At 38.9% G+C, this 72,089-nt stretch overlaps 1 protein-coding gene across 1 annotated transcript; it reads right to left on the bottom strand.

Annotated features, from left to right (window-relative positions):
* Positions 1-46,307: 46,307 nt before the first annotated feature.
* Positions 46,308-64,078, bottom strand: ATP6V1G3 (ATPase H+ transporting V1 subunit G3). The gene is made up of 3 exons (XM_004438979.3): positions 63,997-64,078; positions 52,457-52,557; positions 46,308-46,481 (listed from the first exon to the last, which is right to left on the bottom strand). Exons 1-3 carry the CDS (start codon positions 64,076-64,078, stop codon positions 46,308-46,310), a joined length of 357 nt encoding a protein of 118 aa, XP_004439036.1.
* Between the last annotated feature and the right edge of the window lie 8,011 nt (positions 64,079-72,089).

Below are 72,089 nucleotides of genomic sequence, written 5' to 3'. Positions count from 1 at the left end.
TCTTGTGCGATACATGTATTACGTCATAGACCAAAGACACTGAAAGACATTTTTCTGGTTTACAAACAGAAGACAAACCGTCTTGTAAAACATTTGTCTACGCTAAGAGTCACAATTTCTCTGGCATGTATATCTAATTAAGAGATGTCCACTAACCTCAGCCTCTTACAAATCTGGAATAACAGATTTCACAATATTGCTTATGACTTTTATGCCAGCATCCAGTACAAAAATATTATTAAGACTATATTTAGTATTTAGTTGTGGATTATGACCTTGGAACTTTTGCTTACATGGAGAATATATATTATACGTAACACATACACATGAAAAAATATAGAAATATAAAAAAAGAACCCCCAATTTTTTATTATTTATTTTTAAAAATTGTATATGTTTAGGATGTACAACATGATGTTTTAGAACCCCGATATTAATTAATGTATTCCAGATAATAAGTAATGATGATTTTCAAAGGAAAAATAAATTTTACTTCTGGATCGAGTATATGCTATTCTAAAACTGATAAATTTTATCTTAATGCAATTATCACTCTCAGAATTCTTTAAGATTCTTCATTTTTTCAAATCACGGTCTTACTACAATCTTTTTTTTGGTACAAAATTAATCTAGACAGGGAAATGAATTCAGCTATAATTATGATAATGAACGTCAAGATTGGGTTTCCATTGGGAAGGAGTACAGTTGGAAAAAACACCCAGCAGCTGTGGTATGCAAACGGAAACCTAGACTTCACCCTAGCCTCCTGACCCTGGCAGTATTTGTGTCACCGGGCCAGCAGAGTTGAATGCATGCTGATGCTATGGCCAGTAGATGGGCTTCTATGGGGACAGTCAGAGGATCTCACCTGAGTACACATCAGTGTAGCGACACGTGCAAGAAATTCAACCGTCTAAATAAATTGACGGGAAGCTGTTGACTCAGCCAAAGTGGTGGAACCAGCTGTGTGGTCAGCAAAATCTGAACAACTCAGCAGACGCTTATGTTCCAAAGGACACTGTGGACCTCACTGTCATTTAAACTGCCACATTTTTACATAGAAATGGCAGCAGAAAGGAGCAGCATAGGTGAAATATCTTCTACAGAATGGAGAAAAAGATTTAACAGATTTGATGAATACCAGCGGCTTTATTTTCTGGAAATTAGGGAGAAAGTACCTTCCAAAGTCGTTCTCACTCCACCTGAATTCACCCTGCTTGAAATTTTAATCCATCTTGGATATGCATCACACTTGGCAATGAATCATATATCACTTGGTTACACTCTTGAATAATTGTGAAAATTATTAACTTTTGTGTTGTTGTTTAATTTTTCATCACTGGTGCTGAATTTGGCTCTTAAATTGGATTGCAAATTTGTCTAGTTGTAGGGCTCTGCCCTAAATTTCGTTCCCTGCAGCACCTTCCAAGTACCTTCACAGAAGAGGAATTCAGGTCAGTATTTTTTAATTTATGTTGATGCTTTTACATTGGCTGAAGAGTTTCGTTTAAGTAAAATATATTTGTAAAGTTTCAGATACTGAGTGCTACTGAAACTAGCATGTTTCACACATGTTTGAGATTAGATGTGTAAGGAACATAGGCAAGACAAGGAGCTTGAGATCTTTATGTGTTGGGAAAACAATTTATTTTTTACTTAAAACTAAAATCCTGTTTAAGTCTATTGATAGTTACTTAGGAAATAGAACTAATATAATATGCTTAAAGAATAAAAACGTAAGAAAAGGATTTGGACCACTAAATATTGAATATCATTTACAGAATTATTTTTGTTTCTGTGTGAATTCTTTGCTAGAAGTATAGAAATTGCTTGTTGTTTCGGATAACCGTTATGTTAATACCAACGTATTTGTGCAAGGTTCGTAAGAATCTCACACATTTGCTGAAAACAATGTAAAGGGACTCTCTGAATTTCAAAATTGCTTGCTCACATACAGGTGATCTGTAAACACTATATAAATAAGTGAACAGATTAATGGATTAGAATCAAAAACCTTCTTGAATAATTGATTCCCAATTGTAAAGCCTTGGCTAATGTGAGAAGTAACAACTCAGTTAAAAATGTTTACCTCAGTGGAAATTAGAAAGGAAAACATAACTTTCACATTCATTCTTTTTATTTACTATTTGATAAATAAAATAGGATATGTCTTACATTTATATATGGCTAAAATGGAAATTTTTGAGCACATAAACTATATACATACATATATGTGTTTGTATGTATGTGTATGTATGTATGTGTATGTGTGCGTGTGTTGAACCAGGTGCATATCTCAAATTCTAGCCATACCAGATTCTTTGTCGTGCCATAAACATGCCATTCACCTCCATGACTTCAGGTGTCTGATCATGGGTCTCCCTCGATACTAAAAGTTTTCTCCACCCGTCCACCTGGAAAGCTCCCATTTCTCCTCAAAGTCCAGCTCAAATGTAGTTTCCTTTCTGAAGTTTTTTCTCACCGCCTAGAGAGAATTAATGCCTCTTAGGTATATTCCCATACCAAATTTTACAAGCGTCAGATAAAACGCTTATCTTTTAGTGTCGTGGTTTTTGCTAATGACTGCATCTCCCACTGCACTACAAGTTTCTCAAGGACGAGGAGGTAATCCCCTGGCCATTACTTTGATGTATTGAAGTAGAGGATTATACTCTCTGATTGGGATTAGTGAATTCAAAAACTGAATAACAATTTTTCAAGAGAGGCAATTTCCAAAGAATGCTTAGAAAGGTTATAAATAATTCAAGAAAAAAATACAAGAAGCCAATAAACATTTTAAAAAATGTTTATTCTCACAAAAATCAGATTATTACAGCAAATAATATTATAAATTAAAGACACTAAAAAATTATAATAGCTTATGTGGAAAAGGTGTGGGGGAATAGGCTCTCTCATACTCTGTCAGTAGGAATAAAAATGGCTGCAATGCATTTGGAGGGCATTTGGTAATAAATATCAAGAACATATAAATATGAATTTTTTCATTTCAGAAATTTCACATCATAAGGAAATAATCATGAGTATATGCAAAGTATACATATATAGTGATGGTTATAATACAAAAATATTGGACACACCCTCAATATCCAAAATTTTCAGATTGATTAAATAAATATGGGGAATAGCATGCAGTTATTAAAATAATACCATAAAATAATATTTATTAGTATAACACTTTAGGAAGTATTGTTAAGGGGAAAAGATTATAAGATATTATTTGATAATGTAAAAATTATGGACATTATGATCCCATTTGTAACATCTCTCCACCTATCAAGAATAATATAGACAAAAGTTGGGAGTATTTATTATACAATAAAATGCAACAGTTAATTCTTGATGATGCTTTCCAAATTTTTCAGTTTCTGCCCTAAACACTTGTCTCCATCTCTTAAAAGAAACATTTTATAAAACTGAAATTAAAACAAAGATTTCTCAACTAAATAATAACATGCGCTAGTGGAGAGAGCATCCATCCTTTTGTCTGGAGGAAGCAGCGAGGCTGAGGGCTAATGTGCCTGTGGTGGTCAGAGACGGTGGCGGGGCTGGGACCAAGCAGGTGATAGGGCTTGGTTACGGGATTGGTTATATACAGAAGGACTGAGCAAATAAGTAAACATAGGGGATCTTTCTTTTTTTTTATTTTTTATTTTTATTTTTTTTCCCCAAAGCCCCAGTAGATAGTTGTATGTCGTAGCCGCACATCCTTCTAGTTGCTGTATGTGGGATGCGGCCTCAGCATGGCCAGAGAAGCGGTGCGTCGGTGCACGCCCGGGATCCAAACCCAGTCTGCCAGCAGCGGAGTGAGTTCACCTAACTGCTAAGCCACGGGGCTGGCCCTGGGATCTTTCTAATGATTATATTCAACTTTTGCGTCTTGGCAGGAATGGAACAGAAACGACACTGAGTTCTTCTCACCGCATCCTACCTGGGGGCTCACAACATCAGTTCATCTCATTATTGGTGACGTTCACCTTGATCTCTTGATTAAAGGGGGTCTTTCAGGCTTCTTCACAGTAAAGTTATATTATCCTCCTTGTAACTAATGAGGATTTTGTGATGTGATACTCTGAGACGCTGTAAATATCCTGTTCCTTATCAGTCTTCCATTTTAATTAATTAAGTGCATGAATTCTTATTTTATTCAATGAGTTGCATTATCTATTATCATCATGTTTTTATGCTCAAATTCTCTCAGATTTTGCCAGTGGGAATCTCTTCAAGCTGATTCCTGTGTCCTTATAACATGTCCACATCATTCTTTGAGCATTTCCTCACTTTCTGGCAAAACCAGATGCTCAGGCTCTTCTGCTACTTCCATTGCCCCAACCCTGCAGTAAGCCATTTCCGCAGGAAGCCATGGAGGAGTGGTATTTAAAAATCAAGATCTGGGTGCTGGATGTGCTCATTGCTGCAGGGACACTGCTGTTCCCATTGCCGTCTCAGTGCACAAAGCGAGGGAATATGTGTAGGTGTATATATACACAAGCATCCATACATTTACACACATTTATTTCTATATCTAGCTACATAGACTAAAAAACTACGAGTTCACACCAATATTTCCAGTTCCAATTCAACGCCACAGTGTTCATTCTGTTCTTTTCCCTCTCCACATTTCTAACTCATCCAACGTTTTCCCCATTACTCTTCACACGTTTGCTCATTTAATCAAGCATGTAACCAGTGTCCTGTTGCCAGCTGTCACCTGGCATGGCTATCCTCTTCATTCTCTCAGGTCTAAAACACGTTGCCCCTTGTCAGATACATGATTTGTAAATATTTTCCCCCATTCTGTAGGTTGCCTTTTCATTTTGTTGGTGGTTTCCTTTGCTGCTCATAAGCTTTTTAGTTTGATGTAGTCCCACTTGCTTATTTTTGCTTTTTGCAGCCTTTGCTTTTGGTGTTAGATCCAAAAAATCATCACCAACACCAATGTCTAGGAGTTTACCACCTACGTTTTCTTTCAGGAGTTTTATGGTTTCAGGTCTTACGTTCAAGTGTTTAATCCGTTTTGAGTTGATTTTTTTCTATGGTGTAAGATAGTGGTTCAGTTTCATTCTTTTGCATGTGGCTGTCAGTTTTCCCAACACCATTTATTGAAGAGACTATCCTTTCCCATGTGTATTCTTGGCTCCTTTGCCATAAATTAATTGACCATATGTGTATGGGTTTACAGAGAACCAGAGAGGTGGTTTCCAGAGGTAGGGCTGGGGGGTGGGTGAAATGGGTGGAGGACGTCAAAAGGTACAAACGTTCAGTTATAAGATAAACTCTGGGGATGTCACGTACAGCATGGTGACTAGAGTTAACAATACCTTAGTATTCTTACTTAAGGATTGTATATTTGAAAGTTGCTAACAGAGTATATCTTAAAAGTACTCATCACAAGAAAAAAAACGTGTAACTGTGAGGTGATAGGTGTTAACTAAATTTACTCTGGTAATCCTTTTGCAACATATACATATATTAAATCATTATGTTGTATACCTAAAACTAATACAATGTTATATGTCAATTATATCTCAATAAAAAAAATACTATGGGAAAAAAATAAAACTCCTTGCCCAACTGCCATTTCTGGTGACCATGACCCCCTCCCCCATCACAGATGTTTCCTCCTCTCCCTCCAGCTCCTGCACCTCCCTCTGTGCTGCTGTGGCTCCTCTACCCCACCCCCACCCCATGCAGATGCCTGTCTTCCTGGGCCACTTGGCTTTTGGATTAAAGTGTTGGGAAGAAAAGGGGAAGAGAGGGAAGAAAATATAAAAAGAAAAGAGAGAACGGGGGCAAGACAAGATGGAAGGGGAAGAGAAAGAGGGACGTTTAGATATTCTTTTTTTTTTTTGAGATCCCATTGGTTTATAACATTATATAAGTTTCAAGTGTACATCATTGTGTTTTGACTTCTGTATAGACTGCATCGTGTTCACCACCAAAAGTCTAGTTGCCATCCATCACCATACACACGTGCCCCTTTACCCCTTTTGCCCTCCTCTCACCCTCTTCCCCTCTGGTAACCACCAATCTATTTTCCATGTCTATGTGAGTTTTTTTTTTTTTAATCTTCCACATATGAGTGAAATCATATGGTATTTGTCTTTCTATTTGACTTATTTTGCTTAGCATAACACCCTCAAGGTCCATCCAGGTTGTCGAAAATGGTAAGATTTCATTAATTTTTTATGGCTGAATAGTATTCCATTGTACACATATATACCACATCTTCTTTATCCATTCATCTGTTGGTGGGCACTTAGGTTGTTTCCAAGTCTTGGCTATTGTGACTAATGCTGCAATGGACATAGGGACGCATATATCTTTTTGAATTAGTGTTGTTGTGTTCTTTGGATAAATACCCAGAAGTGGGATAGATGGATTATATGATAGTTCTATTTTTAATTTTTTGAGGAATGTGCATGCTGTTTTCCATAGTGGCTGCACCAATTTATATCCCCACCAGCAGTGTGTGAGTGTTCCCTTTTCTCCACATCTTCTCCAACACTTTTTATTAGATATTCTCATCTTAAGACTACGAAGCATTCATTTCTGGAATTTCCATCTAAAAGTAAATCAAGATTCAAATTTATGTTGAAGAAAAGAATTATATAACTTTAATTTATAATTTGTTATACCTGTTTGTCAACACTGAAAAATCTCGTGAAACACATCTATGGACAGCTAATCTTTGACAAAGGAGCCAAGAACATAGATTGGGGAAAAGAAAGTCTCTTCAACAAATGGTGTTGGGAAAACTGGATAGCCATATGCAAAAAAATGAAAGTAGACCCTTACCTTACACCATACACAAAAATTAACTCCAAATGGATTAAAGACTTGAATGTAAGACCTGAAACTGTGAAACTTCTAGAAGAAAACATAGGCAGTACGCTCTTCGACATCGGTCTTAGCAACATCTTTTCAAACACCACATCTGACCGGGCAAGAGAAACAATAGAAAAAATAAACAAATGGGACTACATCAAACTAAAAAGCTTCTGCACAGCAAAGGAAACCATCAACAAAACGAAAAGACAACCTAACAATTGGGAGAAGATATTTGCAAACCATACATCTGATAAGGGCTTAATCTCCAAAATATATAAAGAACTCATGCATCTCAACAACAAAAACTACCAACCCAATTAAAAATGGGCAAAAGACCTGAACAGACATTTCTCCAAAGAAGATATACAGATGGCCAACAGACACATGAAAAGATGTTCAAAATCACTAACTATCAGGGAAATGCAAATCAAAACTACAATGAGATATCACCTCATGCCCGTCAGAATGGCTATAATTAACAAGACAGGAAACAACATGTGTTGGAGAGGATGTGGAGAGAAGGGAACTCTCATACACTGCTGGTGGGAGTGCAAACTGGTGCAGCCACTATGGAAAACAGTATGGAGATTCCTCAAAAATCAACGATAGAACTACCATATGATCCAGCTATTCCACTGTTGGGTATTTATCCAAAGAACTTGAAAACACCAATTTGTAAAGGTACATGCACCCCTGTGTTCATTGCAGCCTTATTCACGATAGCCAAGACTTGGAAGCAACCTAAGTGCCCATCAAGGGACGAATGGATAAAGAAGCTGTGGTATATATACACAATGGAATACTACTCAGCCATAAGAAACGACGAAATCCAGCCATTTGTGACAACATGGATGGACATTGAGGGTATAATGCAAAGTGAAATAAGTCAGAGGGAGAAGGTCAAATACCGTATGATTTCCTTCATTAAGTAGTAGATAATAACAACAATAAACAAACACATAGGGACAGAGATTGGATTGGTGGTTACCAGAGGGGAAAGGGGGAGGGAGGAGGGTGAAAGGGATAATTTGGTACATGTGTCTGGTGATGGGTTGTAATTAGTATTTTGGTGGTGAACATGATGTAGTCCACGCAGAAATAGAAGTACAATGATGTACACCTGAAATTTTTACAATGTTATAAACCAACGTTACCGCAATAAACAAAAATTAAAGTAAATCACCTTGTAAAAAAAAAAAAAAAAAAAATCTCGTGAACTATTTTACAATATATTTGTGAAAAAAGTATGCTAAACAGTTAGAATCCATGCCATTTAGGCAATTTTCCAGAAATCAAGATTAATAAATATGTATTATATCTAATCTATGATCTATATCTATATCTATTATATATATACTTTACTGATCGTATATTTAATGTGATTTTTAAATAAAACAAAATCAGTACCCAAGGCATGTTAAAATCATTTGGTTGGCTATTGTAGCAAATGACCAACATGTTTAAGTTAGAAAGTTAATTCATTTATTTAAAAGAGTCTAAATATATACCTGGCATTGTCTTAGTAGAACACCTAAAATGTAAAAAATTTAAAAAATAATTTTAGTTTAGAAGTATTATAGATGTATTTTGTAAATAAGTATTCAAGGTAATATTCTTTAAACTGTAAGTCATGATTTGAAATTAGTGAGTCTCAGCCAGAATTTAATAAATGAATGAGAATACAATAGAAGGAATATATGAGTGATAGTACAGAGGAAGCGTATATACTGTTTTGTCAAATTTCTGTTTCAGTTAGATGTATGTGTATACCAGTATGAGTCTACTGGATCACTGCGTAAAGTATTTCTTACAACTGCTTACTGTCAAAATAATTCAAAGCCACTGATTCAAAAGATAATCAACACTTTCTACAAAGCAACTGAGATGAAAGAAACTTCCCAGCATATAAATAAATGAATAACTCTCAAGCAGGTAGACAAACTTAATATCACAAATGTACTGAGAGCTATAACGAAAGGTAGTCGGTACTTTTCTCAGTATTAATGAACTTGTACTAAGCATTGCCTACTGGAAATGACTGGTCTTTCCCATCAATTGTTGACGAAGGGACACATCACGGTTTTGCCCTTGGGTTGGTGCACTGATGGTATTTCTTATTGCCAATACAAGCTGCAGAGTGAGCAAAAAAGAATCTGGAACAAAATAATTGTTTTTTTGCAATAATAAGAATTTCATTGGGTGAATAGTCCCTATTCAGTTGTCCCTAATGAGGAAAAAGTACAGAGAGCTCAGGAGACCTGGATTTGGTGTGACTTCTGCAATTCCACCAGGATGCACCACTCCAGGGGACATTGTTGACATGGAACACAGTGTACAGAGGATACGTTTTGCAACTCAGGCTTGAGACCGCTGTTCTTCTGCCACTGCTGTAACCGTGGGAGCAAGGGTCCGGGCCTTCATTGCCTCACCTGGAAATGTGTGGAGTAAGTTTATCCTGTTCATACTCGTTATTCTTTATAATGGGCCATGTTGGCTCACAAAGAAGAAGGAATCACTCTGGGTACCTTCTCATTTCCCCTTACCACCATGTTCCTTCCTGTCTCTGGAGCCTAAAGGAGTCCAGGCTTTGTATGCTGTGTAATAACGACCTTAGATGGCATCCTTTGGTTGTTTATATTAATAAAACTTTGGAGAACTTAAATGCCTAAGAGGAATTCCACTGGTGTGCTTTCAATCATTCCATCGAGGCAAAAATAGGAGAGAGACAATTCACATTCTGTGGTGGAGTGTGTGTGTGTCTATTACTCATCTTTGTCCATCGATCATGAGATTGACAATGGCTCTTTTCCTTCACTTATTTTATAATCACTTTATTGTGCCAAATGGATATGTTATGTGGCACTCACAATTGGTAGGTAGTTTTGAAGCCAGAGTCCAGGTCAATTTTCTTTCCTTCCTTCCTTCCTGCCTTCCCTCCCTCCCTCCTTCCTTCCTTCCTTCTCTTCTCCCTCCCACTCTCCCTCCCCTCCCTTTCTTTCCCTTTAGAGGGTAGGTAGAGGTAGAGAATGTTGCCACATTTACAAATAGTTTTGAAAAAATAATACATCAGTTTTATTCAAAGTGATAATTTGCTACTCAGATTTTTAAACTTTTTCTTCTAGAATAGCTTTATATTTGCCGAAAAATTGCAAAGACAGTACAGCGAGTTCTCATATACCCCTCACTCAATGTCTCCTATTATTAACATCATATAACAGTAAGATACATTTATCACAATTAATGAACCAATATTGCTACACTGTTAAATCAAGTCCACACTTTTTTCATACTCCTTTGTTTTAAGCTACTGTCCTTTTCCCTCTCCAGGATCCCATCTAGGATATCACAGAACACTTAGCTGTCACATCTCCTTAGGCTCCTCTTGGCTGCCACAGTTTCCTTGTTTTTGATGACCATGACAATTTTGAGGAGTACTGGTCAGACATCTTGTACAATGTCCCTGCACTGGGATTGGTCTGATATCATAGTCAGATTGGAGTTCTGGGTTTAGGGGAGGAAGGCCATAAAGCACCACCAACATGACTTTTTACTGTTAACGTTAACCTTGACCTCCTGGGTGAGGTGTGTTTGTCAGGTTTTTCCATGGTGAAGTTACTCTTTTCTCCCTCCTTTCATACTGTGCTGTTTGGAAGGAAGTCTCTACGCTCAGACCACACTGGAAAAGTGTGGAGTTATATTCCACCTCTTTGAGGGGGGAGTATCTGAATAAATTATTCAGGATCCTTCTGAACAGGAGATTTATCTAATCTCCCTCCATTTAACTTATTTACTCAATTGTTTCTTCATATTAATGAGGACTCATGAATATTTATTTTATACTCTGGGTTTCATAAATGTCTTAGATTGTGTAAAACTTGTCTGATTTAATTTGGACCCCCTTCTTTACCAGCTCAACTCGCCCCAACCCCACCACATACCCAAAATTCTAGGCACAGGGAACACTTCTATGTTTTCAGTTGTGTGCCACTCTCTCAGACCTCTCTGTTTTCACACACTATTTCTTCACCTAAATGCTCTCGTCCACCTTTTGAAGTCGAATCCATGTCAGTCCCTTTAGGATCTAGCTCATGTGATTGCCTGGAAATTAGACTCTCTTTTGCTTCCCTGGCAGCTTACATCTGCGTCTGTTACGGTATTTGTCACATTATCTACTGTTGTTTGCCTATGTATCTTCCTAATGAGATCGTGAAGTCATTGTGATACTGGCTGTTTCTTACTTACTCCTGTGTGCTTTAGTACCTAGCTCCCTGCCTGGCACATAGTTGCTTCTCAACAATATATTTGAATGGAGAAACAAGGATTATGACTTTGATAGTTGACCGAGTTGACTTTAGATGCACTCTCTGAGTCCTTTCTAGAGAAAAATGGCTTTGCAGATCTGCTGTTAATAGGATCTACATTTTGTGTTGTTTTTATCTTCTTGTAGTGATGTGTTCATTCTGATCATCTACATTTCCGTGTGCAGTAATCTTTTAAGATCAGGCATTTGTGACATGGCTGGTCAGAGTGGAGGTCGCAGTTCCTAGCCAGGGAACAGCCTTTCTCTCTGTGACGAGAATGAACCCCCCTGGCAAGGATGGAAACCAGGGTGACCTTGGCCTCATTAGTACAGTGTCCCAACCAATGGAACTAACCAGGCCGACTACAAAGGTGACAGCAAAGGAATCTCACAAGCACAGAAGTTCACTTTGTAACATAAAAATTGCAGCCTGTATTGACACACACACTGGCTTGACTGTTTTGACTGTCAAGTAGTCAAGAAAATATTTAAGTCAGTCAAAAAGCAGTCAAGTTAGTCAGCAAACGTGTCTGGCTTTTTTTTTCTCTGACTAGACTTTGAGTGCTGATTTGACTGGTTTGTGTTTGTAGAAACAGTCACATTTTCCTTGCCAAAAGAAGATGCTTTTTTTCACTGAAACTTAATGAAATAACTGTTACATCATATGAATTCATTTCCTTAAGAATATGTGTCAGACTATCAAATCAGTTAAGGAAAATTCTCATCTTTTTTTCTCTTTGAAATTAGGGATGGGCTAGTTTGGCTCCAAATTAAGTGAATTCATAGTGCCATCTAGTGTTTCCAAACAGAAAGATCAGCGCCACTCTGGAGAAATTGTAAATGGGGCATTGGCTGGAGACACAATGTTCTCGGTTCTCTGTCTAAACAAGTCACTTGCCTGACTCAGGCTAGTATGTTCTGTTTTTGGATATTACAGTAATTGGGTATTGACATTTTATCACACTTACTAGTGTGAGATATCATCGATTAAAGTACAGCTTGAAAAGAATCCCCAAAACATAACCAGAAACATATATCCCTTTTAAGAGTATTAAGCATGAAATGAACCCATAAATAAAGCCAAAATGATGAAAATTGCAACCTTAGATAAATTTAGTCTCCTCCTACCCAAACAGGGTGAAATAAAATAGAGAGAACCAAGGACTGATATTATTTTATTCCATGTTCTTCTGAAAATACATGTTCTCTGAGTCTGTTTGGAACTAAAATACAGGGAAGAAAATGTTCACTGAAGTGAAAAAGCCAATGACTTTGCTTGTACTTCAAGTAAAGAAGCAAAGCTCTATTTACCAAACGATTTCTGCCTTGATTGCCCTGCGTTCCCATATAAAATTGTGCTGATATTTTCAGGACTTTATTTATAATTTATGAGGGGAAAGAGCATAGTGAAGACCCCCTAGATTTGGAAGCACTTCTGATCAAAGGACAAAATGTGACATATTTACATTGGTTTTTGTCATTGAAATGTAATAATATTTTATATTTCTCTGCACATTAAAATTTTAGAAGCACTTGTGTGTGTTATTTCATCTCCCAGCAGCACTGGGAAGTGTTCTAGCCCCATTTTACAGTGAGCAGCAGAGTTGGCATTTGAAACCTGTCTCATACGCTCCGTGGCACTGCCTCAGCTACGTGCGTCTTAGTTCCTTTTTCTTCGTGGTGTTTTTAGAGCTTGGATGAGACAGTAAGAAAAGGAGTAGGGAAGGAGAGGAAGAATTAAGTGTGCTGGACAGGGAGAGAGGGTGACTCAAATTGCATCCAAGAGAGGTAAACTGTGCAAGCTTTATGCCACATTTTATGCAAGGCTTTGTAACTCATGAGCTTATATTTCTCTAAAGAATGGAAAAATAATTATGAATGTTGTAAACAATCCAATTTAAAGACATGTCCCTAAGTAGAATATTAATTATCGAACACTTAATGAAAATTGCTGATATAAAGAATTCATGAAAATTCAGTCCAGAGAATCTTCAACACGTTGAGTACCATCACATCAACTGTGGCTAGTCACATCCAACCAGATTTTTCTTTTTGCTTTTTCTTATCTATTCCGATTCATTTCAGATCATTCACTTTTTGGTTTTAGTATTGCTAGAGAAGCAAAGTTGTATTTTATAAATATTTCACAATTAAAAAATACTTAAATGGTATAGATTTTTAAATTTTTTAAAATAAAACTTCATGTTAAGTAGTGCTTTGTTTCAATCATTGTAGATCAACCATTTAACGCACTCCATTAAAAGTAATTTTCTTATTATCGTGAATTTTCTAATAGTCGTTCCCACCTCTCTTTAATTGCCTGTCCTAGGGGACAATCCTTTGCCATTGCAGTATTATGTCACTGCGGATGAAACACATGCTGAAATGCTAAAATATTTATGATGTAGTCCACCTGCATTATCAACTCATCACGACTTATTGGTAAGCAATCGCAGTGCCTCGTGGCTAAAACAGCAGTGGCAGAAGTCGTCAGGCTCATAGTGACAGCTGTGGCCGGGCCACTGCTAGCTACTTCAGTGCTCCTTGCCCTTGGCAAAGAACTTAGTGAGAGAACAATAAAACATATTGTTGGAAAGCAGTGAAATGGACCCAGTTTGCCAGTTTGCATATTTCTCCGCAGACACCCTGATCCGGGTAGCTGTGGGCAGACCTTGAAGCTCTGCTAGCCTGATGGCTTTGAACAAAAGTGTTTTGTTTTAGGCCATTCTATTGGGGAGATTCCTGTGGGTATTTTGAGGAGGATTGGGGAAAGAGGTATTTTTTTTGTTCGGCCTTGTTTTGTTTTTTTAATAACAACACATCATGAGTTAATTGATCCCACGCAAAACCTAAACAAAGGAAAAAAGCCTTTGGGAATTTTCTTTGAAAGGAGCTGGCAGCCAGGAGGAAGGAGACATTTGCCACAGTAGTTAGAAGAACATATTTTTTGGACTGGATTGACTTTATGTTATCCACCGAAAGCCTTCCTTTGACGTAGCTGTCGTGTTTTGTGGCACAAAGCGAGGTCTGTCCACACCACTGCTGGCTGGCCCTCCTGCCTGGAGCCTCTGTCCCCTGGCGTGGCAGGAACTGGCATTCAGTAAATGCCTGGGATACCCAGGCTCTGCTGGCAGGAAGACTGAGCTGACGCCAAGTGAGCTCCACCCACCAAAAATTAGACAGAAAGAACTTGCAGTTCAGAATGGGCTAATAAAGTCATAATTCGTGTATGCCTCTGGAAGAAAAAGCGTGAGTTATTTTAAACTGTATTTTCCTGCTGTCCTGAAACTATCAACCTTCTACCTCCTCTCAACTTTCACAGTGCATTACCAAAACCATCCTTAGCATTGAACATTTTTGAACTGTACTGTATTTATGTCATTCTGGCCTCTGTGGGTCGATTCTGGAAATCGTTCATCTCTGCATCACCTGGGGTCAGCACAGAGCCTTGCATGCAGGGTCTGCTGGATGGTTATTTGTTGAACAAGTGAATTTATAAAATACTCCAGCAATATAATGAAGAGACTTTCTGAAATTAAATAAAGATAAAGACAGTGATGGATAATGTTGTATACTGATCAAGTGTATTTCAGAAGTGGCATAGCGTAGGTAAATTTGTGATTCGTGCACGTGTCAGCGTGAGCACCCCACCAAGTTCTAACCTACACCTGCCGGCAATCTCTTCTTCCTTAGTCACCTTTTAGTTTTTCTGTAAACCATCAAAATTAGCCAACTCTCTATTTTTTAAAAAGACGGTGTTTCATTGTTTTCTTTATTATAGAATGAAAATCTGTTTCTAAAAGTAGATAATAAAATACATTTTTCAAAGGAAATTGAAAGTTAACATTGGTTCAGGTCTAATCATGTTCAAGGAACTTAATTTTGCATGCGCTTGCATTGCCTATAAATAAATTGGCATGCAATGATTGAACAGCAAATCCAAATGGATTAAGACAGATTGCTTTAACGATGGCTGCTGTAGGCGTGAGAAACATTTAATGGTACAAAACAGGAAATAATCATGTTTTTTTCTAACCTCCCTCCCTCTTTCTCTCTCCCTTCCCCTCTTCTTCCGTGTCTCCTTTTCTCTCTGTCTCCCTTCTTTCCTTCCTTCCTCCCTCCCTTCCTCTTTCCCTCTCTCTCTCTTTCTCTCTGTCTTTCATTTCATACTGAGAGATTTATGGAGGAAGTATTAATCCAAAAGTTGTTCTCTTCCTATCAAAATTCATGGCAACATATAAAATCCTGCTTACAATAGTAGTATGTGAAGAAGTAATTCCCAGTGCACGTTTGGAAGAATGTGCCATCTTTATAGGTTTCCACGTGTATACAAATCTATGCAGCAGAACGTAGAAGAACAACAATAAAAAGCTGAAGTTAGGGAAATGCCACAGTTGAAGAACATTGATAATCGCAGACTGAAAGATTGACAGCATTCTGTAATTAACAAGTCCAAGTAGACACAGCAAAGTATTTCACTGAGATGAAACAAGCTGTTTAGCATAAATACAGAAGAACAGAATGTGTGCACAACTGTACACACACACACAGAGGACATGGACAGGACCAAGACCAACTTAAATACAACTAGCTAAGTGCTTCACCTGATTGAGGAAGGATTGGTGCATAAGACTAGTACTACAATGTAGTTATATCTGAACAATTAATTAAAAAACAATTACTTTTTGGTTGGCATATGAACAGATACTTAAGCTTACCATTTAGTAAATATTCCACTGTGTGAATTAAGTTGTTCTATACCAAACTGTTATAAAATTTCTGAATTTAACAAACAACAGAAACTAAAGTTTAGGTATACTGTTAAGAAAGGGTCCCCCTCCCAGTAGGATCCAGCTGATAACTTAAGTCAAAACTCTCCCACTGCGAGTGGGAACCACTACCCAGGGCCTGCTGGTGGCTCCACATGTGGCACTTTGCAACGCAGTGTCCACATCAGTCATCATCATTGACGTCTGCTGAATCTGCCTCCTCTCTGTTCCCAGCCCTTTCTCTGGCTTGGCTCAGGCCCTCCTCTTCTCTCATTTGTTATAATACAACACAAATTACTCAAGTGTGAAGATGCCTTGGGCTCTCTGACGTCAATTTTATGCTTACTTTCCTTTCTCACGTTCCCTCCTAGGAACCCATATTTTTGCTTATTGTGGAAGTATCTCTTCTCTTCCTCATGCAAGTGTCACTCTTAGTCATCTTCTCATTATTTCTTCCACAGACATTCAGCCTTTCAGTGAAGACAAGTGAACACAAGCTTTGGTGTTAGAAAGACATGAGTTTGAATGTTAACTTTTTCTTATCTGTAAAATGAGGATAATAACACCTACCCTACAATCTGGTTTCAAAATTAAATTGGACAGTGGATTATGTAGTGGTCCTGAACTGGTGCTGGATAGAGAGGAAGTTCCAAGTAAGCGCTAATTCTTTTCTTGCAAGAGCACCCCACCTCCAAGATATTTTGTTGACTCTCTGTGCCAGATTAGTTCCACGAATCACATTCATTACTCATCGTGGAAGGCCAACAACTGGTGAGAGAAGGAAAAACAGACATGGGTAGGTTCGTCGACTATGTTGGCGGTCATTCTCGGTCACAAAAGCAAAGGATAACTTTATGCTGTAAATTGACCCTCTGATAGAGTTCAGGACATACTGTGATTAGGGAAGGATGAGGGAATCTTTGTAAATGATGAATTTACCTTGGCTATAAGAAGCATTGTAGCCAAGTAAATAGATTCAAGAGAACATTAGTGAATTATTAACTCTGTTTCGAAAGATCGTATTCTATTCCCTAAAACACTTTGTGGGTTAGATGTAGAGCAGGGAGAGGATATTTGGAAAATGATGCATTGTGAGGTCATGTTCTTATAAACTGTTTTAGAGATTGTGAGTATCATGTCCCTTCCTCGTTTGTATTTGTGATATTGTGATTTATAATAAGACATATATTTGGTCTTTGTCCCTTTCTAGCACAGAGCTCCTAAAACCCTTGGAATCTCCTAAGAGCTGAGAATGATACAGGTGTCTTTGGAATGCCCCTAGGTCATCATAGGATGGGGGCTGGTCACCAGAGGAAACAAGAAAACAGCCATGTATTAGCGGGTTGGAATTTTCATTCTCCCTAGCCCCCCGGGAAGTTGAATCGATGGCCAACGGCTAATGAGTTAATCAATCATGTGTATGTAATGAAGGTTTCATAAAAATCCAAAAGCACAGATTTGGAGAACTTACACGTTGGCGAGCATGTGGAGATGCTGAGAGAACAGCACAGTCGGAGAGGGCGTGGAAGCTCCGTGCCCTTCCCCATGCCTTGCCCTGTGCATCTCTTCCATCTGGTTGTTCCTGAGTTATATCCCTTTATAATAAATGGGCCATCTCATAAGTAAAATGTTTCTCTGAGTTCTGTTAGCTACTCTAGCAAATCAATCGAACCCAAGGAGGGGGTCATGGGAACCTCCAGTTTATAGTCGTTAGGTCAGAAGCACAGGTGGCACCCTGTACTTATGTTTGGCACCTGCATGGGGGGACAGTCGTGTAGGACTGAGCCCTTAACCTGTGAGATCTGATGCTATCTCCACGTAGAGAGTGTCAGAATTGAGTTGAATTATAGGACACCCTAATGGTGTCCGAGAATTTCTTGGTGATGTGGGAACTCATGCCCTCCACCACCAACACATACACAGGAACTGACCCCAGACCTTGTGTGTCTCTATCTAGAACAAAATAAATACTGCAGTTTCTCCAGGGAGTGGATACTGGAAAACACTAATATATCCTTTTGGATGGGTGCATTCATTAGCGGTCCTCTTTGAGGGGATGGCCAACTGTATCTCTCTGCATCATAGTATAATATTTTGAAACATAAAGACATTTTTTTCTCCAATATTTTCTTCTATTTTTTGGCCTTTCATGGAATCAATAGCTAGACATTCATTGCCTCAAGGATAGAATAATGCAACAGAAAGACTCAACACTGGCATTTTTACCTGGCTGTTGAGTTTTCAAAGCTAAGACCATGGACAGAAACAGATAGATAGGGCTCATGGAGCAGAACACACAACAGACTCTGGAGAATACATGACGTAAGTGTAGTGCACATCAGTAAGTCTAGACAGGGTGCCTCAGGGAGGAAAAAGAGAAACAAAGAGGGGAAGCACTGATTTTGTGGGTCTTTGAGAAAGAGAGAGTGCCCTGTGCTTCACTCAACCCTGGCTGATTTCCTAAGATAGAGCATAAGAACTCCTGAACGGGTCTGGAGGAATCCAATCTCAGAGAAATTCAGTGCCTTGCATCCCAGATGGAGCCCTGGGAAGACCCCAGACTACAAATGGCTCAGGGGTATTCCCAGGCTCTGGGGCACCTCATAGAGTTCCCTATGTCCACAGTGTTAAGGATCAGATGTGTGTGAAAAATGGCCTTGGGTGGCACTATGCTACTGACCATGCCCATTAGGGTGCAGGGGAGCAGATGCTCCCCCAGCTGTCGTGCAGGAGATGTGAGCAGCTGAGAGAGTCGGATCTGGAGCCACCTTGGGGGTCATAACAAGGGATGACTCTGTAGGAACAGATGGAAACGCATCATATCGATGAGTGTCCTTCCCCCTATTGCCTTGACACTCGATGCAACCCCTAAAAATTAGCCTTACCTTCAGAAAAAAGGGAGCACTCCAAGTTGACTAAGCCTGAGATCTTGCTAGGAAGACAGGTGGCTCAAATCAGAGTTAAATTGGATTGTAGAAAAATGAAGCTGTTTGCCCACTTTGGGGGCTGAAATAGGTACCTGTAGTTCTATATGATCTCTATGGAAGGAGCATGACCTGGAAAATGTTCATTTTATAAATGTATGTATGTACGTACCCCTGTTGGAGGCTGTGTGACTTTGGGCAAGTTTCATACCTTTTCTGTGCCTTGATTCCTTTATCTACAAAATGGGAATATCAACGATTTCTACTTCATAAGATTGTGGTGAAGGTTAAATTAGATACCATCGAAAATGTCTAGTGTATAAGAGCTCACCAAATGTTAGCCAAAATAAATACCATGAAGGCTAGTTTAAGAACACAATTATAAGAATAACCATCTATGAAAAAACCTACTTAGAGCAGGGTTTAGAGTTAAAACCAGAGTTCACTTGGTGTCAGTGGATACGTTGAATAACACTGGCAGTTGCTGTTGCAGGGCAGGTGGTACCTGATGCGAATGACAGAGTCATGTTTCCACGACCAAATCAAATATCTATAGGGTTTTTTTTCTTGCTTACGATGGTTTTCTAACATCTCAACTCACCATCAATTAGTATTCACAGCTCTTTTTCTTACACACAGTTCAATAATTTTTATGAACATTCATACAAATTAAGACAAATGTCTTAATATGTTCCCAGCAGCCAGAATTTTCTACTTCTTTTTTTGCACTCATTTGCATTAACGAAAGTGACCAATTGAAATGGATAGACACAAAGTATAATCGGCCAATGATAGTCTCTTCTGTGAAGGAGGGAGGCGGGAAGTATGAGGATGGAAACTGTGCCAAGGTGGGGAAGTTGAGCTTTAGTGCCACTATTTTGCTTATGCTGGCCCATTAAGTTGGACCCTTTCTAGAAAGGGGAGCTCTCCTTGTGAAGCTCCTCTGAGGGCAGGTGCGTGGACAGCGGCTCCACTCCCTGGAAGTGTGCTGTTCTGAGAAGAGGATGGAGCCCGACAGCCAGGCTCTCAGTAAGCTTATTTGCCCATTAGCTCTGTGCTTGGTGGGAAATCTGTTTCTCCATCTGTAAAATGAGCGTAAAAATTACTACCTCCCGGGGTCATCTGTATCATATAAGAACATATGTGTAAAAGACTTTGTAAGTTGTAAAGAATTATACAAATATAGGGGGTTAAGTTGTTGCATATTTATATTTTCACATAATGTTCACATTCCTTCTTTTTGTGACTTAAAACCTTGGTATTGAAAAGCAAACATAGTAAACACTTTGCCCATCTAGAGCTTATAACATAGTTGGTTTTTCTTTTGTCTTTCTCAAAATCCATATTCTTTTTTTTTTTTTTTGTGAGGAAGATCAGCCCTGAGCTAACATCCGTGCTAATCCTCCTCTTTTTGCTGAGGAAGACTGGCTCTGAGCTAACACCTATTGCCAATCCTCCTCCTTTTTCTCCCCAAAGCCCCAGTAGATAGTTGTATGTCATAGTTGCACATCCTTCTAGTTGCTGTATGTGCGACGCGGCCTCAGCATGGCCGGAGAAGCGGTGCGTCGGTGCACGCCTGGGATCCGAACCCGGGCCGCCAGCAGCGGAGCACGTGCACTTAACTGCTAAGCCACAGGGCCGGCCCTCAAAATCCATATTCTTTTAAGTGCAATGTTCCAAAAGCTGGACTGACCACAGACACACACACACACACACACACACACACACACACACACACAGACCTTGCAATGTAATAGTGTATAATTTAATACGACGCCAGCAATAACTCCAGGAAATGTATAGATACAACACGATTTATTCAGACGTGGATTCATATCATCAAAGTACCATTCTGATGGAGCATTCCTTTACTGGTTTTCCCATTCTGTGGACCAAACTCTTGACTAAAATTGTAGTGGATGAGGCCCATCTATTTCAGGGATCAATCTTTAAATGGAGGACTTATGTAAAGACAATAAAAAAGATGAATTCAGAGTCCCATACTGTGAAATTAAATTTATGCGGTTTACCCAACAACTAACTTCAACAACAAATAAATTTATGCAGTGTGATTTTGATGCTGACAAACAATATCTGCTCACTAAAAACCTGGTGAGGCCCAGAACCAGCTGTGGTCAAGGGACATTTTCTGTCCTGATATTAGTAGAGCACCTTCTTTCAGATCTCTGCTTCTGATTCCTGTCTTCCACCTCCTGTGCTCTGTGTATCACACTGCAGTGTGGCGGTTTAGACCATGAACACTGGGTTCAAATATGGCTCTCTCCTGACTTTATAGTTGTGAGACTGTGGGCAAGATACTAAACCTTTCCAGGCTTTAGTTTATGTTCTGCATAGTGAAGATGACTATGGTGCTGTAGTGGGATGAATGGTGATCCCCCAAAAGATATTGCCACATCCTAATCTCTGAAACCTATGACTGTTATTTGGAAAAAGGATCTTTGTGGATGCAGTTAAACTAAGGGTCTTGAAATAAGATCATCCTGGGTGGTCCAGGTTAGCCCTAAATCCAATGACAAGTGTCCTTGTAAGAAACAGAAGAGGAGACAATACAGACAGAAGAGGAGAAGGCGATGTGAAGAAAGAGGCAGAGGTAGGAGTGAGGAGGCCATGTGCCAAGGAAGCCACGGAGTGCTGGCAGCCATTCTGTCAGGGGCAAAGCTGAATTTTAGCGCCACCGTTTTGAAGTTGCTGGGCTCTTAAGTGGGATCTGGAAGAGGCAAGGAGGATTCTCCAACCTCCAGCCCTGCTGGGGTACAGGCCTGTTGAAATCTTGGTTTCAGAATTCTGGACTCCAGAATCGTGAGAGAGTAAATTTCTGTTTATTCAAACCACTCAATTTGTGACAATTTGTTCCACAGCCTCAGGAAACTCATATGAGTACCACATCTGAAATTTGTTGTGAGGCTGTAAATCAATTGATACAATGCCTGGCACAGAGTAAGTGCCCAATAAAATTGAGCTGTCATTGTCATTGCACTGATTGCCTTCTGCAGTAAAGTCTGTCCTTTTTGTGGCTGGCATTCATTCCTTTGACTTCTTAACATCATCTTGACTTTCCTTTGAGGAACTGATTTTTTTTTTCTTTTTGGTGAGGAAGATTGGCCCTGAGCTAATATCTGTGCCCATCTTTCTTTACTTTGTATATGGGATGCCGCCACAGCATGGCTTGATGAGCCATGTGTAGGTCTGCACCTGGTATCTGAACCCATGAACCCCCGGCCACCAAAGAGGAGTGAGTGAACTTAACCACTACACCACCAGGCCAGCTCCGAGGAACTAGTGATTTTTAATGTTGAATGAATGATGCATGGGAACAAAATGATTGGTATCAGTTCATTGATGGGTCTTAGAGGGACTGTCCATTTCTCCTGCCATTAGACCCAGAGATGCCCCATTTCTTGGCCTTTTATTCCATTTGGTGGGCCCTACCATCACCTTTTTCCTCTCAAGTTATATCCATGTGCAGTATGTAGGTAATCTCTGGCAAGTACTTGCACAGTAATTGGCACATGGTAAGAGCTAAATAAAATAAGAGCTATTAATATTATTTCCCGTCTTGCTCTTCAACTAATTTTGAGTCTAGTTTTTTAATTGCTTATTGGATATTTCCGCTTGGTTGTTTTGAGATGGTTTCACTCTCAGTATATGTAAAATAAAACTGTTTATCTTCCTCAAAAGCTCTATTTTTAGATTTCCCTTTCTCTCATAATTATATTAATTTTTTTCTCATTCAAGTTCCAAGTTTTAGTCATCTTTAACTTATTTCTATCTGTCATGACTAATAACTTATTAATGCCATGTAATACTATTCAAAATTCCTCAACATCTTTCATTTCTTCCTCCCAATACTCAGCCTCGTTCTGATTCACAATCCTTCATACTGAGATTATTAAGATATTTAGCTGAATGTAAGATTTTTCTTCACACTTTATATTTAGAATTCAGGCTCCTGAAGATAAGTCTTTCTTAAGTACTGTTTTTATTCATAATATTTTCCACTAAAAGTTATAATTCCACTTCTCTAACAATATGAAATGACAAAATAATTCATCCAATAGTCACATAGTAGAACATTTGTAGTTATGAACAGTACACGGATATACTAAATAAGAAAGCAGAATACCAAACTGCAGGCAATATGATCTCAAGTTTGTTAAATACAAACAATCATATGGAAAACGTTAATGAAATACGTCCAAATGAAAATGGCAATTATTTTTAATGTCACTGGAGTAATTTTATTTTCTTTTTATATGTTCTGGATTTTTCTACAGTGGGTGTGTAAACCTTTTATAGTTAGAAATGTTATAAATTTAAAACATATATCTAGGGCTGGCCCCGTGGCTTAGTGGTTAAGTGCTCGCGCTCTGCTGCTGGCGGCCCGGGTTCGGATCCTGGGTGTGCACCCACGCACCGCTTCTCTGGCCATGCTGAGGCCGCGTCGCACATACAGCAACTAGAAGGATGTGCAGCTATGACGTACAACTATCTACTGGGGCTTTTGGGGGAAAACAATAAATAAAATTATAAAACATATATCTAATGGCCATTCATGCTCTGTAATAAAATTTAAATCTCCTTGGCTGTCTTTGAAGGCCTTCTATAATCTGACCCAGTGAACCTTATTTCCCACTCTATCCCGAGCACAGAGACCTCTGTGCTCTAATCATAGCTGCACTGACCTACAGGTACCCACTGTCCATTCCTGCCCCAGTGCTGTCACTCATCCTGTTCAATTCATTTGGTCCTCCTTGTATCCAAATCCCACCATCTCTCAAGGCCCAGACCTGCCAAGACACTCTGAGACAGCCCCACTCTTGATCTCTTTTCCTTCGAACATCTTTGTCCTTCTTCAGCGTTAAATAACGTAGCTCTGAACTCTATACCACCTCCGTACTAAAGCTCCCATTTCACACGTGTAAATCACAGCACTTTAAAGACATTGCAAACTCCCTGAGAACGGGGTCAGGTAGCCCTTGTGGTCTCCTAGGAGAGTCCAAAGCACACCAGAGATGACTCAGGTGAACATTTTTAGGTTGTAAAAATGAGAAACCAAACTCAAATCAGTTTTTAAAAAAGGGGCATTTGTCAGTTTACATAAATGGAGATCCAGAGGTCGGGTGAGCCTCACAGTGGCTCTGGCCTGTTTCTTTGAGGGTCTCTAGGCTTTGCTCTCTGCTGCGTGTTGGCTTCATTCTCAGGTGGGCTTTCCTCATGGCAGCAAAGTGCTTGCTGTGGTTCCAGGCATTACGTCTGCTGCAACGTTTGCTGTTCAAAAATCCTGATTCACTGTGACAGGACAGGATTAGGTCATGCAACCACGTGGCACCAGTACCTGTGACCAAGGATTGAGAGCACTGGTTGGCTAACTTGGGTCAATTTCTCCATCACTGGGGTTCGGTGTGGAGGGGCTCCCCTCAACCACATAAACCGACAGAAATCGAGATGGTGGGAAGGCAGAGGGGATGTTAGATAGGGAGACAACAGGTCCCACTCTGTAGGAATTCTGTAAGTACTGGCTGTTGAAGCATATCATGCCTGAAAAATCGGTTAATGCCATCAGTTAATCCCTATGTGTGGCCAAGAAATTCCATCAAAATGTGTCATTTACATCACTAAAGGAAAGCTTCAAGGACTGAAATGTGTCATTTATCAGATAAGTGCCTTGTTCATATATTTTCAGGACACTGCTTCAACAGAAGTTTCAGAATGAGACTAACTAAGCAACTGTCTGCTAAACCAACTGACTACTTTCAGAGAGTAACCCACTAACCTGTTGCAGATTAAATTATCATTCCTTGTAAGATTTTATTCACTACAACTTGGCATTTCTTGAGAAACAATCTGTGCTCAAGACTGTTCCAGAATAATAATTTACCAGAATCCTAACTTAAAGATTTAATAAGACTTTTTGTTAAAAAAAATCCACAAAAGTACACGTAAAATAATTGTGAATATTATGGTATAAATTAGAAATAGTTTAAATTTTATGCAACTCTAATATCTTCAAATTCTTGTTCCAGTGTTTTAGATAAGCTTTAATAGTTGCTGCCAAATTTAAAGAAACTATTACTAAATGATAAATACTAGAAAACTTTTTGTTTTCTAACATGTAGTCTCTTTAAAAGATTAACTTATTAAAAATTACTGTATTATCACTCACAGTTGTCACAAGATAACGTTGTACTCTGGGGTCACATTTACATCTTTGCAATTCACCACAGTAGCAAGAAACATTTGGGATGAGATATAAAGCCCAGGAATTTTTACTCTAAAATGAGCTTATTAGAAATTCTCTCCCAGAAACAATAAAGATCCCTTTTAACTGGAGAAGCTTCAACTTCTATTCTGCCCTGCAACTTTTACGTTATTTCCCTCCTTTTTTGTCCTTTCATTAGAACTATGCTGGAGACTCCATATTTGACGAGTTGTAATTCTTGGTTCAGATCTTCCTATTTTCTGCACCAGCCCCGTCCCGAGGGATGCGGGATAGTTAACAAAAGGAGAAGAGCCCGTGGACGACGCAGTGTCACTGCTTGGCAGAGTACGGAACGAGACACGAGGCCCCAGGAGGAGAGCAGGGTCCCTAAGTCATGACGAGTCAATTCTCAACAGCTTTTATTCTGGATTGTCCAGACGATTGGCTGACCAGTTCCTCTTTTAGGCTTCAAAAGCCCCCAAGATTGATTAAATCCGTTAATAGACAGCTAGTATCAGCTGTCACCTAGGAATGTGGAGGTAAATTTTGCAGGAGTGCAAGTCTGCGAATACAGGAAAATTTCCGTGGCCCGCGGTTCTTGGTTTGTTGGGGACCTTGGAAAGAAAGCATCAAGTGCGGGGGGTCTTAAGAAAGACAGGAGAAGCAGCACCAGCCGAGGGGGAGGGATTGGTGCAGGAACCATTGCTAATTGCAAGCAACTTTTCAGCTGAGAAAAGGGAAGGGCCCCGCCTCTTATAGGGAGAGTGAGGTTATTATCACTGGGTTGCCGTGCTGTCAAGAAGTGGTTTGGGTGTGGAGAGCAAGAGCATCCTAAGTCCCTTGTCATACTGTCTGTAACCTTCACGGTGAAGAAGGACACGTTTCCCCATAGCTTGTAATAATAAAAGAGTTTCAGAAGCAGCTGTGTCCTCTTCAGACTCTGGGATGAAAGGGTCTGATAGAAAACACTGGAGCAAGTCGTATCAACCCACCTCAATGCGGGGAAGCTCGGGGGTGGGAGAGAGGGGAAGAGAACGCACAAGAAGAGGCTCTTTGAAGTGAGGGAGAGAAATAAAGAATATAGAATTCTGGTTGTGGTGGAAAACAAAAGAAAACAGATACAATAGCTGAGGGTAAATAAGAAGTTGCTCCAAGAGTGCAGCAGGAGAAGATGGATCCCAGAGACAGAGAGCTCTTCACGGGGGCGAGCTTTGTCCGAGTCCCCAGAGGAAAAGAAAGGGGAGGGGACAAATCCTAGAATTGAATGGAGGGAAGAGCAAAGGAAAATGAGAAAAACAGGTCTTCTGTAGATGGGACGTAGGCCGACGGAGAGAGGGTAAAGCTGCATGCCTGCGAGGCGGAAGGGAAATGAGCCTTCGAAGAATTGAACCTAAAATTTTACAAATATGGAGCTAGTAGAGCTTAAAGTAGAAATACATGCTAATACTTAAGAATATGGTAACTAGTGATACAGCTTCTGAATCTCAGAAAGTAGAAAACGTGGTCTTATTAGAATATGAATCAAAGGCTGGATACAGAAGTAAAATTTACTTTAGACCTAGGTCCTGAATTTAGAATTTGTAAGTGGCCAAAAATAAAAGCCCCTTCTGGGCAGGATTACCATCAGAATAAGGATTTTTCAAACTGTGCATATATAAGGCACGTAAGGGCTGGCAGTTGGATATCCGGGCTCCTAGCATATGTCAAGCACGGAATTTTCCCAAGGGTAGGGAGTAGGAGGGAGCTCCTGGGGGAGTGGGGGGACAAGGGTGTTTGTGTTAGTTTTCCAAATAAGAAAAGTGAAATTGCAAGGTCACCTAGCTAACAAAGCAATGTAGGTGATACTCTTTGGACTTGTTATGCACACTTGGGTTTGCAATCCTGTTTTACCAGTTACTGGCTCTGTGACTTTGAACAAATTACTTCACCTCTCTGAGCTTTAATTTTGTCAACTCTAAAGTGCAGAGAATGGCGATTTCTCTATATCACTGTTATGAAGATTGAAAAAAGTAATGTATAGAAAGAACTTGATTCTGTGCCAGGTATATGGTAATTGTCATAAGTGAGACTGATGCTATTGTTGTTGCTTTATGAATACTGCTGAAGCTGTGGGGTCAGACCAGGCCCTGGAACTTCAGACTTCTACTCCAGGGTTCTTCCTACCAAACTGGGTAGCTAAATATGAGACCTGGATCAAAAATACATTTATGGATGTGATTTCAAGGTGAGAGAACGTCAGACCTGGAATGTGAGAAGTTTTTTGAAAGATACAGGAAGGTGTTTCACCTGAGCACAGGAAAAAGTGGGAGGAAGCGTTCTGAAAGCCGTCAACATGTTATCTGTGGTTTTAAATATTTCCAAATGTATGAAGTAGGGTGGGTCACTACTTATTTACAGGCATGTATTAAAAATCTGGTGCTATAATTGTTCCAAATCACCCAACCTATTTCATGTTTGTGTTTATTAAAACAAGACAAAGGTTTGTTGCGTGTGGTGTGTGTGTTGTGTGTGTGTGTGTGTTGGTGGGCACATGTGCAAAATGCAACATAATTGTTATAAATAGGCAATGCAATTTTGCCCAAATTGCCAAATTTTTAAGAACAAATCAGAAGACAAACAATTACTGTTTAAAATGTGAGCAGGTATTATAAGGTAGATGTAGATTTTTAACACCTAAGCCCCTCTGTTTAAATTAGAAAGTCAATAATAGTCATTTCATTGTAACACTTGGAGCACTTAGAGCCTCCAACATTTTTATGATTCTTCCCAAACTACTTCTTGACAGGCTTCACATTTTCAAAGTGTGCTTTTAAATTCCAAATCCAATCATCCCTAATTCATCTTTTGAGTTATGTCTATAGAAAGATACATAAAAGACAAGATAACCACTGACATCTCCAGTATCCCAGATCATATAAATCACCATTGGACACTCAGAGCCAAACTCGTGATTCATGGGATAAGCACAGAGCCATCCATGTTATCAGTTTCATTGTAATTTACTAGTGATGTTAAAGTAAAGTGTAAGTTGAGCTATTGCACAAACATGAAACTCAGTATTTCAGAATATTTTGAATAAAACATTGTGTTTTAAAGTGAACTGTGTTGAGTAAAGGAAAACTTGGTATGACAGAGGTCCTGAAGAAATACTAACAATGGGTTTTACAATGCAAGGGTAAGACCTGTTCTTCTTACCAAGGACGAAAGGAGACCCTTTAATTGATAGGAGTAATGGGCCAGAGGAAGAGAGATGGTAAAAACAGTGGAAGATTCTCCCTTCTCTAAAACTAACGTTTCAAAACTTAGAAACTTGGTAGAAATCCATGGAAGATGAGGAAATTACTATTAAAAGGGGAAGACATCAAAAATAAATCATCCAGAGATGAGAAGTCTTGCTCATTTTCCCATGGTTGGGAATGTTATGCTGTAAAATATGAAGATAGAAAGCTTTCTAGAAAGGAGGAAAGTTAGACTTTAAAGAGCAAATTAAACACGAATAGCTGCTGAAGTGATTAATAGAAGGTACTGGTTCAAAAACACTCAACACATAAATTGTATCAGAGAGAGAAAAATGAGATAAATACTTGTAAGACAAGATTAAGGAGACACATGGAGATAAGAGCAAGGATATCCTTAGCCTTCAGGCAAGGACGAAGGCACAGCCTCCAGGCATCCTGGAGCATTTGCGGTGGTTGGTTTATGGGATTAAAACTGACAGATGAAGAAAGAGAAATTGTGAATAATGGAGATGTTCTTTAGAGCCTTGTTCAAGAGCAAGAAAAAGGTGTTCGTAGAGAGGAAAGAATGTGGGTTACTGCCACATCAAAGCATGGAGAAGAAAATGAATTAACAGAAGGTGCAGGTCAGGATGTGGGGCGATGATGGGACTGATGTAGAGGGGATGTTCTCTGGTCCAAAGTTCTCACTATGAATTTGAGGTACTTTCAAGCACCAACAGAGAAGGCTTTTTTGGTTGCATTTTCCAGTGACAGATAAATGGGGAAAGATGAAATGATTGACACAAGCACTAGACAATGATATCTCTAAAAGGAAATGAAGAGAATAAAAATAGAATGTCCATGACATGACAAAATATTGATTTTTCAGTATTCTGTTGGATCTTGCTTATAAAATTTCTACAAAGAAGAGCTAACGTGATGACAAGGCCCACCCTCTGTTTGACGTACCTCCCCTATGATGGCACCAAATTCCTCCTTAGTCTTTGAGGGCTGCTCACAGGCTACCTTCCCTGAGGGGCCCTTCCTTTCTTGCTGGGGCCCATCCACCTGTCCGCTGTGGTAGCGCTATGCCCACAGCTCCCCTACCCTCCCAGGGACTCTCATTTTCTGTTTCCAAGCTGGTTTCACATTTGATGGAGAACTACTCTGGACAGATTTTTTTTCTTCTTGTTTATGTTTTTAATCCCAGCTCCTAGTCTGGGATCTAATTATAGTTGGAGCATAATACTTGTTAACTGAATGAATGATGTTAAGAGAAATAGTGAGCTTTCCAAAGAAGGATGTTTAGAGAGACGTTTATTTTGCTTGAGGCGAGACAACCAAGACAGGGCACACCGGGTTGGCTTGGACACCCAAGCTGCTGAAATAGGTGCGGACACTTTACCTGCTCCCGAGCAGCGCAGGTAGAATCTGGAGCTTGTGTAACGAAGGCATCTCAGGGTCCCGTGGAATAGGCGAGTCCTGGTGGGTGTAGGTAAGTCCTGGAGGGCGTGAGTGAGTCCTGGGCAACTGTACGCCTCTGAGTGGGGCCTTCCTTAGCTCTCAAAATAAGTGACACTTCAACTCTAGATGCTTCTTCTGGTTCCTGGTTAAAATTTCAGGTTTTTTGTACCCTGAGCGCTGCCCTGAGCCCTGGACCACCCGCCTCGCCCTTGCCAGTGATGTCTCTTTGCTCTGTCCACACGTGCTGGGTGACGTCCTGCTTTGTTCAGCCCCGATAGACAGACGCCTCTGGAACATGACAGCTGTTGTAGAGTCTCTGGCTGCCAGGCTTCCACTGAGCAGATTAGATATTTTGAATCCAGCTCTTCTCATCACATCCTCAGCTACTGCTACCACCCTGCTCCAAGCCACCTCTGCCATATTCTCCGCTAACAGCCTCCTGAGAGTTTCAATTACTACTCAAATTGGGCAATGACTCACCAATTCAGAGTAAAAGGCAAATTCCCTACCATAGACTGTAAGGCCCTACATGATGGGGCTCCTCCCTGAACGCTTCTCCTGCTAATCTCTCCCTTGCTCCCTCTGCTTCTACTTTCCTGGCCTCTCTCTGCTTCTTAGCGGCACTGGGCATGCTCCTGCCTCAGGGCCTTTGCTTATGCTGTTTCCTGTTCCTGAAAGCCCTTTCTTACGTCTCGGTCAGCTTAGGAGAACTCCAAATCTTAGTGGCATATAAAAACAAAGACTTGTATTTTTCCAATGTTACATGTCCAATGCCTACTCCGTGTTGTGTTCTTCTTGGACCCAGGTGGAAAGATGAGCCCTTATCTAGACATTACTGATAGTGTGGCAAATGAAAAGAAAATATGGGAAAAAGATTAAAGAACATGGCTCTTAAGTCTTCTTCTTAGAAGTGGATACATCATTCCACTCGCATTTCTTTAGTTAAAAAGAGTTGTGGCCAATCCTGACATCAATTGGTCAGTGACTTATAATCTCAAAAAGAGAGGCAAGATCTGTTTTGGACAAGAATGCAATCTATCACTCCCCAGGTATCTTCTTGACCGATTCCCTCATGTTCTTCAAGTTTTGCTTAATCTCACCTTCCCAATTAGGCCCACCATTTTAATAACCCGATCTGCTTTGTCTTATTCTACTTTGTTTACAGTACTTGCCCCTGCTAGTTAAGCCCACTCCAGCTGCTTCGCAGATGCGTCAACAAGAACTCCGCTAGCAGTTAAGTGCGTGCTCTCTGATGCTGGCGGCCCGGGTTCGGATCCCGGGCGCACACCGGCGCACCGCTTCTCCGGCCACGCTGAGGCTGCATCCCACATACGGCAACTAGAAGGCTGTGCAACTATGACATACAACTATCTATTGGGGCTTTGGGGGGAAAATAAATAAATAAATCTTTAAAAAAAAAAAAAAAAAAAAGAACTCCGCTAGCAGACCTGAACTCCGCAAGTGAATGCCCTCAAGATAAGGTGAGACACGTTCTTCCCTGCACTGCAGATGCCTTAGGAACCCTCCTTGGGAAGAGCTTTCCTCTGTCCTGTGCCCCAGGCTTGGAGTTCCGCATCTGAAGGTGTCTAGCATCACGGGCACTGGGATGTCAAATCAATAGGCATGAGTTTAAATTCTAGCTCTGCAAGCTCAATAGCTATGTAACCTTGTGCACGATATTTAATCTTTGGGAGCCTCAATTTTTTCGTCTGTAAAATAGAGAGAAAAATAACTTCTTGAATAAAGGATAGCATTTCTTCAGAAAAAATAGGAGATGAAGGGTAAAGATGTACAGCTGTTAAGGGGGGTAAAGAAAATCCAGTAAAAGTATAAAGCTAAAATGAATGATGAAAATATTATTAAAGTAATAACTTGGCTATTGAAGTTATATATTACATTATTAAACCCATAAAAATGGGAAGAAATGGAAACATTATGCTATGAATGGAGGCTTTTGGTGAGACATTTTACTGTTTAAATTATGGAGAAATAGGATGCAGAAGGAAACTAGGAAATTGACATAAAGGAAGAACTAAACATTTCTTTGCAGCCGGCTTCTGTTATCGTTCTGTATGGTGTACGGATGGCGATGTTTCGGTGGTCCTACACAGCTATAGGGACATCTTAGTGAGGAGACAGTTCTGGCAGGAATGCTGAGCATAATATTCAATTGCTTTATCATATAATGTGATTCACCTTTAAGAAAGGAAGGGATCCCAACACACTAGGGTCAAATTTTGCAATGCATTTCCTAGGTCATATGATCAGTGGAAATAGAGTACTCTGTTGAAAAGAGTGTTTTGAAAAGAAAAGGGCATTTGGCAACCCAAGAAAACGACGTGGCCAAGAAGATGGCAGAGTGGAGGATAAAAGTCAACAACATGAACAGGAAAACCTGGACAGCTACGAAGAACAATCAAGGAACTCAATACATTAAAAATAAGCGTCCGGGGGCCGGCCCCGTGGTGTAACAGATAAGTGCACGCACTCCGTTGCTGGTGGCCTGGGTTCGGATCCCCGGCGTGCACCGATGCACCGCTTGTCAGACCATGCTGTGGCGGAGTTCCATATAAAGTAGAGGAAGATGGGCACAGATGTTAGCCCAGGGCCAGTCTTCCTCAGCAAAAAGAGGAGGATTGGCATGGATGTTAACTCAGGGCCGATCTTCCTCACAAAAAAATTAAAAAATAAGCCTATGTAGGACTTGAGGATGAGGACATTTAGAATATGTTTGAAAGGTTTGCAGAAATAGAACTCAGAGAAAGTGGAAATGTCTTGTGGAATGTCTCCCGTGAACTGTTGGAACAGGTAGAGTTCTGAGGCAGGAAAGACGGTGCCTCCTCAACAGCAAGTGACACCAAGGGGAGTAATATGTCCTTTGAGCTCCCACCATATGCCAGCTTCTGTACTGGGCTTTTCATTTAGTTTTTGCTTTATCTAATGTTTACAGCAAATTTGCGAGTTAGGCATTACGTATAGTCTTGGCGAGGTGCCCTAACTCGCTGAGGGCTGACCTGTGTGGTGTGACAGAGCCGGGATTTCAACTAAGAGATGTCCAACTTGAACATCTCTTTTGCCACAACCCTCTCATGGACTACAGCAAAGGCTTTTGGAGCCACCAAGGATGAAAAGAAGAACTGTTGGCAAATGTATCACAAAGAAAATGTAAAGGATCTGTGAAGGGGTAGAAAAGTGACAAAAGACTGAGAATGTTAAGAATAAAGAAATATTAAGAATGAAGAGTATGAATAGCATTTATATATTCATCAATAGCAGACCAAAGGATAAAAACTTATTGTGGAAGAAGAGGAGGAATCAAATAGTAGGCAAGTTCTGTGAAAATTTTATGTGTGCTTTTATTTGTACATATTGGTTTTATTTATACAGATAAGTATAAATCCTGGTAAGGATTTTTTTAATAACAGGAAAAGTTCAAGCTCTAAAAGATAAAACATGCTGTTTTTTTGTAATTAATGGCTCAGTGGCATATACATCTATAGTGTCACCTCAATTTCTTTCTTATTCGATTTTCTCTTTCCAATGTCCCACATTTAACACACTCACACCTGGTTTGAATCTCATTTCTTTTTTTCTGTCTCTAAATCTACAAGAATATCATCCTTCACAAAAGTGTCTTAGCTTTTTTCTTTTATTGTGGTAAAAATGCACATAACATGAAATCTACCCTAGACAAATTTTTAAGTGTCTAGGGTACACTATTGTTAACCATATGCTCATCAGTGTATAGCGGATCTCTAGAACTTTTTCATCTTATGTGACTGAAACTCTATACCCATTGAATAGCAACTCCCTGTTTCTGCCTACCCCCAGCGCCTGGAAACCACCATTCTACTTCCTGCTTCTGAGTGTGACTACTTCAGATGCCTCATAGAAGTGAAATCATGCAGTATTCGTCCTTCTGTGATAGGCTTATTTCTCTTAGCGTAATTTCCTCAAGACTCATCCATGCTATAGCATATGACAGGATTTCCTTCTTATAAGTTGAATAATATTCCATTGTATGGATATACCACATTTTCTTTATCTACTTGTCAAAAGACATTTAAGTTATTTCTGCCTCTTGGATATTGTGAATAATCCTGCAGTAAAAGTGAGAATGCACATATCTATTTGAGATAGCTGTTTTCAATGCTTTAGAAGAAATACCCAGAAATTGGGTTGCTGTATCATATGGTGGTTCTCTTTTTTTCTTTTTTGAGGAAGCTCTATACTGTTTTTCATATCAGCTGCACCATTTTAGATTCCTACTAACAGTGCATGACAATTTCTCCACATCCTTGCCAATACTTTTTTTTTTTAAAAAAATCAGTGACAAATATTTTTTTCTTTCTCTTTCCTTTTTTTTTTTGAGGAAGACTGGCCCTGACCTAACATCTGTTGCCAATCTTACTCTTTTTTTTCTTTTTTCTTCCCAAAGCCCCAGTATATAGTTGTGTGTCATAATTGTACAGTTGTAGCTCTTCTATGTGGGACGCCACCTCGGCATGGCTTGATGAGCAGTGAGTAGGTCTGCACCCAGGATCCGAACTGGGGAACCCCAGGCCATGGAAGCAGAACGAGCGAACTTAACCACTATGCCACTGGGCGGGCCCACATTTTTTTTAATGGCTATCCTAACAGGGGTGTGGTGAAAACTTATGGTGGTTTTGATTTGCAATTCCCTGATGATTGGTGATGTTGAGCATCTTTTTGTACACCTGTTGGCCGTTTGTGTATCTTTTTTGTAGAAATGCCTGTTCAAGTCCTTTGCCCATTTTTGAACTGGGTTGTTTGTGCTTTTGTTGTTGAGTTTTAGAAGTTTTCTATATATTCTGGATATTAATTCCTTATCACATATATGATTTACAAATATTTTCTCCCCTTCTGTGGGTTCCCTTTTAATTCTTTTGATGCACAAGTTTTTCTAATTTTCATGAAGACTGATTTGTCTATTTTTTCTTTTGTTAATAGAGAGAGTCCATATATTAGAAAGAGTCTATATGTTCCATTGGTCTATATGTCTGTCTTTATGCCAGTACCACACTGTTTAGATTACTGTGGTTTTGTGGTTCATTTTAAAATCAGGAATTATAAGTCCTCCAACTTTGTTCTTTTTTGACATTTTTGTGGTTATTGGAAGTCCCTTGAGATTTCATATGAATTTTAGGATGAGTTTTTTCATTTCTACAAAAAACATTATTGGAATTTTGATAGGAATTGCATTAAATCTTAGATCACTTTAGGTAATATTGACGTCTTAACAATATTAAGTCTTCCAATCCACAAACATGGGATGTCTTTCCATTTATTTATGTATTCTTTAATTTATTTCATAAATGTTTCATTGTTTTCATTGCACAAGTCTTTCACCTCATTGGTTAAGTTAATTTCCAAGTATTTTATTCATTTTGATGCTATTGTAAATAGGATTCTGGATTCTTAATTTCCTTTTGGATTGTTCATTTTTAGTGTATAGAAACACAATTGATTTTTGTATGTTGATTTCATGTCATGCAACTTTACTGAATTTCTTTCTTAGTTCTAAGATTTTTTTGTGTGGAATATTTAGGGTTTTCTACATATAAGATCATGTCATCTGTAAACAGAGATTATTTTACTTCTTCCTTTCAGATTTGGATGCCTTTTATTTCTTTTTCTTGTCTAATTGCTCTAGCTAGGACTTCCAGTACTATGTCAAATAGAAGTGGTGAGTAGGCACCCTCGTCTTGCTCTTAACCTTAGAGGAAAAGCTTTCAGTTTTTCAACATTGAGTATGATGTTAGCTGTGGGCTTGTTATATGTGACCTTTATTAAATTGAGGTACTTTCCTTCTATTCCTAGTTTACTGAGTGTTTTTATCATGACAGAAAATTGAATTTTGGCAAATGCTTTTTCCTTATCTGTTGAGATGATCGTATGATTTTTATCATACGATTTTGTTAATGTGGTGTATCACATTCATTGATTTGCGTAAGTTGAACAATCCTTGTATTCCAGGGATAAATTCCACTTGGTTGTCGTGTATGATCTTTTAATGTGCTATTGAATTCTGTTTGCTAGTATTTTTTTTGAGAATTTTTGCATCTATATTTATGAGGGATATTGGCCTGTAGTGGTCTTTTCTTGTAGTGTCTTTGTCTGGTTTGATATCAAGGTAATGATGGCCTCATAAAATGGTTGTGGAAGTGTTCCCTCCTCTTCAATTTTTTGGAAGAGTTTGAGAAAGATTGGTGTTAATTCTTTAAGTGTTTGGTAGAATTCTCCAGTGAAGCCATCTGGTCCTGGGCTTTTCTTTGTTGGAGAGTTTTGATTACTAATTCAATTTCCTTACTAGTTATAGGTCAATTCAGGCTTTCTATCTCTTCATGATTCTGTCTTGGTAGGTTGTATGTTTCTAGGAATTATTCATTTCTTCTAGGTTTTCCAAATTGTTGGTGTATAATTGTGCATAATAGTTGCTTATAATCCTTTTTATTTCTGCAGCACCAGTTATAATGTCTCCTCTTTCATTTCTGATTTTATTTATTTGAGCCTTCTCTCTTTTTTCTTAGTCTTCCTAAAGGTTTGTCAATTTTGTTGATCTTTTCAAAAAAACCAACTCTTAGTTTCGTTGATTTTTTCTATTGTTTTCCCATTGTCTATTTTGCTTATTTCTGCTCTAATCTTTATTATTGCCTTCCATCTACTAACTTTGGCCTTGTGCTTTGTTATTCTTTCTCTAGGTCCTTGAGTTGTAACATTAGGTTACTTGTTTGAGATGTTTGTCTTTTTTTTTTTTTTTAAATGTAGGTGTTTATTGCTATAAACTTCCCTCTTAGAATGGGAAGCTTTTGCTGCATCCCATAAGCTTTGGTATGTTGTGTTTTCATTTCCTTTGGTCAAGATATTTTTAATTTTCTTTTGATTTCTTCTTTGACTTGTTGGTTGTTCAAGAGTGTGTTGTTTAATTTCTGCATATTTGTGAATTTTCCATGTTTCCTTCTGCTATTGATTTCCAATTTCATTTTATTGTGGTTGGAAAAGATACTTGGTGTAATTTCAATCTTAAACTTTTTAAGACTTGTTTTGTGGCCTAACATGTGATCTATCCTGGAGAATATTCTGTATGTGTTTGAGAAGAAAGTACATTCCACTGCTGTTGGGTGGAGTATTCTGTATATGTCTGTTAGGCCCATTTAGTCTACAGCATTTTTCAAGTTCTCCGTTTCCTTATTGAGCTTCTTTCTGGATGGTCTATGCATTATTGAAAATGAGGTATTGAAATCTCTTGCTATTATTTTGTTGCTGTCTATTTCTGCCTTCAATTCCGTCAATGTTTGCTTCATATATTTGGGTGCTCTGATGTTGGGTATATATATATATAATTGTTATATCTTCCTAGTGAATTGACTTTTATCATTATATAATGTCTTTCTTTGTCTCTTGTGACAGCTTTTTTTTTTTAATTGAGGTTTTAATGGTTTTTAACATTGTGAAATTTTGGGTTGTACATTTTTGTTTGTCCATCACCATATATATGACTCCCTTTACCCCTTGTGCCCACCCCCCACCCCCACTGCCCCTGGTAACCACAGTACAGTTTTCTCTGTCCATGTGTTGGTTTATATTCCACATATGAGTGAGATCATACAGTGTTTGTCTTTCTCTTTCTGGCTTATTTCACTTAACATAATACGCTCCAGGCCCATCCATGTTGTTGCAAATGGGACGATTTTGTCTTTTTTTATGGCTGAATAGTATTCCATTGTATATATATACCACATTTTCTTAATCCAATCATCAGTCGAGGGACACTTAGGTTGCTTCTTCTTGTGACAGCTTTTGACTTAAAGTCTATTTTGTCTGATATCAGTATGGCCACCCCAGCTCTCTTTTGGTTACATTTGCATTGAATATCTTTTTTTAATACTTTTACTCTCAGCCTGTGTCTGTTCTCGTATCTATAGTGAATCTCGTGCGGTAGTGCTGCATCAGAATCACCAAGGCTGCCTGTTAAATAAGCATATTCATGGACCTCACTCCAGACCTACTGAATTAAACTCTCTATGGGTGGTATCCTCAAATCCCCATTTTTAAGAAGATAAATTTAAAACATGGTATTCCCATTTCTTCCTGAAATTTAAGATTAGCTGCATCCAGCACAAGGAGAGTTTTGTGGATTATCCTGGGAACTTGTGTAGCTAGTTTAAGGTTGGAGTTTGTTATTTAAATTCCCCCATTGCCTTATTAGAGGTTGGCTCCCAGTAGCTGGGTGATTCTTTGTTTGCTGAGCAAAGTGATGGATGTGGGAATATTCATTTTGGAGATAGAAGCTGATGCTGTATTTAATTATCCTTCTTCTGCAGGGGATATATGAGGGCAAGGAGTAGGCAAGGAGAGAGGGAAAGGAAGACAATTTAAGAAAGGAAATTCTAGAAGGAAAGAGATTAGGTGGCTGGTCTCTAGCTATTGAGGATGGCAAAGCACGACTGCTTGAAGGAGTGGCTGGAGAGACTTGAGGGGAAAGGCAGGTGCAAAAGGAACTTTTCAAGTGAAATGCTGCATGCTAGGACATGAGCCATCCCTTTGACCCCATCAATATTCAGGAAAAGTATAAAACCCATAATATGCTAGGAGAGATGAGCTCTCTTGAGAAGGCCACTGATGATGTGAGATTGTCCCCAGGTAGTCACAGGTCAGAACAGAGTCCACCCACATATGTGAGATGGCAGCTGTCAATCACATGGAATGACCAGTGTATTGTAGCTACAAGGATATTTCACACATCCACCAACTCTCCCAGATCTCCAGCTATCTGTATTGTTTCGTACTATTTTTGCTGTTGTTGTTGTTTTGGAGGGGGTGGGGAAGAATTTGGCAATGGCCTGGGCTGGAAGATGTAAGGGCACTGAGATGGAGGGAGCTGGATAAAAACTGAGAGTCAAGATTCTGGTGGGAAGAAGGGGTATCAGTTGTGGCAGGTAGAAGCAGAGGCAATGCTGACTTCAGTAGAATTTCATGTGTGTTATCTCCACTCAGCCTTGGTTTCTGCATAGAATGACAACTGTGAGAGTGAAAGAGGAAGCTGTTAACAGTCCACCAAGAAAACAAGCATAAACGGGGTCTGTCTGTCTGGCGTGAGCCAGCAAGCATGTATGCTCAGCCAACTTCTGCAGGACTGTTAACTTCTGGTCCTCCCCTTTGTCCTCAAGGACAATTTCTTCTCAGTGCTCAGTCTTTTCCCCCTTGAATTCTCCTTAAAATTTCATGTTCTTTAGCATTCTCTCATATTCTTTTTTCTTTTCATATCCAGCCAGTTCTGAGTCAGGTCAGTTCTACCTCCTTATTATCTGTCTGTCTATCCTCTTATCTCCATCCCTGCTGTTGATAAGGACCTACTCATCACCCACGCAGATTCCTACAATAGCCTCCTAACAGACGCCTGTGTCTCCAGTCTTGTCGCTCTTTCTAATCCACTGGATGCACTCTGATCAACACCTGCACGGTTCTCATTATGTTACTCTGCTGCTTACAGCTGTGCAACAGTTCTCCATCCATTTCAGCTAAAGAATAAACTTCTTAGCAAGGCCTAAAAAGCTCCCCCTGAAACCTCTCCAACAGCAATTGAGGGCTTCTTCTCCCTAAATGCAGTCCTCTAGCTTTCTACATCTGCATCTTAATCTCTCCACTCTGGGCCCTTGAGCATGCTCTTCTCTCTACTGTAGCATCCCGCATGCCCCACATTCACCAGGCTGGCTCCCAGTCGACCTCATGTTTTAGGGTTCTGTTGTCTTTTTAGGAGACCAATAGGAGAGTCTAAGAAATGTTTTAAGTTCTAATTCTGTGAGATTCCTGTTGCAATGTTAATGAGAAGCTCTCTTCATATCATAACAATAACTGTTGATTAGTATGAATATTAAACTTGTTAATTAACCATTAACCAATACTATGCGCCAAGCATTGAGTTAAGCCTTAGGAGAAAGATGGGTAAGACGTAGCTTCTGCCCTTGAGGAATCACAGTCCAGGGAGGAGACAAATATGACTAAATGTCATACAACATGGGAAGTGTTATAACAGCTATAAAATTACCAAGGAGATAATGGCCACCTTGCCCAGGGAAGTCGGGTAAGAATTCACAGATTAGACAAAGCTTTAAACCTTACCTTAAAAAACTTAGAGGATTTGCCAGGTAGAGAAGGAAAAAAGAGAAATGTGAGGCAAAGGGAATATTGTATTATTATAATAACCAGCCTTAATGTTATTATTTCATTTGCTAATGCTGCTGCTAATGCTGTTATTTTGATGTTTTTTTTTGTGTGTGTGTGAGGAGATCAGCCCTGTGCCAATATGTGCCAATCCTCCTCTTCTTTGCTGAGGAAGACCAGCCCTAGGCCAACATCCATGCCCATCTTTCTCCACTCCATATGGGACACCGCCACAGCATGGCTTGCCAAGCAGTGCGCTGGTGCGTGCCCGGGATCCGAACCGGCGAAGCCCGGGCTGCCGCAGCGGAGCACGCGCACTCAACAGCTTGCACCACCGGGCCAGCCCTATTTTGACTTTTTCACCATTAGCAAGGCCTTAACTTGAGTTTAAGAGAGTGGAATTGGTGAATTTTTACTTGCCACATCTACTCATTTCCCAGTTAGGACGGGGAGGGGCATTGTATTGATGTGTATTTATTGCCTGAGGGTTCCTCTTTCCTTTCGGTGGGGTCACAGACAATTTTGAAAGTGCTTTCACAAATGATGGCCTATCCAAGTTCCAATCAGCAAAATCACAGCTCTTTCGAACCTCGCTGACTCCGGTATTGTCACCATGGGGAACTTCTTGCCTCTTGTGTAGACTGAAATGTACATAATATTCGGTGCTGGTGGTTTTATTTGGGGTGTTTGGACACATTTACATTTTTGCTTAGGAAAGCATCTTTCTGAACTGAGACTACAAACTGTGAATTCCACTAGGAAACAGGTCTTTAGAATATTGGCAAGTTTCTCATGTTCGCTGTAAACTCCATTGAAGTATCTTTGGGGTTTGTGGAACACATATGTTCTTATTAATTGACTACACATTAATAAAAATGATAACAAGTTAACAGTTGTGGGTGCTTTTCAGTGGCAGTGCTAGCGTGGTGGAACAGGCTCCGGTAAACTTCTGTTCCCTTGGATTCTACTTAACCGAAGATGGAGAAACGGCTTAGACTTACCCTACTTTAAAAATTCGGTAATGGTCTATTTAAACTGGTGGCAAAGTAAATTACAGTGATTTTCTGCCATTTCTCAGCTCACCACTCCCCTCCTCACTCATTCCATCCTTAGATGAGCTTATTTGGCATAGTTCTGTTTTCAACTACAATAACAATAATTGCCATTATTATATTAAACACACGTATCACTCATCATGTGCCAGGTAACATTCTGAGCATCTTATGGGTCTCTAGTTATTTAATCCTTACAATAATTCTCAGTGGTGACACTATTACTATTCCATTTTACAGGTGAGGGAACTAATGCACAGAGAGGTTATTCACGTGCTCAAGGTCACAGAGTTAGTCATTGATGGTGCTGGGATATGAACCCAGACAGTCCATTTGTGGGGATGATGTGCTTACATACTGTGCTACACGCCTCTTTAAAAACAGTCAAAGGAAATGCGCCTTGTTCACAGCATCATAGCAGGGCGTTAATTGATTTGAAGACACAGGGAACCCCATGCACGCAAGTGAACCTCATCTTAAACTGGAAGAGAGAACTTGGGTCACTGGAGGTGGCAGGAGTAAGAATATGGCACTTGTCAATTATGGTAAAAGCCATGGCTGTATTTCCAGTACCAATCTCGCTTGTGTGATATTTCAGAATTCAACAATCTTGGTTGAATCAGTGAAGGGGTGAATGAATGACAAACATTGCACAGGATGTAAGATCTTCCAGTTATGTCATTGGTAAGCGGCTCCATCAGGTTAGCCTTTGAAGTGAGTAAAGAAACTCACTATACTAGAAGCTCCCCACAATGCCGACACCCACAATCCCGGGAGGAGGGAGACGGGAGAATGGGAACTAGGAGAACCACGTAGAAATAGTGGCAATTATGTTTATTCCAGTTGATAAAATAGAATCATTAAATTTTTAATGATCTTTGTACTGAGATCCCTTTCTGTCTTTTTTTCATGCTTTTCTTCCAGTAATCTTGTTTTCTTTAAATTTAGGGCTACAGGAGCCATTTTGAGAAGAATTGTCCCAATTCAAATTTAGAGCCGAGGGAAGTGGGACAAGAAAGCTGCTCTCGGGTCTTTGTTGATGAGTTTGGAGATGGAACCAGACTATCTGCCTACTCCCTGCCTGCACGGGGCAGCTCGCCATCACTGGAGGAAAGCACACACCTGACTTCTTCTCACTTTACAGGTACAGTCACGTGCTGCGTAACAATGTTTCCATCAACAATAGACGGCATACATGGTCCCATGTATGGGACCCATGAGATTAGTACCATACAGTCTAGGTGTGTAGTAGGCTATACCATCTAGGTTTGTGTAAGTGCACTCTGTGATGTTTGCACATTGGCAAAATTGCCTAATGATGCATTTCTCAGAACACATCCCCGTCATTAAGTGACACATGACTGTATGACAGTATCTCTCATTTGAATGCTCAACACGGCTTGGCAATCTTGCTACAATTTCCTAGCAGAGTCATCTTCTTACTTTCTAAAAGGGTCATTTTACTCATTCTTTTGTTTTCATAAGTCTCCTAAAATTTCTATTCACTCTCGGCTTATCATTTCCCTCATATTTATTTTGAAAACAGCAGGAATCAGACAGGAACTTCCTCATTTTCCTAGCACTAAATCTACTACTCTCTTGTATGTCAACCCCACTGCCATCTTCCTGTTAATATAAGTGTCCCTACTTCTATGTAAGGCTACTCTTCTACTTGTGATCAGAATCCCAAGCTTCTTGCCTTCTGGAGGACTTTGCTTCTGCAATAGTTTTCTTAGAAATATTTTCTTCTCTAGTGGAATTTTATTTGACATATGAATATGCTCTAACACGTCCTATTTCAAACAAAAAACACGTTTGACACATATCTCCCTCAAGCTACAGCTCCATTTCTCTGATTATTTCTATAATTTTATAGTTCTCTGTATCTGGTGTCTCTCCCTTTCTCACCACACATTCTCTCCTTAAATTCCTGCTCCACACATCTGAATTTAACAGTCACATCTCTGTCTTACTTTGCTTGGACTATCAGCGGCATTCAAAACAGATGATCACCCTCTCTTTTTTAAAGCAATACCTATTGGGTCTATCAGTTGGCTATTGCTTCATAACACATCACACTAAAACTCAATGGCTTAAAATAATGATTTATTATTGCTCATGAGTCTACGGGTCTTCTGGGTGGTTTCTATGGTCTCCTCTTTTCTCATTCTAGGCTGGATTCTTACATGCTGGTGTTGGCTGGCTTTAGATGACCTCACCTGGGATATTTCAAAATTGGCAGCTTTGCATACTCTAGCCAGCTCTATTCTACTAGCTCTGTCCACCTAGGGTAATAGTGCTGATTTATTGGTGGCAATCCTTGACTTTCTGTGTGTTTGTGTGAAGATACAAATTTGAAACCTTTTTATTCCTCTACATTTCTGTAAATTGCATGGTTTTGTTTTCAGGTACAATGGAAATGAGTAGGAACTTCATGGAGTCATTTCTCATTTTGTAGTTTCTGATTGTGCAGAGGGTCAAAACAAGGATAGGGGAGAATTAAAAACATCCTTAGGTTATTTCATTTCTGTGAGAAGACCTGGGTGAATAGAAAAAGCATTTTAGGATAAGTACATGTGCAAAAAAGTCAACTGTTTTTAGACTGAGAAGCTATCGTAGATAAGTGAGTTATTTCTGAAATACATAAAACCTTTTTCATATGTAAATAAGGTAAATCTGGCAGTTCTGACATCTGCAAGAGCTTGAGAGTTCTTGGAAAATGACTCATTCAGTTCGGCAAAGATATGAAACCCTATTTGAATGTAAAAATATGTGAGTTACAGAGAATCTAGGATGCTGGGGACCAGCACATACTCCTGCCAATGTGGTGTTTAGAATAGATGTGGGGGTCATTGAAAAATTAACCCATACTACAGAAGTGGATTAGAAAACTATAAGTAGTGAATACTGCTCTTTGAAATTGGTCTGATTTAGTATGTACAATTAAATGTTGAAAGGCCTATAGAGATCATTTAGTTTCACACCATTTTGTCTATTAAAATATTGAAAAAGAATCTGAGGCTCAGAGAGATTGAATGAATTGCTAATGAGACATAGAGAGCTTGGGGCACAGCCAGGACCAGACGCACAGGCTGTTGACACCTAGTCTTCATCCCCACCTTCTGGGTGTGGCGGCTATGTTACTGCTGAGAAAAATCCTGCACGGATTTTAGTATGTTTTTATAATGTTTAAGGCCTAAAAAATTATCCTATGTCCTGTGCAGGCTCAGGAATTTATTAACTTGGGTGTTCCAGACACATTTGAGCTTTTTACATTAAAAAATTTGACATCTCGATGGTTTTCATGAGATAAGATATTTAAGGCAAATCACAAGGCTATGTTTTTCAGAATTATCTTTTCACAAGATAATTTTTCAAATGTGAGGTTTTACTTATTGCTTTGTGTATCACCCTCTGTAGGATAGAGAAATTGACTTCTCTGAATCTGTTTTGAGGTGGAAATCTTCTATGACTGTCCTCATTTTAGAAAGACATCTTTACCTCATGCTTTTCTCTCATCTTCTCCTCTCCCAAAAAATTGAGGGACAATGCTCTTAGGAAAGGTTGATACTCTTCTGATCGTTAATTGGGGAATCAGTTGTCTTTTTGGTAAATGGAGAAATCTACCACATAAAACCAATAAACTAACCTGTTTGGTTTTCCTTGCCCAAAATGTTGGTAAAACAAATGGAATTCAAATTTTTTTCCATTTATCTAATGTGAATGTAAAATTGAATAGTTCTGAGATTTAAAACTATGTGGTAGAACTTTAACTTTGTCTGTTAATTGGAAACAATGATGCTAGTAATCTAAAACAGTGATCAATTAGAATCTTTTCAGTTTATATTTGGAATTGAGTATATGAATAGTTTGGTACCAATTAAAATTTACTAATTAAATTTTATTTGGACTGGAATTAAAATTTGTCCGTATGTATTATTGGAAAATCAGAGTCCCTGCGATTCTTAATGATGTAAACATAGAAACTTTTCAGGGAGGCAGCATGGTAACCAATGAAGAGTGGAGAAACTGAAGTGACATTGCCAGATTGAAGCCCAGACCTGCTACGGTTACTCAAGCAACTCCAGGCAAGTTCCATAACCTCTGTTTCCCATTTTGTAAAAGGGGGACGCTAATACTAGCCTCCACAATAAGACTGAGATCACTTATACATGCATTTAAAGTCCCTGGTACTTAACAAGAATTTAGCTCGTACTGTCTAGGCAACTGGACTAATGGCATACTGTCTTAGTCAGTTTTGGGGGCTGCTGTAACAAAGTACTACAAACTGGGTGGCTAATAAATAACAGAAATTTATTTTTCACAGTCCTGGAGGCTGGAAGTGTGAGATGACGGTGCCAGCTTTGTCAAGTTCTGGTGAATGCCTTCTTCCCGGTTGTAGACAGCAAACTTCTTGTCTCCTCATGTGGCAGAGAGGGCTAGCTAGCTCTCTGGCCTCTTTTTATAAGGGCACTAATCCCATTCACACTAACCACCCAAAGGCCCTACCCCCAAATACCATGACATTGGGGATTAGATTTCAACATATGAATTTTGGGGAGACATAAACATTCGGTTCATAACACACACTAACCTACTAACCTACTATATTTCCTGGGAGTTTTTTTTTTTTAAGCCTAAATATCTATGCTAGCAGCTCATTTAATTATCACTTACTTTTTTCTTTTAAAAAATTATACTTGAAAGAGAAGAATATCTGGTTAGTTGAGGTTAGGCAGAGAAAATGGTTATTTAACCCATTTCTCTTTTTCTATCTATCTATCTATCTATCCATCCATCCATGTGTCTTCTATCTATCTCATCTCTCTTTCTATCTACGAAGTTCTTAGTATTCTTCTTTGAACTAATGGTAACATCTTACTGATTTTCTCATTGATTAATGAGTTAAATAAAATCCTTGACATATGTACATTTTATATCTGTATGAAAGTCATGATTACATCCTCCTTAAAAATGATCTTTTAACATCTGCAACTAGGAACACATTTTCTAAATTGAAAAAAGAAAAGAAATTAAAAAAAAACTCATATCCACTGAAAAACGGCCAGGTCCTGGTTTTTCTGTCAAGTGTCAAAAAATACTTACTCCACGTTAAAAGACAAGGTCATACCTATTACCAGGAAAGCTATGAGAACTTTTGTTTGTTTGCTTTTAAATTCAGTACTCAGTATGAATTATGTCACATTAAAATCTGTAGATGTCTAGTAAATTTCAGATTTACATGTCAAACTTCTTAATATAAACATGAAGCCATCAGCAACCAGCTGGCATGCATGCACCGTTTATTGGACAATAGAGTGCACATTTAGTCGGCGATTCTGTAGTTCATGTGGATTTCTGGTTTCACGTCACAGACAACGCTCAAAAGCTGGTTCATCACGTTTTCCACGTACTTGTTGTAGCTTCCATTCAGTTCTTTTATCTGCCCTCGTGTTTGTTCTTCTATTTCTTCTGAGAGACTACTCTGAGAGCCCATTATCTACCAAGATAAAACAAACAGGATTCACTACACTATACATCATATTAAATTTTAACGGTTTTATAAGTTAAATTTGTTTGGGCCTATTTATCAATGATGGTTCTATAGTGTGCACATTATGTATTATTTTTCCAGAATTTTTTCAGAGAATGGATAAAATTACCAATACCTTGAGTGGGATGGATAGACTTTCCTAAAAAATGGAAGCTGGCCATGGCAGACACTTCTCCTTCTAAGCTGAGCCCCACACAGTACAAATGGAACGCAAGTTCACGATCATTATACCATACTCAGAAGTTTTCTCATCACATTTTTCACATATTTATAATTATTTCCGTTCAGTTCTTGCATCTTCCCTATTGCTTACTTTCTGAATTTAAAGCAGAAAATAAAGTTGAAAAACATCATTAAACCCATATTTCCTGGTTTTTAAAGAGCAAATAACTGGTTTATCAATTTTTAAAATACACTATCTGAACTATTAAATCTTGTTTTTCAGGAAGATAAAGCCACCATATGCCCAGTAAGACACTTTTACATACACAGGTATATCTTTTTGGGTGATAGATATAATCTTGAAAATCTTAGTATAAAGTGGATTTCTTTCAAATTGAGATATACACGTCTACTCAGTTACATTATAATTTCGGACACGGTTTCATATATCTTTCTGATTGCTTTTTCCTCGGCAGGGATTCCCGGTATTTCCACTATCTTCTCTATCCTCTTAGCTTCTCTATCCAGCAGTGATTTGACTAAAATATAATTTCGCCAGGGGAGTTACCAGTTTAGGGGTGTTCTGCAGTGAAACTCTTTTTGTAATGTTATCCTTTGCTGAAGCAAACCATCAATTCCTGATTTACCTCCGTGGTAAACTCAGCCTTTCTTAAACATGGCGTTGTTCAGGTGACACAGCTACTTTCTGTCGGCTTGTTCTTCTCTTCTGTGAGTGTTTAGGGAAAGTACGCATTTAATTTAAGCCAAGAGACTCTGCTAATGAGTGACTTCTACCACAGGATTGTTAGACTATTCCAAATTCTAAACTCCACATAATCTTGCTGGGTGCTAAACTTGAAATCAAATGCGATGGAGGCTATGAGGTTCAAGTTCTTTCCTGTTTGTAGTCCAGGCAGTAGGGGCCTCCCAGTTCAAAGAAAATCATTGTGAGGAGAAATAGCTTCTATGACGTCAAATAACTTTTCTAAAATGACATTTTGATAAGTGAGTACACAAGAAGCAGAGACATTGTGGACTAAATTTCCCTCGCTAAGAAGAAGTTTAAAAATAGAAGAGAACTGCTTACCCAAATAGTTCTACCAAAATCAAATTTTTCCTTTAAATCCAAAATCTTATGTGAGAAATTCTACCAAACTAAAAGAAAAATCATTTTTCCTAAATCCGATGTCTTAAGTGGTGAAAAATTTAAAAGGCATACTGTTGTGAAACTATTATCTATTTTCCTTTGGAGCAGTGTTAAAAATAGTTATTATTAGGCTAAATTACTGTAACTATCCTGTAGGACTTTGGAAAAGTCCATCTCAACCTCTTTATGTTTTAAATGGGGATAACCTCACTCATTTGATGGGACCGTTGTAAAAACCCCAACAGATTCATGAATGCAATGTATGCAAAAGAGTGCTGTTCAGTAGAAATGTCCTATAAGCCACAAGATGAGCCATATAAGTAATTTTAAATTTTCTAGAGTCATTTTAAAAAAGTAAAAAGAAACAGGTAAAATTAATTTTAATTATAGATTTTACTTAACCAATATATCCATAATATATTTTGATGTACAATCAATATAAAATTTATTGCATTATTGTTTTTCGTACTAAGTCTCTGTAATCTGGTATTTTACACTTTACGGAGTGTATTAATTTGGACTAGCTGCATTTCAAGGGCTCAGTAGCTATAAGTGAAGTGGCTGCCATTTTGGACTGTGCAGGTCTAGGGCAGTGCTACTTATCAGTTGTATTCTTAATATACTGAGCTAAGCAGCATGATAAATTTCTGAAGATATTTATTATAAAGATGGTGCTTAGCACAGGAGCTTAGCACTGAGAAATAATCAGTAAATGTTGGTGATTATTATCCCGATTTTTCATTGCATTGTTTACACTTTTTATAATCCATCCTACGCTTTCAGAAACATTGGAATATCCTTGTAAATAGCCCATAAGCCTATGTGTCATCCTGCATAATTAAATATAATATTATTTCTGAGTTTATTTGATGTGCAGTAATTTGAGTTTCTAGACCGTACTATACCAATGACTAACCATACATGATTTTAAATGGTCTTCCTTGGGAAGAATTCCATACTTTCGTATCTGCTGATAGTGTTGATTTCAGCCTTGCAGGAGTTTAAATGAGTTAATATGAGCTCCACAAAGACAGAGATAAGTGTCATCTTGTCCACTGATGTGTTTTAAGTGCCTCAAATACTGCCTAGTACATAGGAGATGCTCAACACATGCTTGTTGAACTGAATAGAATGAGCAGATCTCCAGGTATCACAGAGAACTTATTACTGCGCTCTGCTGTTCTTACTGGCAGAAGCCCGCTGCCTGAATGTTTGGGACATATCTAAGTCAGAAGTTGATAATTATGTGACATGTAATGGTACATTCGGTCAAAGGGTGCCATTTAAGGACTTCTCCATGTTAATTTTCAAAACTTCAATGTTGAGACTTATGGGTATGGCTTTATGGCATAACAACTGACATGCTGGTGAAATCTCTGAACATTCAATCAGTTTCTTTGTAAGTTGTTCAAATGTTACAGTTTAAGGGAAGACAGAGGTTCAGGTCTCACATACAGTTTTCCATTCTCAATTTGTGGTTGCTTCAAGGAAACAAAATGCCTTCATGTCATGAATTCAGGAAGAAAGATTAAAGATATAAAAATCTTCAATAAGCCCAAGGCAACCATTTTCAAGTCTTCTGTTTAGATTCATCGTCCATCTAACTTTTACTTGCATTAACAGTAGATTTAGTGTTTCCACTGTAGCCCAGATTTCTTTTTAGTGATGTCATGTCTTCTTCAGTAGAAGATGTTAGGTTGGGTAGAAATGATAAACAAAAGGATAAATAAATCTTTGATAAAGCAGTATTGAGATACAACCCACATTGGTATATAGGCTTCTACTGATAAGTCACGGGACTTGAAAAAACACATACATTAACAAGAGCTAAAAAAGCAACAAAAAAAGTAACATCAAGGGGCAACACCCACAGCAGGCAGCAAACTGGCTTCTTGGGTCTCCTCCCAGACCTCCCTCTTGCCCTGGGTTAATGATGATGAGATTTAACTGGAATAGCAATATGTCTGACATATGGAGGTCATGCCAAGGAAAGGAGATCTGTATTAATGGTTTTACAATATGCTTGAAGTAGCAGAGTTCCAAACGTGTTGACCTTTCTATGTGAGTGTTTGATCAACTAGCTGTAAAATTGGCTTAGAGCTCTAATTACGAGAGTGATGAGGAGTTTTAATTATTCTCCAAAGTGGAGAACAAATATCCTAAACCAGATTTACATCTTATGAGATTCTTCTGGAGAAAAAAAATGTTTCAAGAGATTTAACCCAAACTTTCTCTAAAATTATGGTCAGTTTTGTTATTAGTTAAAAAATAGTAATATATATATATATATATATATCAGAAATATCCTACACAGGATAATAAAAGCTGATTGATGTTAAGGCTGATTATTTTCTCAGGTCCTACTATGTCATGGTTATGACTAGACTCAATAGGAAAGATAAAGGCACAGAAGAAATGTTTAGTTATTCATTCTTTCAATGAATATTTATCGTGTCCTTACTACAGAGCAGGCACTATTCCAATGTTGAGGAAAACAACAAAGAAGAAACCAAAGAACCTGCCATTTTTGGTGCTTAAGTTCAGAAGGAAAGATAGGCAATAAGCAAAACAATGTAAATATATAATATATCCAATAGTGATAAATGCTATGACTATATTGGGGAATTACTTTTTTTATGACAGACACCGTTTTAGAGAAGGTGATCAGGAAGAGGACTTAGTAATTGAACAGAGATCACAGAAAGATGAATGTGTCCAAAAGAAAAGGATTTCAGGGAGCAGATATAGCATATGCAAAGGTCCTCTGGCAGTGGCATATTCAGTCCGTTTGAGGAAGAACAGGAAGACAGATATGGCTAGAATAGAACAAGTAGAGACAAAAGTTGTAGAAAATGTTACCAATGACCAAAGTAGATCTTGTTGCATATTGCTGAAAAGTCTTCTGGTATTTCCTTATGATTTCCTTTTCAACTGGCTGGCTTCATTCAAAAAATATTTCATGAAAATATAAAGAAATGCTTTTTCCTATACTAGAATTTTAAAAATATCTGCAGTTTACAGTAAAAGATAAGTGCACGAGATTTTCAGGGCTGACAGGTTAGAGAGACAGCCAAGGGCTGATCATGGAGGGCTGCGTACACATGTATAGACTTAGGATTTTATAATTCCTTGTTCCAAATATTGGTAAGAAGATTCATATTTGTTGAGTGGTCCACTTTATTCTAGGAAGGATTTTTTATTTTAAGAAACAGCCCTGGAAACTGGAAAAGTTTTTCCTACCATGGGATCCAATTTACCAGATCCCACGTAAGCTCTGTACCTTCTCCCACTAAAATCGAAGTTGTAAATGGAGAGATTTCCAAACTGCTTGTAGTTCCTCTTGCAATATCAGGCTTCTGCACAGAGCTTTATTGCTATTTTTACTGAGGCAAAAATCAAATATCATATAAACTTTAGCTATGGCGCCTGGAATTTAATAACTTCTTTTAGTTCATGTCGCAACACGGAAAGGAGGATGTCAGCTCTGAAAATTGCATGCACTTACTTTTTACTGTAAACTGCAGATATTTTTAAAATGCTAGTATAGGAAAAAGCATTTCTTTATATTTTCATGAAAGATTTGTTGACTGAAGCCAACCAGTTGAAAAGGAAATCATAAAGAAATACCAGAGGACTTTTCAGCAATATGCCACAAGATCTACTTCAGTCATTTGCGAATCTTGAATTCACCACGGGAAATGTGGCCTAACAAACTCATTCTATAGCATTGTACAACACTTTTTATTGATTCCACTAGTAAACATTAATAGACAATACGTTTTCTGAGGTTTTTTTCTTAGTGATATGTTAGTCAATCTGCGGTAGGAATGATATTTTAAATAATCCCTTCGACGTGTATTTGAGAATATGATTTTTAAGGTACACTAGGTATTAGATAACAACAATTGATTGACACTTCATACGACAAGTCAAAAAGCCTTGAAAGTGAAAATGTAAAATCAGTACAGATGGTCCCCGATTTACGATGGTTCAACTTATGATTTTTTGACTGCATGAGGGTACCAAAATGCTACTATTCAGCAGAAACCATGTTTGAAATTTTCAATTTTGATGTTTTCCTGGGCTGCCAATATGTCATAGGATCCTGTCTCGGGATGCTGAGCCGTGGCTCCCATCAGCCCCGCGATCACCAGGGTAAACAGTGGGTACGCTTCTAGCCCTCTGTACCCATCCAGCCATTCTGTTCTTCACTTTCAGTACAGTGTTCAATCAATTACATGAGATATTATAAAATAGGCTTTGTGTTAGATGATTTTGCCCAACTGTAGGCTAATGTCGTGTTCTGAGCACATTTAAAGTCGGCTAGGCTAAGCTATAATGTTCGGTAGGTTAGGTGTATTAACTGCATTTTCACTTACGATATTTTCAAATTATGATGGGTTTATTGGCTGTAACCCCATTGTTAAGTCAAGGAAGGTCTGTAATTCTGTAATGTTTAAGGTTTAGTTTGATGTTCAACCTTGGTTCAACTATATCTGCTCAATCCAGTGTATTCTCCTCCCTACCCCCGAATATTCTGCATTACACCTTATGAATATTAATATTTTATAATTTATTCTGCATACAAATCAGTGTTGACTTTCTTACTTACCTTAGATTGTTTCAGTCGAAACTCTTTATCTCTCTGCATTCTGTACTGATCGATTTCTGCCATTGCTTCTTCCTTAGCTTGCTTCAATCTCTTCACTTTTCCTGAAAATTAACAGCAGCATGGAAGGAATGATATTTCTTTTCAAAAATACATGGAATTTCAAACTTGATTTTTAAAAACATAGGTGAGGTCTACATTATTTTTTTGATGATTTTTTTTTCTAAAATGGCAAGCTTCATTAAAAAACAATAGATACGGAAAATTCCTTATTTATTCAATCAGATTCTTTAGAACATTGAAATGACAACTTTCTTTCACACTTACATGTTTAAATAAAATATCTGCCCATTTACTCACAGTGGTAACAGCCAGAGAACAGATTTTAGCTGTCACTTACTCAAAAAGACATTATTTGGTCAGATTTTCTGGTCTGATTTGCTGCCAGGAATCCTTCAGTCCACACCAACTGGATCCTATTTAACCCTGGCAGATCTCCAAAAGCACTACAAATATGCAACTCAGACTCTATCAAACCAACTTACAATTTGTTAAGGCATTTTATTAGGATTTTTTTCTTACCATTTGTTGACTCTAGAATGTCTGATTAAGCCCTACAGCACATCAAAGTAGATTATTTTTTTTTGTAGTAGCTTTCTCTGAGGGGGACTTGAAAGTGGTTGTAAAACCAATTGTTTTTAATGGTTAGGAGATTTAGTTAAGTTGCTCTCTTTTCTTTTATTAAGAGCAAAGGTGTAAGCCTTAAGCCAGCAGACAGTAATGTAGATGAAAGTTGCAGACAAATACAATGCTGTGGGGGTCATTAGCTCAGCACAGGACTTTTTTGACAACCAGAGTAAGTTTGGGGGTTATAGACTAATATTAATTGCTACTCTGCTCCCACCACCCACCACCTTTGGGGGGTTAGGTACTAACACTTTGCGATCATTAAAACTTGAAAGAAACTCTGAACTGTGTTAAAATTCTTTTTTCTCTGAGTCTATTGTATTTCTATTTCAGTTAAACGCCTTCATTCTTTTTCTTATTTAACATAGTTTCTTTTCTCTGATAATGTCTCTTAAGCTTTCGTTTATAATTTTTGTCAAGGATTTGTTACATTGTGTAGACTCTGAACTAAGGAAGCGTGTTCTCATTAAGTAGCATACTTAACATCAACTTTTATCTATCTGTCATCTAGATACAGGTTTTCATATGCCTTTGTTTTTATGTATCTGTGTAGCATTTGAGTGTAGCTGGTTTCTCAGTTTCTCTCCCTGCTAGATATGAGTTGTTCTGCCAGTCCTGTGTATATGGGATAGAGATAGATTCCCTGAGTTATAAATTGAAATGTGTCTCTTTTAATGCCTATTACCCTTAAATGAGACTGAGTAGACCTCATTCAGAGCAGATATTTACTTCTGTCTTTACTCCCTTTAAAATCCAAGGTCTGGTGAAAATTAGCGCCCTTCTGATGCTTGAGGTGTCATGGAACATTAACAGCAATGCTTAACCTTTTTCCTACTTAATTAATGCTCATTACCGTTTTGTATATACAGATTCCTTCATTCTCTACAGTTCTAACTATTTGTTAGTAACGGAACACATATTGTTCACAGAACAAATCGGTGATCCGTTGGAAGAGAAAACTACTCTTTCATCTCCAGCCCACCTTCATATCACTGCTTGTCATTAATATTAGGATAAAAATACATTTAAGATACCTTAACATTTTCATAGTAATAATGGGTTGTAGGATACATAGCTATCTTATAAAATAAATCACATAAAACATCATTACTCTCCACCTTAATGACATAATATATAAAAATATTGTATTAGCACATAAAAAAATAACAATAACAGGCCAAGTTCTGTGTGCCCTACCCCTGAGCAGAATCCAGGGCTCTGCTTAAGAGGCTGTGTATTGGCTCCATCACACAGTGACAGACTCAGAGTGTGTCTGTGATTCCCCCGTCATGGCACCAGTCACCTGCTGGTTCTCATTCAATTAAATAGGAGAGCCACAGGGAAAGCGCTGCTGGCGCAGCGATTTTCTGGATAGACTCAGCAGCTGCCGCCCTGTGAGAGCCTGCATATGCTACACCTGATTTAATCCAGTGCAAGAAACTGGAGCCTAAAGCCCGCTGTTTTGCTAGATGTGAAGCAAAATGCATGTATTGAATCCACTCCTATTAACCTCTAGCTTGCTCCTCTGTCTGTGTATGAAAATTTCCAAATTTTAAAATTATGTCTCTTTCTTAAGCATTAAAAACATGGCTACTGTGAACCAAAAGGGGATCATATCTTTATTTCTCAATGCTTTCTGTATCAAACATAGGGATGACCACATGGGCGAGTCCAAATATGACAATTGAATATTTGGTCCTAAAGTTCCTACAAGGTCACACTAGGTTATCAGGCCAAATGTTCTGATTTTTGGTTTAGAATATAGTTATCTTATGCATCATAATTTTAAATCCTGGCAAAGCAGATGCTGCAGAATGGTGCAGGAAAGGATGGTTTTTATTTACCATCCATTATTCATTCAGTGTTTATTGAACACCTATTATACATATATTATGCACAGGACTAGACACAGAGGATAGATTGGCATAAATGCAGTTGGCATAAATGCAGTGTATTTTGGAAATGTGTACATGCTGCTCCAGCTTCCAGGACAAAAATTATAAAATACATGAAATTGTGAATACAGAAAATCAACTCTGAAAACAAAGGAACATAAATCTATTTGTTCCGTGACAGTTTAAAATCACATTTATGGAAACTTCTACTACTAAAATCCTAGAGAATCGGTGCTTGCCCTCCACCCCAATTGTCGTGTTATGTCTTATGCTAACAGAGGAATCAAAAATATAAACAAACAGACCCAGATATGCAGAGTGGGGCTCAGATAAGCTGCCAGGGGAGGTCAGGATAGGCTTCTGTGGAGGGAACCATTAAGCTGAAGAGACTTATGAGCCCGGACGGAAAGCGGGATGGACACACATTTGGGGGATTAGAGAAAAGGCAAGAAGATCCTTTTTAAGAGACTTTTGGGACCTCTTTGTCAATGGTTCCACCTTAATAAAGTCATTCATTTTCAGACATGTGGCTTGTTTATGCAGATATGTTCTACATTTAGCAAGTCATTATTGAGATATATTCCATAGGATGTTTGTGGGAGGAAAAGAAGAGAAAGACGTCTAGATTGATTTTCAGGTGATTTGTGGGGAAAGGATTAAAAATCAATTCTGGGCAGGTTAAAACCGAACTCTGTGTGAAAGACAGAGGGCAATGCTTAAAGATAGACTCTTGCTGGCTTCTTGGCTAGGAAAGGCCGAGTGAACTGCATGTCCCAACATGCAAATGAGCCCTGGAAACATGGAGAACGCTCCTTTGTTGCTTGGATTGCTAAATTGGTTCAGGAACCTTTTTCTGATGGGAAAGATGGGATTTCATTTATCATTTCAGAAGGGCATCAGAATTTACACTAGGCACTACCAGAATAAGATATTAGAAGCTTTGTAACATTGAGCAAATTATTTAGAGTCTCTGAACCTGGGTTTTCTTACCTATAAAACAGATCCAATAATCTACTGCAAAAAGTCATTAGAAGGATTAGAAAAAGATGTATAGGAAGTGCTTGACAAAGAATAGTCAATAATTTTTCATCATTGTTAGAAAATAGGCCCAATTCCTGGGGGCCTTTTGCTAAGAAGGAAGGCAACCAGTGAAGCGTGAGTTTGAGGAGAAGTCCTCAGGCTGTCACCAAAGAAGCCTCTGTAGGCTTCCCTGAGGACGTGCAAGTGGAGGTATGCAGAGGACAGCTGCACAGACAGGTCTGGAATCCAGGAGAAAGATCTGAAAGGGACACAGAGATTGGCATGTCAGTCAGCTGGGTTTGTGTACGTGCTAGTCTTAGCGATGGAGTTTGGACTGAAATCAAGGGGAAGTGTACAGAATGAGGAGAAAAGAGGGCTAAGGTCTCCAGCTGGGGGAATGCCAACATTCAAGGAGTAAGAGAAGGAAAAGGAGCCTAAGGAGGAGCCTGGGAATCATGGTCAGAGAAGCAGATGAAACCAAAAGAGAGGAGAGAACATTCAAGAAGGACGTGGCCAACAGTATCAAATGTTACTTGGAATGGAAATAAGAGACATTTAATCAACCAATATTCCTGGATGTCTGCTATGTGCCCCACACTGTTCTAGGTCTATTGATGTAGCCATGAAAACCACAGACAAACTTTCCACTCTCGTGGGGCTTGCATTCTGAGTGCAGTAGGGAGGGATAGAAATAGAAAGCAGACAATGAGTATATGATACGACAGGGATGATGAGTCCTATGAAGAAGAATAAAGGAGCATTACAGATAGAGAGATGGTGGTGGGTGCTCATTCAGATGGGTCAAGTCTCTCGGAAGAAGAGATACACAAGCAGGGACCTGAAGGAAGAAGACAACTCGCCATGCAAAACTGAAAGGGAAGAGCATTTCAGGGGGGACAAAAAATGCAAAGACGCTGAGGTGGGAGGGCATTTGACACATTCCAGGAACAGTAAAAACACCATCATGGCTGAGTCAAAGAGAAGAGAATGGGTGAAAGTTTGATGACATCAGAGAGGTAGCAGTGGTCACACAGCTCATGGGGCACGGAGAGGATTTTGGTCCTTGAGATGCTAAATCCATGAAGGGTGAAGCAAAGGCATAGCATAATACTACTGATGATTTAAAAAGATTTCTTTGGCTGGTGTGGTGAAAATAGATGATAGGGGCAAGGCAAAAGCAGGAAGATCAGTTTGAAATCTATTGCAATAGTTCAGACAAACGTTAATGGTTGCTGGAAATAGTAAAGCAGCACAGGAATTGGCAAGAACTTTGATGGCAGAGTTGATGGATAAACATGAGAGACAGCGATGAGTCAATGATGACTCCAACATTTTATTTTGGGGGTGGAGTCAAGAATGCAGTTTAATTGAGATGCCTATTAAACAACAGGGTGTGATGGTGAGAAGGCTGATAAACTTGGAGACAGGGAAGCAACTAGAGCTGGAAATATCAACTCTGGGAATCATCAGCATGGAGCCGGTGTTGGAAGCCGTGGCATTAGATGTGATCACTGAGGAGGTGTCTGCAGACATAGAAGAAAACAGGTCCAAATTGGGGCCCTGACTTTAAAGACTGGGAAGAGGACAGCAAGCCAACCATGACAGTGGTGTCCCAAAGTCAAATGAAAGAAGAGTTCCAAAGATGAAAGAGGGATCCGATTGTGACTGAGATATTCAAGTAACATTGGGTTTAGCAACATTGGTGGTCTTGGCAAGAAGAGCTTTGGTGGAGTTGTAGGGACAAAAGTCTGATTCAAGTGGGTTCAGGAGAAAATGGAATAGAAAAGTGTAGACACAGGGAATACAAACAACTTCTTTGAGAGGTTTCCACTGACAAAGGGGGATAAAGAAGATAAGGGCTCAAGACCGATTTGACAATTAGAGGTGGCTGGGTTGAATTGTGGGTCGAATTGTGCCCTTGGAAAAGATATGTTTAAGTCCTAACCCCAGAGACTCGTGAATGTGACCTTATTTGGAAATAAGTTCTTTGCAGATGTAATCAAGCTAAGGTCATACTGGATAAACACAAGCCCTACATGCAATGACTGGTGTCCTTATAAGGACAGGAAGATTTGGACACAGAGACGTGGAGACATAGAGCAGACACATAGGGAAGAAGGCCATGTGATGACAGAGGCAGAGACTGGAATGATGCTGCCCCAAGCCAAAGAAAGCCAAGGATTGCTGGCGATCATCAGAAGCTAGGAGGGAAGCATGGGACAGATTCTCCCTCAGAGCCTCCAGAAGGAACCAACCCTGCCAGCACCTTGTGTTTGGACTTCTGGACTCCAGAACTGTGAGATAATACATGTCTGTCATTTTAAGCCACCCTGTTTGTGGTAATTTGTTATGGCAGCTCTGGGAAACAAATACAGAGGATCAGTGAGAAACAGAGAGACGAAGATGTCAGCCAAGCAATGGAAGCAAAGCCAGGTAGCTGAGTGTGGTGGAAAGAGTCGGGATCCACATGAACACACCATCTGACAGAAATATGCATAAACAGAACAGAGGCCACCTTTGTTTGGTATGAAAACAAGGGCACATTGGAAATGTTTGGAGATTTCTATCTGTTACTGATAACCATTTTTATTCTGTTCTACCATGCAGAAGAAAAAATAAAACAACCTTTCTTGATTGTTGGGGGTTGTTACCATTATGATAAAACCAACCTGGTTCAAAGAATGCTATTATTTTCCTCACCTACTACAAACATTGGAAAAAGTAATAGGTCACCAGGAAAACCAAGAAGCAGCCTCTCTTGGAGCCTGTGACTGTGACAAGCTTCTCTGCTGACCCTCATCTCTCAGGCCCTACCCCTGCTTCGTTGGTGTTGCATTTTCCTATTGCTTGTATGTTCCTTATTAAAAAAATCATAAATGGTTTTGTGTAGATCCTGGACTGAATATAACCGAAAGCTATTAATAGATGAAAATGGTCTGTGGTTATTATTTTAACAGGACCCACTTGAAGAAATAAAAGTCCAATAAACTTACAAATACCCCATTAGTCTGTGGACTATAAAGAAAGAGGAAGGATTTACAGGCCTACAAAACACACAAGACAGGGCCATGAAATTCTAATATAGCAACTTTTATTTTATTAGTTTATTAAAAGTCATGTCTTCATGAATCAAAACATTCCCTTGCATAGTGAAGAATTTATTAAATCAAGGTGCTTGTGTAAATAATTTGGAATATCTGTATGTTTGGAAACAAATAGGCAATTAGCTGGTTTAAAAAAATATTGATGGTTGGCATCCTATAAACCTACGAAAACGAATCTGCATTACTGTATTAGCTGATGTATTATCTAAGTAGAAAGTAGAAATATTTTCTTAAGTATTTGGTTTGCACTAAAGTACAATTCAATGACAACTTCATAGAAGATTGTGCTTAAGAAATCAGTGGGACTCTACCATTTTGCTGTATTCTTCAACAGAATTCTTTTGATTAAGTAGTGAAAGAATATTCATAGCTAACGTTTGTGGAGCAACTGCTATATACCAAGTGGTGTTTTAAGTCCTTGATAAGTATTAACTCAGTTGATTATGACAACACCACCATGAGGTAGATACTGTTATCTCCAGTATGAGGCTGAGGAAACTCAGGCAGTGAGGTTAGAGGTAACCCACCCAACATCACCCCGCTAGTAGGAGGCAGAGCTGGTTTGCACCCAGGCAGAGCAGCCCCAGGAAGTGAGCACTGACCACACTGTCTTGATGGAAAGCTCTAGGAGTGTGTCTTTCATTTTTATGAAGATGTCTATAGCTCTTAGAACATTTTTAATATACCTGCTTGTTCAGTTTTTCTCAAATCCAGATTTGAACATTTACATTGTTTACCATGTCTTTGATCTATACCCCGTAATGCAATTTGTAATTTTGAGTTAAACGCAAATGCTATTGTCTGCAGCTGTCAAAGTAGACAGATCAAGTGTTGCTTTGTGGGAGGGGCTATGGCGCACCTTTGGAAATAATTGGGGAATGTGGGTTCTTTATGTGCTGTTGAGTTACATGCATTTGAGCATTTCAAAAGAACAGTGTTAGTGCAGAGCTGTAGGGTCTTCCAAGTCTGCAATGAGTATAAATGAAATAAATCCTGCTCTCATAGAAGGTCATAACTAAATGCAAAAATATCATGTATTTCAGAGAAACACAAGTCTGTTCCTGCTGTTGAATATGGTGCCTTGAATTTCTAATGTAATTCTGATCAAAGATGCAGTTCAGTTCCCCAAACCTGGAGTTGTGGGGCGGGTCTGATGTTCTCTTGTAAAACTGTCACTTGTCTTGGACATACCCATTTTTATGTTTTGATTAATGGACAATTTTCTAGGCAAAAGGTGTTAACTTCAAGTAAGGTAATTTAAAATTGTGCCAACCTACTCTGATTCCATCTAATTTCAACCAAACAGTAAGGCTGTTTTGCACATAAAAATTTGTGTGTGTGTGTCTTAACTCATAAATACAATTTAATTCATTATCAGCAATAGAGGAGAATATCTGAGGTTTTCTGGGCATCTTACTAGAAGCAGTCCAGGTCTCCTTCATCATGGAAAAAGTTGTCCCAAAACTTGCAGCAGTTGTGAGAAAGGATGAAACTAGAGTGCCCTTTCTATTCTTCTATTATTACTATGGCAATATGCAAGTATATATATATTATGTAAATTAAAAATAAAAATAACTCTTTAGTCTGTACTCTACTGTCTTAGGTATAGTTTTCTGATCCTTAAAAGATCTTGACCATTTATCTATCTAGCTATCTGTCTATCTACCTACCTACCTACCTTATATTTTTATTTTAAAAAAAGGAAAGATTGAAGCTTAGAGATGCTAGATAACTTAAAGACACATGAGAAAAAGCCAATGTTTTTCTACTCTGCTGCCTCACACCCCAACTTTCCAAGCCTGTTCACAATCCACACCTCCCCTAGAACATTCTCTTTCAGTAGCTGGTCAGTGTCTTAAGAGTAGGGACCTGTATATTCCATTTCCCGAGACCTAACAGCCTTTAGGAGAGTTCCTGACATGTCAGGTCTACAATCCCTTATCCGTGTCCCTTAGGGCAGAACATTTATACCGTATAGTATATTATGGCACAACTTCACTGGGATCTGAGGCTGTCCTCCTTAACAGCATATATTAATATTTTTACAGCATAATATATAAATACTACCACCTTATTAATCTTGTATTTTTCTAAAACCATTACCATGTGAATTGCTGTTTTCTTCTCTCCCTATCCTTCTGCCTCTCTGTCTTCCTCTCCCTCCCTTTCTTTCTTTTTTGAGTATATATTCCGGAGTCCTGCTCTAGCAGAGACTCTGTGTGCAAGTTTCTAGAGAGGCTTTCAAATAAACGGATTTAAGAAAGAGAAGGTGCTCGTAGACTTTTGACAATGGTGTTTGCTTGTGTGATTTATTGGTTCTCATTCTGAGTCTCTATTCTGCCTTCATATGTCAGGTTTTCAAGTGAATCTATTTATGGAAAAAAATTAAGTGAAATACACGGGTTTATAAAAATGATGGCTGTCTGTACCTCTCATGTCACTGTTCCTTTCTCTTTTTTTCCTGCTCACTTATGCATTTATCTCACTGAGGAATTCTTTAAGGAAGAGTCTAGGTCTACTCATCTGTGTATATATCAAAGTGGCTGGGACATAGTCGGCACCTAATAAATACTTATTGAATTAAATAAATGAATGGACTAAAAACCATTGAAATATGAGAGAAGTTACAAAACCATGTACAAAAGGTGATATTTTATGTTGCCATAGAATGCTCAAGAAGTGAGGACGATGGATACTGTCACTGACGTTGTAGCTATAAAGTGCTACCTGCTGGCAGCTATGGAAGAAAACAGCTTCTACCCAGTGGAAACGGTCCTCAGAGCCAAGCTTTCTGAGGCCAAGAGGACAGACTGACATTCTCTGTAAAACTGAGTGCAGAGGTTAGTTGTTGAAATAATATTTGGAAAAATATTTTCCAGAATGTTTTTACTGCCTGAGTGTTTATTATTACTGGTTGAGTATTTGCTTGCATATTTATGAACAAAGACCAAGAAAAAAAGGACACAAGTACAATAAGTCACTGGCAAATAAAATGAACATTTTGTATACAGATGATACAATATGTATTTTCCAGTGCTGACTTCTGAGGAAAGATTGTCCAAGGACAGCAGATTTACTAGATGAGAGGAAAAGAAGCTTGGCTTTTATCTTTATTATGAAATCTGAGGCTAGATCATTCTGAGGAGTTCTCACCTCCAAGCAACCTCCATGATTCACAATACTTTTCTTCTCTAATGACTTTGAAAAAGGAGAGTTAATTGGTAAAAATCATTTGAATCATATGATAATATTGATTTTTTTTTTGCTCAATATTGTCATTTTGTTTCTTCCATAATGAGGAAGCAAAGGTAGCATTATTATCAGGGCTTAAAATAAGTTAGTCTTCTGTTCTGGAAGTTTTAAATGTGGTTCAAGAAATTTGAATAAAGATAAGGGAGTTTTCTACACTGTTTTAACCAGTAGTTCTGGACTGCTTTGTTTTTTTAGAATTACTCTGCGCTCATACCATTTTGCAGTCATTTGCATGGTTTGTTGTAGAAAAAGAAATTGAGAAGTAGGTGAAGTTTGTCTTCATTGTCTTTCTGCTTCCTTTCCTCTTCTAGCACCTCCACATGGAGTCTTTTCCTTTTTTGTTGTTGGCACCCACAATGCTGAGTGTTCAGGAAATCAATTTGTCTTAAGAAAAGAAAATGATTTGACCTGTGATCAAAAACCCCAGTGGCCTGAGTAGTGCCTCGCTCCCGACTTCCCTCTTGCATTATAATGTGCTGTTCCCGCATCTCATTCAGTACATTTAATCAAGCTTCTGCCTGTATCTACTCTATTCCTATCACTGCCTTCATCCAAAGACTTACATATGCAACATTTTTAAGACATGGCTTCTATCTTGCTGGACTATGACTCTTATTGCAGGGCAGGATATATAATTAGGAAGAAGGTAAATGACACAAATTATTATAGATTAATGAAACGATTTGAAACGGGATAGTGGAGAAAACACAGGTCTTGGTGTTTTCTTGGCTTGGGAATCAGACTCCATCCAAATCCTGTCTCTACTCTTTATCCTCTGTGTGACCTTGGGCAAGTCGCATAATTTCTCTAAGCATCACTTTCCCCCTTTGCAAAAAAGAGTTGGTGTGAGGAGTAAATAAGATAGACATTGAGCACGATGCCTGGCACAGTATTTTCTATTTTTTAAAATATACCTTTGGCAATTACGAACTCTGTTTCTACACACATAAAATGGGAATAATAGTAATACTGAATTCATATGGTTGTTGTGAATATCAAAGAGAAGAGGAAGGACATTGAAGTTTATTGAGAATATTCTACATGCAAATATATAGATATATGACTAAATCAAAAGAAAGTTAGAAAATGAGAATAAAGTAGAGATATTTTAAAATATTGGAAATTAAAAGCCATCAAGAGAGGGATGAAAGTGAGCTATTAATTGTTATTAATCACAATTTTATGGAAATAGAAACTGATGCTTACAAGGGATCAGGACCTTGCTGAAGTTCACTCACTACTAAGTAAATTCAATCTGGCAGTTGTCTATCTCTTAACCATTTCACAATATGGAGAAACTGAAGTGTGGCAACATTAAGGAAGTTGCAGAGACAGGGCTCATGCCCATGTCTCCATAGCTTCAATGTCCATTATCATCCCACTTAGCACATGGCCCCTCAAAAGGCTTTGAGTTAGGAAACTTTGCCCCATGACAGTGATGGGGAACATAGGACTGGGTAGTTTCAGTGAACTGTCCATGGTCTCACAGGGAGGAACCAGGATGTGAACCGGAGTCTGCTTGCTCCTGAGGTCTGCGCTCATCCCACTGCATGCCCCTCACAGGTCAGACAGAATGGAGACTTACTCTTCTTGGCTTCCTCCAGCTTGTCCTTGGCCCTTTTTTCTGCCTGAAGGAGCTGGTGGACCCCCTGAGACTGGCTGGTCATGGCAGGCTGCTTCAGGTTGGATGGCTTCTGTGAAATCTGGGGAGCCATGGTCCATTTATCCTTTCAGAAATCACCACATAACTCAGATTGTTGAGTCAACAGTGGGTTCTAAACACAGCTGTTTGTTCCAAAATGGCCTAATTGGGCCAGATAGCTGGACTCCAAGGAGAGCCCAAGGTTGGAATCCAGAAAAACAAGTTAAGTCAATATGAGGAAGCTGAGAACTTACCATTTCTGCCAATTTCAGCTCTTCTGTATGACATAAAGTGACTTTAACGGGCTGTTGAGTCTACTTGTAAAAAATGAGTAAGATATCTTTCAGAAAGTTAGCTTCCCTCTTCTTCCAAGAAATATCGAACTTGTTTACTGAATTTTCCTTTCCACTTACAAGATCTTCCTTTGTGCTTTGTCCATGTAGTTCTCGTTTTAGGTCTTTTTTTCTCTTTGTTTCCAGTGATTCAATTATCTGCTTGGGGCAAATTTATTAACCTTTTGCTAGGAAGGAGATTTCCAGGCTTTGTACACAGAAGATAAGCTAGGAATCCATTCTTTTCTTTTCCTAGGCCTCAGGTGACAAGAATGAATAAATTTCTTTGGGGCATTGTGTTGTTCTCTAGTGATGCTATAATGCTCAAGTTCCAGGGAGAGCTTAGTATGGCGACTGCATCAGCATTAAGGGAAATTATAACTGTAGGATTTGAGGTTAAATTAAAATCATCTAAACATACATTTTATATTACTCAGTGCTTGTATTGGTTGTTGTCCTGAGATAGTACAGTAAAGTCAATCTTGCTCAATTTGATTTGATCCAGTAGTGATTGGACAAATAAAAATGTTGGTCACAGTGGGGAATCATAGAATATCATTTAGATGTATCAAAAATTTTTATTTGAAATGAAAAACTTATCTTTTGACTTTTGGCCAAGGCTTTTCTCCGTGAAATGATCTGCAGATTGGAGTTCCACGTACTATTGCTTTCATAAACCGCACCCCTAATGCCTCATCTATAAATACCAGGTCTGATTTCTTTAGACAGGTGCGTGGATTTGAAGATAATTGTCAAACAATCTGAGAGCTAAATCTTTTAAGGTTTTAATGGTAATTTTTCCTTAATAGTTTAGAGTGTCTCATGGTTCATCCCTATATCACAATGTTATACACACTATCTTTAGCAATCTTTCCAAAAGGAACAGCTCTTTTTCACAGGAATACCTTTCTTTCTTTTTTGCCTTCATATTTAATCAGTTTACAAAATTTAATTTTTATTGCATACTCACAATCATTAGTACGACTGGCATAAACAGATGTATGAACAAACACTGCTCTTGGGAAACGTACATTTCAACCCTAAGAGCAGAAATGTGAAGGCAACCTGGAGAGTAGTTCATTAGCCTCAAATTCAACCTGTCTTAGCATCAATTAGGACTTTTTTACTAACTGAGAGAATGGAGATCATCAGTGATTTCTGTGAATGGTTAAGTGGGGATCATCATGAAAAATTTGCTTTAGTCTTGTACCAACAGTATTTATTGACTATCTCCTGTATGCATTCCCCTGAATGAGGCCTAATCGTGAATTACAGAGGAAGGATGATTCAGATGGAGTGAGATTGCTGGAGAGGAATTAGGTAGGAAGGACTCTGTGAGAAAGATGATTCTTTGTACTGGTATAAAAAAGTATAATGTCTCCTAAAAGCTTGAAGAGACAAATATGACTTTGTCTTAATCTGAACAAGGTGCTTGATTAGATTCCCACCAGCAAAGATGTCCCTAGTCCACAATCAACACCTTCCTGGCCTAGTTCTAGTCCTTTCCTGTGTGCTTCGTTCTTTTCATTCAAACCAGTTTGCATAAATAATATAATATGAATGTGCATGTATTTTATATCATTTTACAAGGCATTATGCTTTCAGACATTTACTTAGAACAAAAAACATATATGATGTGAAATACAAACATCACTTCCTGCCACTACCACAAGGTGACATAAATCAGTGGTTCACATTGGGACTGATTGTACTATAAGCAAATTCAAACACTCAGAACTCAGCAATGCCATGATTAAATTTTGGTCTGACAAAGTTCTCAAACTCCTATTGGAATCCTGTATGTACACTCTGATAGTAGTAATGACAACTTTTGAATAACCTGGTGTAAGTGAGCATAAGTGAGGCCATCTTGTTACACTAAATGGCCCCAGCTCCCCCTCTGTGAGACAACTCACTGCTCTGCACGTAGTCTAAAAAATTCACATGCTCTCCTGATTTATGGCCTCTGCTTACATATGTACTTCTCAATAGCTTGATAAATTAAAACTTTGTTCTATGAATTTCTCTCCAGGAACAGGCTGACCACAGGTGGGAAACACACCTGCAAGGTATCCATCACAGCTGACAGAAGAATGAAACAATAAAAGACCCTGGAGTCCATCATGCTTGAAGGAAACCCCCTCCTTACTGCCCATTTTCCCTATATAACTACCTCAAGATTCAGCAATTTTTTTTTTTTTGGTGAGGAAGATTGGCCCTAAGCTAACATCTGTGTCCATCTTCCTGTATTGTGTATGTGGGTCTCCTCCACAGCACAGCTTGATGTGCGGTGCGTCAGTCTGCACCAGGGATTTGAACCTGTGAATCCCGGGCCACCGAAGCGTAGTGTGCGAACTTAACCACTACACCACCGGGCTGGCCCCAAGATTCTGTAATTTTTGAAGATTATTTTTTTAGACATTAGTCTGCCATCTTCCTGGTTATGCTGGCTACTTGACTTAAAGCATGCTTTCTCACTCCCTAACTCATTGTGATTAATTGGCTCAGATCATGGTGTGCAGAGCAAGCCGATTGCTCAGTATCATGAGATGTTTGATTGGAACAGAAGAATCATCATTGGCAGTTGCCACCAATACAATAATATTGTGAGGCCCTTTCTAAATATCTGTAACTTGAACATATCAACGGCAGAATATTTTTATCACATTTCCTTTAATATCTCACACACAATTTTTAATTTTAGGACAGAAGATTTTCTTCTCTTTGTTTATTTAATGCAAGAGTCTTTTCCTGGTGCAAAAATATAGACAGGACATTACACGATCCCTCTTGACAAAAAGATGCAAAGTGAAATTTTGGGGAGAAGTCTGTACTTACACAGAGGGAAAAGCTTCAGGCGTCACTCAAAGTAGGGAGTTAGAGTGGATTCTATCTTCTCCTGACCCTCAAAAGATTACCCTCATTGTGAAAAGGAGGGATAGAAAAATCTGCTCACAAGCAGAGAAAGATAGCAAGGAAGCTTCTCATCTCAGCTTGGGCTCTGGGTGATAAAAAAAGGTAACTACATGTCTATACTTGTGTAGGTTTCAAGTTATATTACCAGGGTCTTCTGTAGAGATATCACCACACTGAACAGGAGCTTAGGACCTAAATTGCAAAATGAATAAGAAGGTAAAGTCGAGGAGAGGTGGGCAGTATAGTGGTAGGTAGAGCCAGAAGCCTTTGAACTTTCTTATATACACAGTGGATCATTTTTATCCTCCTAATGGGTTACTTACTATAATTGAATTATTCCCTTGTTTTTGTCAAAGCTAATTCATGATGTGACTTTTTATTTATAAAATCTACCATTTTAAGGGTAGTCATACTTTTAAAAATGTTATTTGTTAATAACCTATATTTTGAGTTTGTTCTTTAAATATTTTGTGTTGTTGAGGCATCAACGAACAAGCATTTCTTTTTCTATTTGCTAACAAAAGACCAACTATGTTCCCAAACTGGGTCTAACACTGTAGTATTACAACACACATTTCCATGCATTAACTTGTTTGATTCTCCCAGGAGCCCTGGCCATGGGTATTGTTATCGCGTATCACATTGGTTTTATCAATAAAGAGACTAGAACTATAAAATAAGAAGGCTAGTGGTCAGGAAAGTGTGGCTCAGGAAACCTGAGAGACAGGCCAAGTCAGGAAGCTCTGAAGGGGAAGAACTGAACTGATTTCAAGGTCAGCCATCTTACTGCTGCACGGTGCTCTCTCTCTTCCCAGGAACAAAGTCCTTCTGAATTTCTTTTTTCTTGATGAAAAAGATGACAAGAAAACAAGGAATATCAATAGACATTTCCCTCTGTATAAAACACTATTAAGTTATGGATCAACTAAAATGCAAGGTGCTCAAACAGTTGGTAACAAAAACATCAAAACAAAGTGAGATTTGGCTTAACTTAGGTCTCCTCGACTATGCAAGATTCCTCCTCAGGAATGCTCTTTTTTTTTTTCTTTCTGAGGAAGATTCACCCTGAGCTAACATCTGTGCCAATCTTCCTCAATTTTGTATGTGGGACGCCGGCACAGCATGGCTGACAAGTGGTGTAGGTCTGCACCAGGGATCCAAACCTGCGAACCTGGGCTGCCAAAGTGGAGTGCACCAAACTTAACCACTACGCCATGGGGCTGGCCTTGGGAATGCTCATTTTAAGCAACTAGCGTTCTTCCCATTCTATTTATTTGGGACTGCTTGTTCTGGTCTTATTGTTTATTATATTCTACATTATCTTTTTCTTTTATACCTAGAAATCAAATCAAATAATACAATTTTATTTAATTTGAGTGGTATAGATCATTTTTGGTTTCTATGTTAATAGAATATTAATATTGATGATTTCCATGTGTTACCATATAAAAGACACAATTTACTGATACTATTACTTATTATTGTTTTTATTCTTTGTTATAGCATATAATGTTATTTTATTATTATTTTCAGAGTTAAATTGAATATTTAGCTGTACATTTCTTTAAAAATTCCAAGGACTGAAGGGATTTGGTTTTTCAGATGAGGTGGAGGTTTGGATGTATTGCTCATGGCAACCTTGTAAAAAGGAACTGTAAGAAGCAGTATAGCGTATATTTAGGTCTCTACTCTTTGATTCTTTTTAAAAAATACTTCAATGTTTCCTTTTTATTAGTGCAAAATGCAAAAAAAAAAGTTATTAAAAACGACAAAATCTTAAAAACAAAATGTGTGCCCTTTGGAAAAGTTTCACTTGTTGCATGTTTTAAAGGATTATAGTGAAACCTCTTATTTTTGCTTGTACTTAACTTGAAAAAAATTTAACATTGTTTTGAACAGCTATAATTATATATTTAGCAAGTGTTCAGTATATATTTTTTTGGTTTCTCATGTTTGAAGTTTCATTTCTACTCAGACTTCCTCTTATTATCCATTCCATCATCACCTCTGCATATTTCAGCTAATCATATGATCCTTCCTCCTTTTGCCCACTTTGGTTTAGCCCTTGAATCCAAATAATAGTGAAAAGTAGATTAATTCCCGGTTTCCCGAAGGCCTGGAGCTTCTAGGTATTTCAAAACTGTAAACTTCTTTAAGAAAACTCTAAGACTTGGTCTGGGTGCTTCTATGGAGCACAGTATCATTATTCACTTCACCTCCTCACTGCAGCTGAGCAGTAACATATAAAACAAATATGAGTCAGATATTGATCATCTTCTATTTTCTTATCTCTTATCACTAGATAGGGAAATGACCTCCTAATTCCTCTCTCTCATCCTCTGGCTTTCCCCTCCCCTCTCTCCCTCCAGCTGGTTCACCATACTTACTCATTGCCTCTTCAACACCGCAAACATCCCTCTGCGCCTTGGTTCAGACTCTTCCTTCTGCTTGGAATAGCTTTCTCTCATTTGCCTAGAAAATAAATCATTCAAAGCCCATTTCCAGCGTCTACTTTAAAGGATGAAACTTTCTAGATCGTCTCAGACCTCACTGATCCCTTCTCCGTCCATAACCTCGTAGCACCTGATGCGTAGCTGTCAGAGGACATTTCCCAAGCTTCCTTGCCCTGTTTCACTCACCGACTGCGAGCTCTTTGAGGATAAAGATGGCGCTTTGCTTGTGGTTGTCCCTGGAGCAATGCTTTGCACATAGTGGGCGCCAGACAATTTTTAAAAATTATATTGACACTTTCTTTCAGACGAAGTACAACAAAGAACTCTATTTACTGTGAGAAAGTTAAGCAAGGATTCTGCTAGATTTCAAGCTGTCATTTTGGGAAGCAGGGCACTTTTTTTTTTTTTTTGGTGAAGAAGATCAGCCCTGAACTAACATCTATTGCCAATCCTCTTCCTTTTTGTCCCCAAAGCCCCAGTAGATAGTTGTATGTCATAGTTGCACATCCTTCTAGTTGCTGTTTGTGGGACGCTGCCTCAGCATGGCCGGACAAGCGGTGCATTGGTGTGCGCCCAGGATCAGAACCCGGGCTGATCCGGAGCGCGCACGCTTAACCGCTAAGCCACGGGCTGGCCCCCAGCAGGGCACTTCTTATAACAAAGGAACAAGCACGTATACGGCAATCATTGGGACAAAAAGGTAATAAAGGTGAAGATATTTTAATTAAATACGGTAGTTGCTTACAGCTGAAAGAAAATCTTCCTAGCTATGGGGAAATTATGCAAATAATTTCCTAGATAGATTCTACCATTGTCTGCTCCCAGGATTAAATTATACAAACCTTTCATCTTTTTCTGGTTTTCTTGACGAACGCGTTATGTCTTCATTCTGTCTATATTTTGCTCAGTGCCTGCAAAGCCTGACATTCATTTGTGCATTCAACAAAGCGTTTTAAATACTCTTGCCCTGCTAGGTTACCTGATGATGACCTAAGTGAGACTTCCCATTTGTGCCTTCCACTTGAAGTCTTATAGAAATAACTGTGATAGAAAGTAGACTCTAGAGGATTGTGACAGTAGTTGGACTGTGAGAATGTTGGAAAGATGCCATTTTAACCGACAGTATTTCCTCCTATTTCCATAACAGTGAGAGGATTCTGTCACTTTAGGTCTCAGTTTTGTGTTTCTTTTCCATGTTTCTTGGCTCCCCCATCCCTGCAGAAGCTGATGTTGCTTCTCGGGATGGATTCTGTGGAAAATTTGGATAGTTCTAGTCTCAGGGAGTTGTCCTGAGATTGTTGTGTAATTGTCTACAATCCCCTCTACTCCTGTCCCGCTCCACATTGGAACAGCAAGTTCCACTGAGGTATCTGGGTGTTTATTCAAAGGGATGGAAGACACAGTCCTAAATACCCCACAATGTTTTGACAGGTAGTGACCGGCATGTCTGGCATTTCTGCTACTCCATTCTGCTACTCCCAGTGAATCCTTTGACAGGATCCTTTCACATACCTTGAAGGACACCAACATTCTTGACTTCCCCTCCACCTCTCTGGCTGCTCCCTTTCGGTATATTTTACTCATTCCTTCCCATTTCCTTTTTTGTAAATTTGGGAGTTGCCCAGGATTCACTCTTTGGACTACTTCTCTTTTTATCTGTATTCACTCCCTGAGTGATCTCATCCTGGTCATGGGTTTAAACGCCCTCTACATGCTGATAACTCACAAGTGAAGTCTCCGCTTTGCGCCTCTCCCCTGAGTGTTTACAGGCATCTGGGACTTAAACATGTCCAAATCAGAGGTCCTGAACCCCAGCAAGCCTGCTCCTCCTCTGTTTTTCCCCAGTTAAGAAAATGGCAGTTCCATTCATATATCAGCTCAGAGCAGGGCTGTTCTTTCTCTCGTTTCCCATCTCCAGTCCTTCAGCAAATCTGTTGACTCTCCCTCAGAATAAACTTGGAATCAGACTCTCACTCCCTCCTGTTACCACTCTGGTGGAAGCCGCCGTCCCACTGTCCTCTCTTGAGTACACGATTCGTCATGGGCTACTAACTGCTCTTCTGTTTCCGTTCTTGCTCCTCGTAAGGCTGTTTTCCATACAGCAGTGGGAGTAATCCTATGAAAACAGTCAGGACGATGCCATGCCTCTGTTCAAGGACTTATAATGATTGCCCAGCCCACTTAGGGTAAAAGTCAGATCCTGACCAAGGGATCCAAAGGCTTCTGCCATTTGTTCCACGCAAGTGACTCTGACCTCCCTGCTCCTAGCATGCTACTGCCGCAGCACCTGTGCTCTGCTCTTCTCTGTCTGCGATGCTTTTCCCCAGGTACCCCT

Source organism: Ceratotherium simum, chromosome 36 (genome assembly GCF_057802395.1).
Source record: "Ceratotherium simum simum isolate JZ-2026a chromosome 36, ASM5780239v1, whole genome shotgun sequence".
In the NCBI taxonomy this organism is placed as follows: Eukaryota; Metazoa; Chordata; class Mammalia; order Perissodactyla; family Rhinocerotidae; genus Ceratotherium; species Ceratotherium simum.
The sequence above is the reverse complement of the archived record's forward strand: the minus strand, read 5'-3'. Positions and strand labels throughout refer to the sequence as shown.

Bases quoted from the DNA above. Each gene is read 5' to 3' on its own strand.
- ATP6V1G3 (XM_004438979.3), bottom strand. From the start codon at position 64,078: ATGACCAGCCAGTCTCAGGGGGTCCACCAGCTCCTTCAGGCAGAAAAA. The intron at 52,558-63,996 runs GTAAGTCTCCAT...GTTAATTTTCAG, and splicing joins GCTGGAGGAAGCCAAGAAGA to GAAAAGTGAAGAGATTGAAG. The intron at 46,482-52,456 runs GTAAGTAAGAAA...TTATCTTGGTAG, and splicing joins TTCGACTGAAACAATCTAAG to ATAATGGGCTCTCAGAGTAG.